Here is a 72,089-nt window from a genome sequence, read left to right as displayed (position 1 = left end):
CATTTAAGAAATTTTATACAAACCTTTATGCCTCAGAACTGCCAAAGGATGCACCCAAATTAATGGAGAACCTCTTTTGTAAGATTGAGCTCCCTACTATCTCCGAAGAGCAGAGGTCCCTCCTTAATGCCCCTATTACCAAGGAAGAGATAATGTTCGCAATTAAGAATCTGCAAAATGGTAAGGCCCCAGGACCAGACGGGTTTTGTAGTGAGTTCTATAAAGAGTTCCATGGCCTGATCCTTGAGCCATTGCGTGATATGTTTAACCACTCATTTTCAAATGACCAACTCCCTCAAACGCTCAGAGAAGCCAACATTTCACTTATTCTCAAAAAGGGAAAATGTCCAGTCTTGTTCCTCATACAGACCAATTTCCCTTCTGAATGTGGATAGAAAATTGCTTTCTAAAATTCTAGCCACAAGATTAGAGGACTCACTGCCACTAATTGTGAAAGGAGACCAAACTGGCTTCATTAGGGGCCGTAAGTCATGCAACAACGTCAGGCGGCTTCTTAATGTAATTCAAGCCTACCAACAAAGTGCTGTGGATGGTCTTGTGCTCTCCCTAGATGCTGAGAAAGCATTTGATCGTGTGGAGTGGTCTTACCTATTATTTGCTCTAAATAAATTTGGTCTGGGGGACAACTTTATAAAATGGGTGAAAGTTTTATATGATGATCCTCAGGCTGCTGTCCTTACTAATGGGCTACGGTCAAATAGCTTCTCTATACACAGAGGTACCAGACAGGGCTGTCCTTTATCCCCCTCCTCTTTGCACTCGTTATGGAACCACTAGCCGAGGCCATCAGGGTAACGCCTGCTATACAGGGGCTGCTATTGGTGATGTTCACCATAAAATAAGGTTGTATGCTGATGATGTCCTGATATTCATCTCTAGTCCCGAGACTTCAATTACATCTCTTATTAATATTATTGAATTATTCAGCGAATTCTCAGGCTACAAGATTAACCTTACTAAGTCAGAGGCTATGCCACTTGGTAGCCTACACTCTGTACCTAATACTTCTCCCCCTTCCCTTTTAAATGGTCTCCCTCAGGTTTCATGTATCTGGGTATATTTGTAACTCCTAAATTCCAGCTAATGTACAAAGCCAATTTTGTTCCCTTGTTTGATACAATAAGACAGGATCTGGATCGCTGGAACTCTCTCCCGATTTCTTGGTTGGGTAGAATATCCCTCTTGAAAATGAACATTTTACCTAGACTACTTTACCCAATCCAAATGATCCCAGTATTACTCTCCAATAAGGTAATAAAGGATGTAAATGGATGGCTAAGTTCCTTTATATGGAGTAAACGCAAGCCAAGACTTAAGATGGCAATATTGCAGCTGCCAAGTTCTATGGGCGGCTTGGACCTGCCCAATATCAGGTTCTATCAATGGTGTGCCCACCTTTGTTACATTTCTGACTGGATCACAAATAATGACTCCTCTATTTGGTTAGACATTGAGACTTCTCTTTCAAAATATCCCTTACAGGATCTTTTATTTCTCAGAAGTTTCAAGTCTGTAGAAGACCACTGCAATAATCCCGTTACACTTAACACACTCAAAGTATGGAGGTCAGTTCAACGCTTCCTGGGAAGGTCCAAACTAACCTCTGCTCTTACCCCAATTCTTAACAACCCAGATTTCAGTCCAGGATTGCTGGATGCTGGCTTTAACTTATGGCTTAATAAGGGCATATGCAGGCTAAATGACTTATTTGCTGATAAGATTTTGTTGTCATTTGAGCAGATGGTCGAGAAATATCGACTCCCAAAGCAGGACTTTTCCGCTTCCTACAAGTAAGACATTATATTCTGAAGAGCACCACCTTAATTGGTAACCCTGATGTGTCTGTCATTGAAAGAATGCTTTTTTTCCCACAAAGGAAAATGTCTGTAAGTCTGTTTTATGATACTTTAAGGTCCTTTTCTGCTGTCAACACACGGAGGGTGAAACAAGTGTGGGAGAAAGAATTGTCTGTTACTATTGACGAAGAGATGTGGGAGGACATTTGGAGATATGCAAAAACAATATCTATATGTAACCATACTAGAGCAATCCAATTAAGAATAATACACAGATTGCATATATCCCCAAATCGCAGACATGCTTTTAGCCCCACTTCCTCTTCCCCTCAGTGTCTTAAATGCAAAACTGATACAGGCACCCTAACACATTGTTTATGGTCATGTACCAAAATACAAAGATACTGGTCTGGTGTTCTGCAAGAAATTGAAAAGATCCTAGAGGTTGATCTAGAATTGGACCCAGTTTCTTTACTGTTAGGTCTCCCTAGTAGGCATGTTACTTCTGTCGGTAAAAGGAGGCTTTACAACATCCTTACCTTCGCAGCGAGGAAAAACATCCTTTTACAGTGGATTAGTGATAAGGTTCCTTCTATTAAAGATTGGCATAAAATACTATTTGAATGGGTGCCTCTGGAATATCTGACATGTACATTGCATTCTAAAACAGACCAGTTCTACAAAGTATGGGAACCTTATCTAAATTACCTAGAACCTGAGGTATCAGCTATTATGCTGCAAGGATTCTCTTAGAATGGCGGGGATCTGTGTATTTCAGAACTACACTGTACGTTCCATGTGTGGAACCTAACCTCTTGGTTTAAACTGAGCTTTTTTGTTTAATTTCTGTTTGTAAGTTTGTTTAAATGTATGTATTGAGAGACGCAATGATGGTGATGGGGTGAGAGAAGCACAGAGCGGGAAGAGGAAAATGGTGTATGTATGTATGGGTGTGTATATGTGTGTGTGTGCGTGTGTGTATGTATGCGTATGTGTGTGTATATGCATGGGTATATGTATGTGTGTGTATGTATGTATGTGTATATATATGCACGTAGATATGTGTAAGTGGGTGCTGTTTTTCTTGTTTTTGTTCTGTGTGCTTTGTCTCTGTTGTTGTATCTCTTAATATGGGTGAAAATTGTGAAATTCCAATAAAAATACTGTTACAAAAAAATTAACAAGATAATAAAGTATTCATTTTAAGTAAGGAATTAATATGTTTTAACATAGTTTTTGCATGGTGGGGAGTGGCGGGACGTGTATTATCCATTGGGATTCAATCTGTCAGGATTAGTGAGCAATTTTATTAATTGAGTTTTGTTGCAGTGAGTGATCACAGCCAGAGGCTCTTAACAGCCAACAATGCTGCACAATATTTTGTAAGTAATTATTTATTTCAGTACTGTTATGAAGGATGGTTTTGAATAATTATTACCCCTAAATTGGATTTCCCCCCTGTGCAGACAGTGTTGGTGTCCTTGCCTGAAGTTTGAGTTTGATTAGTGACGTTATCCATTCAAATCAAACCCGTCTTCCAGTATCTATGCAGTGGCATTGTAATGGCTGGAATGGAATAAATGGAACGGTATAAAACACATCAAACATATGGGAACCACATGTTTGACTCTGTTCCATTTATTCTATCCATTACAATGAGTTTGTACTCCTATAGCTCCTCCCACCAGCCTCCTCTGGTGTATTTATCTCTCCACAGAACAGTGATTTAGGAAGAGGTGAATGGCATGTAGGGGACACAGTAATAGAGCACAGCTCCTCTGTGGTGTGTGTGGTGGCAGTAGGGTGATGATGCGTGTCAGGGTCTGGCTCAGGGAGGGATGTCGTGAGGTTGGTGATCACGGTCAGGAGGTGAAGGGCAGAAGAGCTGGAGCTGAAAGACAATGAAGATAGGATAAGAGTTGAGCACTCTTATTGCAGTACAAACTACGGGGAAGATTCTGTTGCTTTTTGTCAGCTAGATAAGCAGTTTATTTTTTTATTTTTTTTTACAAAGGATCGGTTAGTGAGGTTGATTCACTTTTAATATGACTTTATCTACTTTTTTCATTTAATTAATTGTATAATTCACTTTCCCTTATGTACTCACAGTGCTAGCAGATAAGATGCCAATAAAACGACTTGATTTACTCAATGTTGGGACTTAGTCAATCAATCAAATGTTATTTGTCACATACACATGGTTAGCAGATGTTGATGTGAGTGGAAATGCTTGTGCTTCTAGTTCCGACCATGCAGTAATATCTAACAAGTAATCTAACCTAACAATTTCACAACAACTACCTTATACACACAAGTGTAAAGGAATGAATAAGAATATGTACATAAAGATATATGAATGAGTGATGGCCGAATGGCATAGGCAAGATGCAGTAGATGGTATCGAGTACAGTATATATGTATATGTTTTGTATCATAGAACTATACTAAACTAAATACTGGTATACAGACAAATATCTGGGTTTTAAGCTTAGACTTGAAAAAACAAATATTTCAGGATTAAAATGGTTATATTGATTCTCTCTGAGGGGAAAACAACCCTGTTATTCTGGTCTTTTATTACTAAAAGCTACACTTAATAGATTTTGGTCTTGCTTTCACTGAGAAGCTAAACTGCAGCAAAACTGTGGGGGGGGGCACATGGGAGATTGGTGGAGTCAGGGTTTAGACCTGAGCCAACTCCCCGTGCTTACCATGGGGAGCGTGTGACCGGTCAGGTACCGTGTTATGCGGTGATGCCCACAGTGTCTCCAGTGCACATTCACAGCCCGGTGCGCTCTGTTCCAGCTCCCAGCATTTGCTGTGCTAGAGTGGGCATCCAGCCAGGACGGATTGTGCCGGCTCAGCGGTCCTGGTCTCCAGTGCGTCTCCTCAGCCCAGGATATCCTGCGCCAGCTCTACGCACACTATTCCCAGGTCACCAGCACAACCCAGTGCGGCCTGTGCCAGCCCCCGCACTTGCCGTGCTACAGGGGGTATTCAGTCATGTGTTGTGCCAGCTCCACGCTCCAGACCTCCAGTGTGCCTCCACGGCCCAGTATATCTTGCGCCGGCTCTACGCACTATGCCTCCAGTGCGCCTTCATAGCCCAGTGCGTCCTGTGCCAGCTCTACACACTCACCGAGTTAAAGTGGGTATCCAGCCAGGACGTGTTGTGGCAGCTCCACGCACCAGGCTTCCAGTACGTCTCCTCAGTCTGGTGAGACCTGTTCTGGCTCCACGTACGAAGCCTCCAGTGATGATCCATGGCCCGAAGCCTCCAGTGATGATCCATGGCCCGAAGCCTCCAGTGATGATCCATGGCCCGAAGCCTCCAGTGATGATCCATGGCACGAAGCCTCCAGTGATGATCCATGGTCCGGAGCCTGCAGTGATGATCCATGGCCCGGAGCCTGTAGTGATGATCCAGGGAAAGGAGCCTCCAGCGACGGTCCCCAGTCCAGAGCCTGCAGCGACGATCTACGGTTCGGAGGTCCCGGCGATGATCCCTGCACCAGAGCCGCCACCGAAGTGGGGGGAGCCTCAAGCGGAGCGGGGTCTGTGTCCCGCACCAGAGCCCCCACTGAGAGTAGATGCCCACCCGGACCCTCCCCTATAGGTTCAGGTTTGCAGCCGGAGTCCGCACTTTTGGGGGGGGGGTACTGTCACGCCCTGACCTTAGAGATCCTTATTATCCTCTATGTTTGGTTAGGTCAGGGTGTGACTCGGGTGGGAAAGTCTATGTTTTCTATTTCTTTGTTTTTGGTGTGGTTCCCAATCAGAGGCAGCTGTCTATCGTTGTCTTTGATTAGGAATCATATATAAGTTGTCATTTTCCTTTTGGGTTTTGTAGGATCTTGTTTTCTGTTGAGTGTCTTAGCCTGACAGAACCGTGCGCTTTCTTTTTCGCTTTTGTGATTTTGGTTGAGTGTTTTTTGAATAAAAGTATCATGAACACTTTCCACGCTGCGCTTTGGTCTACGCTTCCTACCAACGAGAGCCGTTACACTGTGCTTTTTCATATGATAAATGAGAAATACTTCTAGAATGAAAGAAAAAGGGGAGAAAGAGGCAGAGCTTTTTTTTAAAATAGAATAGGTCTCTCTCTCATACTACTGCTGTTAGACCACTTCTGTCTCAAAGAAAGAACAGTGTCAGATCTCCAGTTAGGGAGGCAGCCATGAGCCTGGAGGTAGAGAGAGGAAGAGACTAACTCACCATAGAGCTATCCTCTCTCCTTTCTCCATGCCTAAGGGTAGAGAGGCTAACTCACCATAGAGCTATCCTCTCTCCTTTCTCCATGCCTAAGGGTAGAGAGGCTAACTCACCATAGAGCTATCCTCTCTCCTTTCTCCATGCCTAAGGGTAGAGAGGCTAACCAACCACAGAGCTATCCTCTCTCCTTTCTCCATGCCTAAGGGTAGAGAGGCTAACCAACCACAGAGCTATCCTCTCTCCTCTTCCCCTCGGCTGGACAGCCCAGGTGGCCTTGGAGGGATTTTTGCTCTTATTAAATAAAGGCCTTGTGAATTTAGTGAAAGTTGTCCACTGCTGTTTAGATCACCAGGGAGATGGAAGGACAAAGCATGTGTACGTTAATGAATAACTCACATTGGTCTCTCCTTCCCAGGCAATAGCTTTCGATAATGCACAATACAAATAAATATTCATTTGACATTGCATGGTAGTTCATTATTAAGGAGGAAAACAGGATGTTGGACACAAGACTCTGTAAGAGTACTTTTGAAATAGTCACACAATATTGAAAAGCCATTGAAAGGGATTGGAAAGTTATTTTCAGGACATCATCCTCATGTCCTTCACTCTCAATGGACCATTATGCTCTACCATGTCTTTCTACTAAGCACTCGTATGTGACTCATCTCGTCAATCTTTTAAGGCGCTCCAAATTGCATTTTAACAAGGTCAAGAGAAAATATATAAATAATAGGATTTTGATAATAATTTTTATCCCTTTCTGTTGTAACACAAATATATGTTGTATTTGTTCATTTAGATTTGATTAATCTCATTGGCTGGAGAATAAATTGTTTTGGTCCCCTAAACACCCCACAGAAGGATTAACACTCCTGCGTTGTACAAATATCAGATCAGAACCAAGTTGGAATGAGGCTGTGTGATTGGACAAGGAAGTGTAGGATATTTATCCCAGTATGCTTTAGGTCAAGTTCAGGGAAGTGTGAACAGAAGATTGGTTCCTCAGGGAGCAATTACTGTAGGCCTCACTAAAGAAAGTTGGGATGGGAGATGGTCTGGAAGGTGTCAAACAATGCCGTAACCCCTTGTCGGCTGTAAGCGTATTGGCCCTACTCCAGATAGGAGAGTAAATCCATTTGAATTCAACCACTTTTTGACAGCACCCCGTTCAATTTGAACAAAACCTTCCATACATATTTGCATTGTAGAATTGTTCAGAAAGGGACTTTTTGGACCTGAATGCCAAAACATTCAAGATAAAGGTGCTCAATTTTGACCTATTTTGCATACTCCACCATACCATGAGACATCCATGTCTTCAATACTTGAAACATATCATTTAGAGCTTACCAACAGGGTTGTCAAACTATTTAATAATTGCTTGAAATGTTTTTTAGTAAAACATTTTTTAAATTTAACCTCAAACTTCAATTATCTAAAAACTCAGATTTTTTGGGGGCATATTCTCATATGTTATAGCATAGACCCTGTTCTTCTGAGGTTTATGTGTTTTGCCCGCCATCGTTTGAGACACAACATGCTCTTGAACATTACCGCAAAATAAAAAACACCTGGTCACATAATTGGGGCGACAGTGGTTAGAGCGTTGGGCCAGTAACCGGAAAGGTTGCTAGATCGAATCCCCGAGCTGACAAGGTAAAAATCTGTCGTTCTGCCCCTGAAGAAGGCAGTTAACCCACTGTTCTTAGGCCGTCATTGTAAATAAGAATTTATTTGACTTGCCTAGTTAAAAAAATAAAAACAAATCTGTCCATGCGAACTACAAGGTTTAGCTAGCTAGTTAATGTAGGATCTTAATTTAAGCCAGTTTGATACAGCAGGAAAATAATCCTGGTGCAACAGAAAATGTGGATAATAATTAATTTAAATTTTTGTAGGCATTGATACATTCAAGTCTGAAATGTCAAAGTGTAAATTACAAACTTCAGGAGCCTTTTTAAACACTACAAGTTTTACTTTTCCTGCCTCAGGGTGATCAAATTAAGATCCTACATCTGTACTTATCTAGCTAAAAAACCGTTAGCTGACATAGGATAGTTGATCTACAGGAAATGTATGACAGGTTATTAATAGCTGAAACTAAGGTATTTCAGTGACTGACTGGAAAACTGCACATGTACTACACATTTTAAAATGGAAAATTGTGCATTCTACTATTACTTTCCCATCCACCCTATAGCCCAATTGTTTTATTCATCGTGCAGAATAAAAACCTTTCTACTGAAGGTGTCACGCCTGCTCCTTCCCTCCGGAGTACGACGTCACCAGAATAACCACCAGTCCTGGGAGTCATCATTACGCACACCTGGCACTCATCCTTACGTGCAGCTGGGAATAATTATGATTCACACCTGGACTTAATTACCTTCATAATTTCCACCCCCACCCTGCTCTTCCTGTTAAACTATTTTTAGTACCCATCATTCTGGCTGACTGTCCCTCATGCCCTGTGACTACAGCTGTAGTGGAATCCGGTGCAGCAATCAGACCTTTGCCTCCTCTCTCAATATTATCACCTACCCGCTCTCCTCTCCTTTCCCTGTTCAAGGTCTCGACTGTCGGCCTCTACGATCCAGAACTATCACACACATCACCCAACTACTCACCCTCATCGTGGAGCCCAATCACCAGGAAAACATCTCCTTCTTCATCACCAGTGCACCAGTTCACAAGATCATCCTCTGTCTACCTTGGCTTTTGTGCCATAACCCTACCATCTCATGGTCAAGGATGAGAATCACTGTCTGGTCACCTGAATGCCAGAAGACCTGCTTTCCTGTCCCCTGTGGTTCCACGTCAGTTCCACGTCGGTTGAGACTCCTGTGGTTGCCCTCCAGCCCAATATCCCGGAGGAATATCAGGATCTAAGGGAGGTATTTTCCCAAACCCGGTGCTACCTGTCTCCTTCCTCATCGCCCCTGGGACTGACCATTGTTCTGTTTTCTGGTGCTACACCTCCCCGCAGAAGCATCTACTCCCTGTCGGTGGCTGAGACCCAGGCCATGGAGGACTACACTCAAGAGACGCTCCAACAGGGTTTCATCCATAGGTCCACATCCCCTGTGTCAGCTGGTTTCTTCTTCGTGGCCAAGAAGGAGGGAGGACTACACCCTTGTATCGATTACCGTGGACTCAATGACATCACCACAAAGTATCGGTACCCTCTCCCGCTGGTGCCATCGAGCAGCTCTGCTGGGTCCTGTTCTTCACCAAACTGGACCTCCGGAGTGCCTACAGTCTCATTCACATCCGGAAGGGGGATGAGTGGAAGACGGCGTTCAGCACGATGTCTGGTCACTACGAGTACTTGGTTATGTCTTTTGGCTTAGCCAATGCTCCGTCAGTGTTCGAGGTGTACAAGGACATGCTCGCAGGTGATTGTATACATTGATGACATCCTGATCTTCTCGACCAACCTGGAAGATCACATCACTCACGTTCGAGCAGTCCTGGAACGCCTCTTGGCTAACCACCTGTTCGTCAAAGCGGAGAAGTGTCAATTCCACCAGAGGGCTGTCTCCTTTTTGGGCTACTAAATCAGCCAGCAGGGAGTGAGGATGGAGGACAAGAAGATAGATGCGGTAAGGTCATGGCCAGTCCCAACCACCATCATTGGGTTACAACGTTTTTTGGGGGTTTGACAACTTTTACAGCCGCTTCATCAGGAACTTCAGTGCCTTCGCCGCCACCCCTCTCACCTCCCTCCTCACGGGTGGGCCTCATAGGTTGGTTTGGTCTCCAGCAGGTGACCAAGGGGCTTTCATCTCCGCCCCCTTGCTAAAACACCCAGATTCCACACTACCTTTTGTTGTTGAGGTAGACGCATCGGAGGTGGGTGTGGGGCAGTTTTGTCACAAAGACAGGTGGACCCACTAAAATGGTATCCTTCTGCTTTCTTCTCCAAGAAACTGTCCGCTGCAGAGAGGAATTACGACATCAGGGAGCTCTTGGCGGTGAAGTTGGCATTAAAGGAGTGGAGACACTGGTTGGAGGGTGCCAAGGAACCATTTGTCATCCTCACCGACCATCAGAACCTTGTGAACATACAGACAGCGAGGAGACTGAATCCGCTCCAAGCCAGGTGGGCCCTCTTCTTCACCAGGTTCGACTTCACGCTGACCTATCGTCCAGGTTCTAAGAACATCAAGGCCGATGCCCTGTCCTGTATCTATGATTCGGGAGAGGCTCCTATTCAGAGGGCACCCATAATCCCATCCTCCCGAGTTGTGGGTCCAGTGGTTTGGGACGTAGATGCGGACATCTGCCATGCTGTAGAGAGAGAGCCTGCACCCCGGAATTGTCCTCCCATGCACATCTACGTTCCCACAGGGATAAGGGATCGGTTACTGACCTGGGCACACACATCTACGTTCCCACAGGGATAAGGGATCGCTACTGACCTGGGCACACACATCTACATTCCCACAGGGATAAGGGATCGCTACTGACCTGGGCACACACATCTACGTTCCCACAGGGATAAGGGATTGGCTACTGACCTGGGCACACACATCTACGTTCCCACAGGGATAAGGGATTGGCTACTGACCTGGGCACACACATCTACGTTCCCACAGGGATAAGGGATTGGCTACTGACCTGGGCACACACATCTACGTTCCCACAGGGATAAGGGATTGGCTACTGACACTTTTCATGTCTCCCTTCTCAGGTTGGTGGTTCCTGGTCCCCTAGCTGATGCTGTCCCCCACCCCCCGGACATCAAGGGGGGCCCAGCGTACGCTGTCAGATCCCTATTGGACTCCCGACGTTGTGGGGGTCAGCTCCAGTAAATCAAATCAAATCAAATTTTATTTGTCACATACACATGGTTAGCAGATGTTAATGCGAGTGTAGCGAAATGCTTGTGCTTCTAGTTCCGACAATGCAGTAATAACCAACAAGTAATCTAACTAACAATTCCAAAACTACTGTCTTATACAGGGTGTAAGGGGATAAAGAATATGTACATAAGGATATATGAATGAGTGATGGTACAGAGCAGCATAGGCAAGATACAGTAGATGGTATCGAGTACAGTATATACATATGAGATGAGTATGTAAACAAAGTGGCATAGTTAAAGTGGCTAGTGATACATGTATTACATAAGGATGCAGTCGATGATATAGAGTACAGTATATACGTATGCATATGAGATGAATAATGTAGGGTAAGTAACATTATATAAGGTAGCATTGTTAAAGTGGCTAGTGATATATTTACATCATTTCCCATCAATTCCCATTATTAAAGTGGCTGGAGTTGAGTCAGTGTCAGTGTGTTGGCAGCAGCCACTCAATGTTAGTGGTGTATGTTTAACAGTCTGATGGCCTTGAGATAGAAGCTGTTTTTCAGTCTCTCGGTCCCAGCTTTGATGCACCTGTACTGACCTCGCCTTCTGGATGATAGCGGGGTGAACAGGCAGTGGCTCGGGTGGTTGATGTCCTTGATGATCTTTATGGCCTTCCTTTAACATCGGGTGGTGTAGGTGTCCTGGAGGGCAGGTAGTTTGCCCCCGGTGATGCGTTGTGCAGACCTCACTACCCTCTGGAGAGCCTTACGGTTGTGGGCGGAGCAGTTGCCGTACCAGGCGGTGATACAGCCCGCCAGGATGCTCTCGATTGTGCATCTGTAGAAGTTTGTGAGTGCTTTTGGTGACAAGCCGAATTTCTTCAGCCTCCTGAGGTTGAAGAGGCGCTGCTGCGCCTTCTTCACGATGCTGTCTGTGTGAGTGGACCAATTCAGTTTGTCTGTGATGTGTATGCCGAGGAACTTAAAACTTGCTACCCTCTCCACTACTGTTCCATCGATGTGGATAGGGGGGTGTTCCCTCTGCTGTTTCCTGAAGTCCACAATCATCTCCTTAGTTTTGTTGACGTTGAGTGTGAAGTTATTTTCCTGACACCACACTCCGAGGGCCCTCACCTCCTCCCTGTAGGCCGTCTCGTCGTTGTTGGTAATCAAGCCTACCACTGTTGTGTTGTCCGCAAACTATCTGGACTGGGAGGGGTATGGGAGGCGTCTGCTCCTCCCCTCCTGCATACAACGTCGCCAGAGTACTATCCACCGGTCCTGGGAGTCATCATTATGCACACCTGGCACTCATCATTACATGCACCTGTGAATCATTATGATTCACAGCTGGACTCCATTACCTTCATCATTTCCTCCCCTTTATGTCACTCTCCCATGTTCACTTACCAGTTGGTATTGTTTTTGTGTCTCGGTGTACTGCCTTATGTTCGTGTCGTGTTCTTGGTTTTGTTGTTTTACTAAAACGTTTCACCTACACCTGCTTCCGACTCACCATCCCATCATTACAGAAGGTTTGTACATGTGATTTCGTGGAAGCCTCTTGATAAGGATGCTTGTCTTAAAAACAAATATTGCAATGTTGTGGAATCCTGCTAAGAGTTTTTCTTGTATTAAGTATAATTATATTTAGAAAATGATTGCTTCCTTCTCTTTGTCTCTTTGACAACACTGAAGAACACTCTGTAAATATGTAACAAGGTGAGCTTGTTCTCCCAGGAACAAAAGACACCTAGTGACAGGAATTCCGTCAGATTAACCAAGCAATACAGCAGTTGTTATGGTTACAAATTATAAATAGTGGCTGGGAGATGGTGCAGGGGGAACTGAGAGTTTCAGGGTGTAAGGCTCAGATCCATTCCAGAATTCACCGCTGAAGCTCAACAAACTTGCTGGGAAACATTCAGTCAGCCATGGTTCTGACATCAGGCAGGTAAAATCACTCTCTTGCATTAATTAGACAGACTACTGTGTGTATAGTGGCCCACCTAGCAGCAGTCATGAATATTAACTTGAATGGTCTGAAAAGCAATTTCTGTAATCCAACCTTCAAGACTCTCCATGAGCTCTATAGCTATGAGATGCCAATTTCCTAATGAATGTTGATCATGCACTACATGTTATTTGGTGAATTTGATTGAAATGTAGCACGTTCTATATCTTCTGTGGTCACTGGTCGGTATCTTCCTCCATGGTGTTTGGCGTTTGTGTCATGCACATTGTTCTCTACCCAGCCAGGCGCCTCCATCGCACTGAGTAATTAGAAGCAGATCGAGGATTTAATGAAGAGGCGCTCGCTTGATGGCAGCAGCGCTTGAGATATTGCCAGTGGCTCCGACTTCAAAGTGGAGGGAGACATGGCTCCAACAGCAAAGGCCAGGAAAAGCTGCAAGAAAACAAGTTGTGGCTTTTCTTTCGATTTGTGGCCTGCCATGGCACTTATTGATACAGATGTAGGACCTTAATTTGACCTAGGTATATATAAATATATATATATATATAATATTGCAGCAACAGGACGTTTAATCTATAATGTAGCTTGATTGGTGGTTAGGCTATTAGCTAGCCAAAAGTTAGCTACATGAAAAGTGCAATACTGTTATTTTTAACCGTGTGTTAGTAATGGGTTTTCAGTGAATTTATGTACATCACAAAGCAACTAAAGTGATCAAATTAAGATCCTTCATCTGTAGGTCTGCAGGAAAGTAAAATCATGCCAGCCAGCAAGGGCTTTTAAAAGGCTGATCAGTGTGGCATTGCGTTGCGCCCTTGGGCGGTGGGTGTCATCAGAAATGGAGCCTCTCTAATGATGGTGAGGGTGGGTGGTGAGATAAGATGGGCCACGTGATTTTCCAGTCAGAAGCCATACTACTCCGTTCCCAGAAGCCTCCTCCGTTCTCTCGCTTTGAGTCTGCACTGCAGCCTTCCAGAAACAGGCTTGCTTGTGATCAGTGGGTTTCAAAGTGTTTTAGAAGTGTTTTAAGTAATGTATTTGATTGCTGTAAACCTGAAAACATGTCTTTACAGGATAAGTTATGCACTCCATATGCACCCATGCATAGAAGTCCCATTTGACTTTTTTGTAGGTTACAATGTTCTTCCTTACATGCAGGTATGGACCATCACTACAGTTGTTGGTTCTTAGAAGTACTTGTCTTGTGGGGTCACATAGATGGCGAGATAAAATCAGTGTGCCAGGCTTTGCACAGAGGTTATAGGCTCCTTTGAGATAGAAAGCTATAGTATGGGGCAGTCGGACAGTGGAGGAAGCTTAGCTGTTAGCAGCACACTGATCACGTTACACCTATACACTGAATGCCTGTCATGCAGAGTCACATAGATAGCAATGTGCTGGGCTTTACTAAGAAGTATTCCTTTGAGAACTTGTCGTATGGTGCCATATACTGTATTAGATAGTGAGCTGAACGCAGTGTGTTGGGCTTTTATGATTAATGGGAACGTCTGAGGGGTTCTGTTCTGTTCTGTGCTAGGCTGTAGTACTGAAAGGGTTCCGCCCCTACACTCATTCCACATTAACTACATCTATATTCCTCTGGCTTTACCCCTGAGAAGATTCTCCCTCTCTTCTGTTCACTTTGAGTTGCCCTCAAATTGTATTTAGCTGATTTATAATTAGTTGTATTACATAAGTTGTATAATAAGAGCTCCTATCCGTGGTTGGGCTTTACTTTTATGTAATACTGCAGAATGGAAATGGTTATGTAGACATATTGAGCTCATAAAACTGCATTTCTTCAAAACAAGTATCGGAAGAGAATACTTTTTTTTACTGCATTTTTTAAACTATATATATATATATATATATATTTTTTTTTCTCTGTAAATGATCTATGAAACTGATTATAAGCATTGTTTCTTAATCTGTAATTGAAAAGCATAAAGAAATGACAGAATTTTGTATTCTCCTCTGAAGTATAGATCAAGGAGTCCTGGAGATTATTTTTCTCATACACTTATAACTGGTGACTAAAATTTTCCACAAACTTTGAAGTATTTAGTTGTGTGAAATAGATTATACATTCTGAAAATCCTAATCTGCCTCGCAATATCTCCTAATAGGATTAGTTGAGGGATGTGAGGGATTCTCTCTCTCTGTGTTCTGTCCTCTTGCCTCATCATATATTTTCCTTGGGTTTTATTATAACTACAAGAGGTGTAATTATTGTATTGTTACAATTCTGACCTTTTCTAAGTGAGTCACCTGTCAAATGACAAAACCTTCATCCATTCTCATCCTAACATTCAGAAGCACCCCACTGATCCTGTATAGAAAAAGTAGATGACATGGCACTTACTACCCAGTGGGCAAAGCTGATGTCATAATAACCAGTTTAATACCGTTGTAATCTGATTGTAATTACATAATGTCCACCAGTCTTGTCCACTGGGTAGCTACATGTGTTCCATGTGGCTTTTCCTAGTGATGTCACATTGATGTAATTACAATTCTGACTAGAAATGAGAAGCCCATAGAAAAGCGACAGTCTCAAACATCAGAGCCTGTGAATGGGTTATGAACGGGTTGTTAGCATCATAGGAGCAGCTAGCTATCGATCAGGGAATAAGGCTCACCTGGTAATGATGCCCTTCCGATGAAATAAAAGGCACAGTTAGATCTGAGGCTTTAATATAGTACATTCTAAGAAATACACAGACCTAAGGATAAACTGATCATTATTTTAATATCATAGTGTTATTGGAGCACATTGTAGACATGTTGTAGGTATTTACTTCCACATAGCATAGCAGTAACTCCACAACCTGGTCACACACAGCATTTACAGCCAATATCTATTGATGGGCCTTTCTCTGCATTAAAGGCTCTATGAAAACCAAACTTGTTTTTATGGCTGATACGTAGGGTTCTTTATTCACATTAATCTGCCTGTCTAACCTCGTTCTCTACGTGTTCACCTTGTGGTTATTTATGACCCAGCACCACTGTGTGACATCACTACACACAGTGTTCCTTTCGGTAACTATACCATTATGACAGGACTAGAGGACTGGGAAGCCTATGTGCTGGAGGATTGTTGATTAACACTGAAAGTAATTCATACTGCATCATATTTGCTATTTTCTGCATTGCATTTATCACCGTTATTGTATGATACTACAGTTCACCTATCCTCAACAAGTCATTGGGTATCATTGCTTTATTTGACTTGAATACATACTGCATACCATTTATTAGAGTGTCCAAAGAAACTTCAATTAAACTGTAACAAGCAGTCTTAAGTATTTTTCTCATGTTCCCCTTTAAGTCAAATGTTTGGCTATGTACTGTATATATATTCCCATTGAACTAATTTACCATCTTTGAAGTAAATTATATTAACAGCAAATAGCCAATCTATTCTTAGCCTTCTTGAGTAATTGATCCAATTTCTTTGGCTGTTATCAATACCTCTGATACTGATAGCTCAACTTTTCAACCAATTGCTAGAAAAGGAGTGGGTGACCAGCTCCCTTTCTTTTAATCTTCTATTATTTACTGGGTTTAATTGTGGTTTGTGTGAACATGAGGATGTCTGGTAAAGGGGCCCTTTAGAGTGAATATTTGTGTGTAATTAGAGGAGCAGGCCTGTGAAATACAGATGAAGGTGCTGGATGGCCTCCGGTTCACTAATTGGAATGATCTCCCTGTGTATTTGCTTTTGCAATGCTCATAAAAAAAATTGTGGGAGGGATAGAGAGGGGAGGGGGAGGGGGAGGGAAGGAATGAGAACATGAGGGAGGGAGAGAGAGGGAGAAAACAGAGAGAGGGAGAGAACTGAGAGAGAGAGGTGACTATTCTGATGATGTAGTGCACACAAAATGTACTTTTTCGCTTAAGGGAGCATATTTCTTATTGAGATTACTGGTCAACATTTTTTGTGGGGGGTTTAAAACAATCAATATCGAAACTTTCAGACGTTTGTGAGCTAATTAAACATGTTCAATAGCTTTCATGAGATTATTTTCTCACTTCCATTAGTTGAAGACAAAGGTTTAGCTATCTTGGAATTTTTAACATTTCCAAGAAGAAATCCAATAACTTTATTTTCAATAACTATTTTCTTAGACAGAAAAATAGGAAGAAACTTAAAGCTGCAATATGTAACTTTTTGGGCAACCTGACAAATTCACAGATTTTTTTATTTTATTTTTTATTTTACCTTTATTTAACTAGGCAAGTCAGTTAAGAACAAATTCTTATAGATCTGTCATTCTCATTGAACACAAGTCTAAGAAGCCGTATAGCTGTTCTATGTGCGTAAATTCTATGCTTCCAGTATTTAAGTTTAGTTTTTGTGTCTTTTGCTTTCGATTTTGTACAACAGATTCAAACAACTGAAAATACAATATTTCTGGTTATGTAAAATATGTTTCACAACGGTTTCGATGAAACAATGATTCTCTACACTATATTTCCTTGTTTTGTCACATAAATTGGAATACTGCAAACTATTAGAATTTTAGCAACCAGGACATGGCAGAATGTATTGAGGAATAGCAACTTTTCGTACATTTCTTCTTAAGTATAAAGTTAAGGAAAAAATGGCACTTAAAATGAATTTCTTCTCAAGAAGGTTTTGTGAGTCCGGGCCCTGGAGTCTAGTCTGTCTGTGTGGCTGGCCCCCTTTGGGTTGGTCCATGGGGTAGGCAGTAGACCAGACCAGTCTGCTGGAAATGCACAGAGAAAGCCAAACTAGTCAACTAGAGAAATCTGTTGGATGCTTCTGCTCCCAGACAAAGACAATGTTCCCCCTGCATCCAAATACCAAGTGATAGAAGATGAGAGGATCCTGAGTTGGTAGTGCTGTAGCTACTTAGACTATCGCTGAAATGTGTGATTTCTATAACTGTCACAAAACATAGGAAATAGCAGCAATCCTCTGTAATCAATTTAGATCAAATGTCTCCATGCCAATAGAATTGTGGCTGACACAGTGGCAGTGAAAGACAATACTGTACCGTCTTCAGATTTAATACTTAAGGCAGATAAAGGTCTGTTGAAGGTGTGGTTGTTTGTAATGATAGATCTGTCTGAAGTATTAAATCTGAAGGTCGGTTGAAGGTGTGGTTGTTTGTAATGATAGATCTGTCTGAAGTATTAAATCTGAAGGTCGGTTGAAGGTGTGGTTGTTTGTAATGATAGATCCGTCTGAAGTATTAAATCTGAAGGTCGGTTGAAGGTGTGGTTGTTTGTAATGATAGATCCGTCTGAAGTATTAAATCTGAAGGTCGGTTGAAGGTGTGGTTGTTTGTAATGATAGATCCGTCTGAAGTATTAAATCTGAAGGTCGGTTGAAGGTGTGGTTGTTTGTAATGATAGATGAAGTATTAAATCTGAAGGTCGGTTGAAGGTGTGGTTGTTTGTAATGATAGATCCGTCTGAAGTATTAAATCTGAAGGTCTGTTGAAGGTGTGGTTGTTTGTAATGATAGATCTGTCTGAAGTATTAAATCTGAAGGTCTGTTGAAGGTGTGGTTGTTTGTAATGATAGATCTGTCTGAAGTATTAAATCTGAAGGTCTGTTGAAGGTGTGGTTGTTTGTAATGATAGATCTGTCTGAAGTATTAAATCTGAAGGTCTGTTGAAGGTGTGGTTGTTTGTAATGATAGATCTGTCTGAACACGCAGAATCCCTCCGTCACAAGCGACCTCTGCTGAGAAGTAGTTGCATAATAATTGAAATGATTTAGCAGCTATACTGAGTGGATTTAGCGCAATCCATTTAAAAAAAACTGACATGGAATAAATCCAGATGAAATATGAGTGCTTGTCCCATAAACCAAATCCCCTCCGTAATAAACAGCTGTCCTGGGTTATGGATGTGGCTGTTGCTTAACCTGATGTTGCAAAGAGGGCTTTGATCAGGATTTCTGCTCTGTCCAGATTGCACTGACTATCCTGATCTTTTTCCAAACCATCTGACATATTTGCATCACTTTGGCCGGTTTTTCTTTTTTTTTAATTACATGTGTGAGTCCAAACAGATTATTATAAAATGGACAAACATTTGGTTCCCTCGTGTTTCCTTTAGTTACTTTTCAGGGCATAAATTATGTCCATTCTGGTCACCAGATGAGTAGATTAATTGGCTTAGCCTGTATTATATTCCTGGTACTTGGGATGCATACTAATGACTGTATGTGATTCAGAGTGTAATGGATGAAGGTCAAGGTCTTTCTGTAGCATTCCAATGAGTCACGCTGTCACTAAAGACTTCAGAACAGCTTTGGAATGAATAGCATTTACATTCTAGAATCGGAAGCATTCTTATACATGCGGAAGAGATGAATCAAACTTGACCAAAACAATGGAAATGCCATGGAAACGCCACACATGCGTCCCCTCATGGGGTTTGAATCAAGAATCTCCTCATTGCCGCCCGTCAAATGTAGTCTACATTTGGGCTATTGTTTATATGTTTATATCACACTTAGGTTGGGGTCAAAATCTGAGTATAATGCTGGTATGGATGTCAATCCCAATACATATTCATATCATTGTTACCAATGCTACCATCTTCGTTACCAATGCTACCATCTTATATACAGTATAGCATTTAGCAAAAAAAAAATCTAAACCCGAAAAGGTTTCTTTTCTTAATATTATGCAGCGAAAACACATATCCAAATCTAAATAAAATGACCACCTTGTGGGCATGTTCGAACACGTAGACCTACATCATGACGTAATTGACAAATATCCACTTGGTTAGATCAGCCTTTTTCTGTTCCCACGGTCTGTGTTCCATTGATCTCTTTAATGCATGTAATGTAGTTTACGAAATCTCAATTAGTAAGGCTGGTCTGAATGCTCACTTTAACTAAATACAGGAAGCCTAATATGATTCCCATCGTTTCCTACTCTATGTCCATAGTGTCTTCTGAAAGTATTCTCACTCCTTGACATTTTCCACATTTTGTTGTGTTACAGCCTGGATTTAAAATGTATTAAATTGATATTGTGTGTCAAATCAAATCAAACTTTATTTGCCACATGGGCCAAATACAACAAGTGTAGACTTTACCGTGAAATGCTTAGACTTGACTTGGCGCTCTGGTACTTGGCGCCGGTACTGCTTGCCGTGTGGTAGCAGAGAAAACAGTCTATAACTTGGGTGACTGGAGTCTCTGACAATTCTATGGGCTTTCCTCTGACACCACCAATACCCTCTGTAGCGCCATACGGTCAGATGCCAAGCAGTTGCCATACCAGGCAGTGATGCAACCGGTCAGGATGCTCTCGATGGTGCAGTAGTAGAACCTTTACAGGATCTGGGGGCCCATGCCAAATCTTTTCAGTCTCCTGAGGGGGAAAAGGTATTGTCGTGCCCTCTTCACGACTGTTTTGGTATGTTTGGACCATGATAGTTTGTTGGTATTGTGGACACCAAGGAACTTAACTCTCAACCCGCTCTACTACAGCCACGTCGATGTTAAAGGGTGCCTGTTAGGCCCACCTTCTCCTGTAGTCTACGATCAGCTCCTTTGTCTTGCTCACACTGAGGCACCACACTGCCAGTTCTCTGACCTCCTCCCTTTTGGCCGTCTCGTCGTTGTCGGTGATCAGGCCTACCACTGTTGTGTCGTCAGCAAACAATGTTGGTGTTGGAGTCGTGTTTGGCCACGCAGTCGTGGGTGAACAGGGAATACAGGAGGGGACTAAGTACACACCTCTGAGGGGCCCTAGTGTTAAGGATCAGCTTGGCAGATTTATTGTTGCCTGCTCTTGGTGGCCCCTCAGGAGCATTATCAAACAGTCATCCAGAACAGCTGGTGCTCTCGTGCATGTTTCAGTGTTGCTTGCCTCGAAGCAAGCATAAAAGGCATTTAGCTCGTCTGGTTGGCTCGCGTCACTGGGCAGCACGTGTCTGGGTTTCCCTTTGTAGTCTGTAATAGTTTTCAAGCCCTGCCACATCCGACGAGCATCAGAGCCGGTGTAGTAGGATTCAATATTAATCCTGTATTGACGCTTTGCTTGTTTTATGGTTCGTTGGAGGGCATAGCAGGATTTCTTATTAGCGTCCGGATTAGTCTCCCTCTCCTTGAAAGCGGCAGCAATAGCCTTTAGCTCGATGCGGATGTTGCCTGTAATCCATGGCTTCTGATTGGGATATGTATGTACAGTCACTGTGGGGACGACATCATCGATGCACTTATTGATGAAGCCAATGACTGAGGTGGTGTATTCCTCAATGCCATTGGATGAATCCCGGAACATATTCCAGTCTGTGCTAGCAAAACAGTACTGTAGTGTAGCATCCGCGTCATCTGACCAGGTCCGTATTGAGCGAGCACTGGTACTTCTTGCTTTATACTTTTTGCTTGTAAGCAGGAATCAGGAGGATATAATTGTGGTCAGATTTGCCAAATGGAGTGCGGGGGGGCGCTTTGTATGCATCTGTGTGTGGAGTAAAGTTGGTCTAGGAACCCCCCGGATGCACATGTGACAGGCTGGCAAAAATGTGCCTACACTGGCTCACTGGCCTACACACGATGTCCCACAAAGTCAAAGTGTTTAGACATTTTTACAAATTAATAAAAATGAAAAGCTAAAATGTCTTTAGTTAATCAATATTTAACACCTTTGTCACGGGAACGCCTAAAAAGTTCAGGAGTAAAAATGTGCTTAACAAGTCACATAATAAGTTGCATGACCTCATCTCTGTACCCTACACATACAGTTGAATACGGAAGTTTATATACACCTTAGCCAAATACATTTAAACTCACTTTTTCACAATTCATGACATTTAATCTTAGTAAAAATTCCCTGTCTTAGGTCAGTTAGGATCACCACTTTATTTTAAGAATGTGAAATGTCAGAATTATAGTAGAGATAATTACTTATTTCAGATTTTGTTTCTTTCATCACATTCCCAGTGGGTCAGAAGTTTACATACACTCAATTAATATGTGATAGCATGGCCTTTAAATTGTTTAACTTGGGTCAAACGTTTCAGGTAGCTTTTCACAAGCTTCCCAAAATAAGTTGGGTGAATCTTGGCCCATTCCTCCTGTCAGAGCTGGTGTAACTGAGTCAGGTTGGTAGGCCTCCTTGCTCGCACACACTTTTTTATGTTCTGCCCACAAATGTTCTATGGGATTGAGGTCAGGGCTTTGTGATGGCTACTCCAATACCTTGACTTGTTGTCCTTAAGCCATTTTGCCACAACTTTGGAAGTATGCTTGAGGTAATTGTCCATTTGGAAGACCCATTTGCGACCAAGCTTTAACTTCCTGACTGATGTCTTGAGATGCTGCTTCAATATATCCACATAATCTTTCCTCCCTCATGATGCCATCTATTTTGTGAAGTGCACCAGTCCCACCTGCAGCAAAGCACCCCCACAACATGATGCTGCCACCCCCGCGCTTCATGGTTGGGATAGTGTTCTTTGGCTTGCAAGCCTCCCCCTTTTTTCTATAAACATAACGATGGCCATTATGGTCAAACAGTTCTATGTTTGTTTCAGCAGACCAGAGGACATTTCTCAAAAAAGTACGATATTTGTCCCCATGTGCAGTTGCAAACCGTAGTCTGGCTTTTTTATGGCAGTTTTGGAGCCATGGCTTCTTCCTTGCTCGTTTTACTGTGGATATTGATACTTTTTACCTCCTTCCTCCAGCATCTTCACAAGGTCCTTTGCTGTTGTTCTGGGATTGAGTTGCACTTTTCGCACCAAAGTATGTTCATCTCTAGGAGACAGAACACGTCCACTTCCTGAGCGGTATGACGGCTGTGTGGTTCCATGGTGTTTATATTTGCCTTCTATTGTTTGTACAGATGAATGTGGTACCTTCAGGCATTTGGAGATTGCTCCCAAGGATGAACCAGACTTGTGGAGGTCTACAATTTATTTTTCGGAGGTCTTCGCTGATTTATTTCAATTTTCCCATGATGTCAAGCAAAGATGCACTGAGTTTGAAAGTATGGCCATGATCCACAGGTACACCTCCAATTGACTCAAATTATGTCAATTAGTCTATCAGAAGTTTCTAAAGCCATGACATCATTTTCTGGAATTTTCCAAGCTGTTTAAAGGCACAGTCAGCTTTGTGTATGTAAACTTCTGACCCACTGGAATTGTGACAAAGTGAGTTATAAGTGAAAAAATCTGTCCGTAAACAATTGCTGGAAAAATTAAATTCGTGCACAAAGTAGATGTCCTAACCGACTTGCCAAAACTAGAGTTTGTTAACAAGAAATTTGTGGAGTGGTTGAAAAACGAGTTTTAATGATTCCAACCTAAGTGTATGTAAACTTCCGACTTCAACTGTACCATTAACTGTTAGGTCCCTCAGTCGAGCAGTGAATTTCAAACACAGATTCAACCACAATGACCAGGGAGGTATTCCAATGCATTGCAAAGAAGGGCACCTATTTGTAGATGGGTATTTAAAAAAGAGCTTTGTGAAGTTATTAATTACACTTTGGATGGTGTATCAATACACCCAGTCACTACAAAGAAAGTCCTTCCTAACTCAGTTGCTGGTGAGGAAGGAAACCACTCAGGGATTTCGCCATGAGGCCAATGGTGACTTTAAAACAGTTACGGAGTAGAATGGCTGTGATAGGAGAAAACTGAGAATGTATCAACAACACTGTAGTTACTCCACAGTAAGAAGCTAATAGGCAGAGTGAAAAGAAGGAAGCCTGTACAGAATATAAAATATTCCAAAACATGAATCCTGTTTGCAATAAGGCACTAGTAGAACTGCAAAACATGTGGCAAAGAAATTATCTTTATGTCCTGAATACAAAGTGATATGTTTGGGGCAAATCCAACACAACACAACACATCACTGAGTACCACTGAATCAACCTTACCCATGTTCTAAAAAGTTTCAGACAACTCAACATCTCCACCAGCTATAATAACCTTAAGGCCCGTAACTGGAACTCCTTTCTCCCAGCAGGGGGGTTTTGATGCCAGCCGCCCCGTTTAGGGCTACCTGTCATCACACCATCTGGCTCAAAGGATCTTCCCTCGGAGACGAGGCCATTCCCCAAACTATTTAATAACATGTCATATTGTATTCCGTCCCTGTGGTCCATTCATTGAATTGAGGATATTAGATACTTCATTTAAATTGTGTCCCATTAGGTTACTGAACCTGCTCTAGCAAGGTCAAATGTTATTATATATATAAAATTATATTTGCATCAACGATATAGTTTGTTACATTCAGCATGAAAGAATAACACATCATGAATAATACTGAAAGCCTATGACTGAAATATTGAGAGAGAAATTTGAATAGGACTATATTGATATATTAAATCAAATCAAATCAAAGTTTAATTGTCACGTTCGCCAAATACAACAGTGAAATGCTTACTTACAGGCTCTAACCAATATTGCAAAAACAATCCCTATAAATCCTTGTCTGTGTTGACTATACCCATCAATGAAAAGGTGTTTTAATACTCTTAGCCACAAAATTGCGTCAGCATCTCCTCCTATAATTTTGTGCAGATTTTCTTCATTTTAGGCCCAAAAGAAGCGAGCTGTCCTTTTACATGCCAATGGCCCCTTTATATTCCGCTATGTTTATTTTCCCGGTTTTTGTGTTTTGGAGTGTCGGTATCCGTGGTAATATTGTGCTGTCCCAATGCATATAATATGTTAATTTGTGCATAGAGATCTTTTTAAATTAGTATTCCTAATTCGGTGCATTTGTAGACCAATTTGGAACCTGTAGAATCACTGAATTACCCATCATTCTGTCTGCTTCTATTTCATTATGTGATGTCATGTAAATGCCTCATAATGTATGCATCATAATGCTTTTGGTGAAAACTATAGAGATCCTATTAAATGACAAAATCTTAAGTCTATCTAAGTTTATGACCAAACTGTATGGATCTGGAGGGGAAAGGTCTCCCCTCACATATGAACAACTACATACAGTTGAAGTCAGAAGTTCACATACACTCATACGGAACACAAACAGACTGCACGTGAGTGCCATCATAGCATAAATGTATTTTGTCCCCCCACACCAAACCCGATCACGACATGCAGACTGAACTGAACTACATTAATTTGGGGACAGGTCGAAAAGCATTAAACATGTATGGCAATTTAGCTAGCTAGCTTGCACTTGCTAGCTAATTTGTCTTATTTAGCTAGCTTGCTGTTGCTAGCTAATTTGTCCTGGGATATAAACATTGAGTTGTTATTTTACCTGAAATGCCCAAAGGCCTCTACTCCGACAATTAATCCACACATAAAATGGTCAACCGAATAATTTCTAGTCATCTCTTTTCCTTCCAGGCTTTTTCTTCTCTTGACTTTATATTTCGATTGGCAACTTTCATAAATTAGGTGCATTACCGCCACTGACCACGTTCGTCTTCAGTCACCCATGTGGGTGTAACCAATGAGGAGATGGCACGTGGGTACCTGCTTCTACAAACCAATGAGGAGATGGGAGAGGCAGGACTTTCAGTGCAATCTGCGTCAGAAATATAACCGATTTCTATTTTAGCCCTTGTCAATGCAGACACTCGTTGGCGCAATAATTGAATAATATAGATTTCTACATTTATTTTGCAATGCTCGCGCATGCGGAGTGAGCGGTGTGGTCAGCCTATTAGGTTGGAGTCATTAACTTGTTTTTCAACCACTCCACACATTTCTTGTTAACAAACTGTAGTTTTGGCAAGTCGGTTAGGACATCTACTTTGTGCATGAAACAAGTAATTTTTCCAACAATTGTTTACAGACAGATTATTTCACTTTTAATTCACTGTATCACAATTCCACTGGGTCAGAAGTTTACATACACTAAGTTGACTGTGCAAAGTGGTGATCTTAACTGACCAAAGTCAGATCATTTTTATTAGGATGAAATGTCAGGAATTGTGAAACTGAGTTTAAATGTATTTGGCTAAGGTGTATGTAAACTTCCGACTTCAACTGTATCTCATGGCCCGCTGCCCTGTTTTCCCCAACTTTTAAACTAACCCTCAAATCCTTTCAAATAACGCAAGGTTCATAATGACTCAAATAAGCACTAGGTCTAAAACATAGGCAACAAATGTGAGCTGGTTGATTAGTCAACCGAGACTGGAGAGGATGAAATTTAATTTCAACAATTGAATTTCCAAGATAATTCAAGTGCAATGATCCCACAGGAAATATGGAGTTAGCTGGCTGCTACACACTATAGTGGCCTGGCTCTCTGGGTGGATCCGTAAAAACACCTAGGGGTATTCAAGTACTATGATCAGTGACTGAACCAGGGAAGATTCCAGGTAATTTTCAAGACATATTCCCCAGAAACCTTCCAGGTAATTTACGAGGAATTTTTCTAATTGCCACAAATTAACTGCCAGATATCATACATTTAGTTCAAATAAACACATTTCTGAAGTGGGAATTGCATTGAATCAAATTATTAATTTACAATGATTTGCCACCCGTAAGGGCAGGGTGCTGCTAGTAACTATTTGCTGTAGTGGAATTTTGAAAAGTCAATCCAAGCATCCTGGCACTCTCCTGCTAATGGCTTGGAGTGAAGATTGTCACTCTGAAATGGTACTGAAATGGCACTGTGAGTAGTCTCTTTACAAAAGGACATCACTGCTGCCAAAACTATTGATCATGTTCAAGCAGCGGTCATTTTAAAGTGTTTATAACATTCTCACATTTATACACCTCATCCATCAAATATTGAGTAGGGAGATGTTGATGTTTTACAAAAGGAACTGCACTGCATGTTAATTATTGATCCAGAATGAGCACAGGCAACACAGGCAAATGATGACCCAGGATTAACAGTCAATTGACGATCCTAGGGCTAGTTTCACGGACACAGATTAAGCCTAGTCCTGGACTAAGAATCTACAATGAACATGCCTTTTAGTCAAAGGCTAAATACCTATCCAGGAAACTGGCCCTCAGTGTGCTACATTATGTACTGTACCCTACAGTAGCATTGCAGCTGTTGAGACCCGCAGTGCAGGACAGTGCTGGTCTGGGCATTAATCAGCAGCAGTCTGTCTGATGGCAGATAGTTACCAAGACAGCCACTGTGCCCAGCCCCAGACTCTCCTCAGGAAGATGCAAGGTTATTTACGCTAGCTCCGAAGGTCCCCCTGCCTTCGACAAACCATGTTTATCTTGTCCAAGTCTCCAGAGCTAGCCCCCAGAGTGGGCATCCTGGCTCGCCTCGGCCTCTCACAGGGATATTAACAAGATGGAAACAAGCAGAACCGGCTCTGGGTGGAAAATCCATCTCCTGGCCTACCATCTGTAGAAGAGGGAGGAATTGGCACATGGTGTTTGTGCCAACAGTAGAGTGCCCTGGGGGCACCCCAGAGGACGGTTGGAACGACATGGTTTAACTCAACGATGAACGTGTTTAAAGCAAGGACAGCATTAAAGAAGAAGTTCACTTTATTTGGACCATATCTGTATTTTGGATGTAAAAGGCATGTTATAGAAGAGTCCAGACTCTTTTTTTTTGGTGATTTTACTTGGTTTTGAGAAACTTACCCCAACCAGCGACACACCTCCTCATGATCATTCTCCAGTGCCTGACCCATGTGTGTCTCAGTGCCAGGGCTCAGATAAAACATGAACTAAAGCTAGATAAAACACAAATGCATCCTGTTAGAAATTGCAACGCTCTCAGTATAGTGATGCGGGTCTTTAGATGTTGTAAACATGAAATTGTGTCATTCTGAACTTTATCTGCAATGTTATATTCCATTTTGTGCGACTCGGGCCATACTTTTCCATGTCTATGTACACATAGAAATATCACAGCTGGATAGGGGAAACCGAACGAGTCGCACAATATGGAATGTAACATTGTTTTATCTAAGCCCTGGCACTGCAAAACAAGTATGGGGAAGTGTATTGCTGGTTGGGGTAAGTAAAAAGAAGTGTCTGTACTCTTCTATAACATTTACATCCAAAATACAGATTTGGTTCAAATAAAGTTAACTTCTTCTGTGTGCATGTGTGTGTGAACTTGCGTGTCTCTGTGAACATTCATGTACTGTATGTGTACATTTTGTGCCATGTACATTGTGACAGGTGCTCATTATGGTGAACACGACCACAGGATGGCTGACCCATGTGTGTCTCAGTGGAACTATTCAAACAGCAGCAATAGGATAGATTCAGAGTGATATTAGTCTCTCTGCCTTCGCCAGAACAGCAACAGCTTTATTCATTACAAGAATGCAGTGGGAGGTATAATGTAATAATTATTTGCCTCCTCGCCTGCATTAGGCATAACTAATCAGACAAATGTTGCCTCAAATAGCTTTCCTTTCAGTGTAAGAAACTCTGAGTTTGCTAGTAAATGTTTTGACAAGTTTGCAAGCAGGTTGGGACTGCATTTTGTTAATATGTTCAAACCAAGAGGAGTGGCTCGGATCAGTGTTTTGGATCAGCCCTTTGATGTAGATGATAGGGTTTATAGAGAGAACTTTAGTCGTATGATAAAACATGAGCATGGGCAATCACTCCAACAACACTGACTGTTGAACCCACCCTATTAGCTATGATTGTGTTTGTTTCTTCACAAACATATAATCTGTGTGATTCTCTGTTCCCACTGCGAGGGGAGACTTTGGATACCGTTCATTCTGTTAATATAGAGTGGCTAGAGCTGCAGAGCTGTTTGATCTGTCTCCTGGTATGATGATTAGAGGAACGCATTAGGACTTCTTAAGACAGCAGGTCTGGAAGAGGACAGAAGTGATTGAACTGCTGTTTGGAAAACCATTTTGAGCTGACCAGCATTCGCCTGATCTCTGATGATTTTTTTGTTTGAAATGTCCGGACGCCGGCCAACTTTAGTTTGTGGTAAAAGTATTCTAGACACATTTTATTCTGATAAAAACACTGTTGGTTGACGCTAGTGAGGTTTGAGGCCAAATAAGGACCAGGCTATATCACTGAAGGAGGCAGGTGTAGGCCTGATACTACAGTAGTACAGTCAGAATTTAAAATTGTGATTTAAAAAAAAGTATAGCGAATATAAAATGATAACATTTGTGTTCCATTTTGGGGTACAAATCATTCTTCTCCAACCACCCACTTATGTCTATGCTTTCTTCCACTGCATCTCCTTGAAAGCTTCTGGTGCTGTGATCATCTGGAGACGCCACCCACTCAGCAGCATCTATTTCCTGTTTCTCTCTCACTGGCAGCTTTTTCTGTTTTAATTAAACCTTCATCTGGGTGGCTGAAGAGTGTAAAAAATCTGAGTTATGATAGCAGCACCGCTCGCCACCCCACTATCTGCCTAATTGACTGCACCGCGTCTCCACGAACGACACCTCCCCTGGTTTGCTTTGGGAGGAGAGACTGAGCTTTCCGCCTTTCTTATCTCTCTTTTTTTCCCTTTCTCCTCTCCCTCTCTCCTACTGTAGCTGGAGGCTGCTGGCTTTTTGTTGAACTCTCCATGTTGCTCTTATATGTCTAACAAACTAACACTGCTTCTCTGCTGATATTTTTATCAAGCTGGAGAGCGAGGAAATCCAACAGCTCAGGTTTACAGTAGGATGTACCGGTAACTGCCTAAACAATGGAAACAAAAGCGTGCAAATAGGGCGTTGGGCCACCACGAGTCTCCAGAACAGCTTCAATGCACCTTGGCATAGATTCTACAACTGTCTGGAACTCTATTGGAAAGATGTGCCACCATTCTTCCATGAGAAATTCCATAATTTGGTGTTTTGTTGATGGTGTTGAAAAACGCTGTCTCAGGCACCACTCTATTGGGTTGAGATCTGGTGACTGAGACACCCCCCTATGCTACTTTGAGACCCCTCTTTTCAAAGTCACTGAGATCTAGCCATGGTAGCCAAAATACTGGGCATACTTATACATGACCCTAAGTATGATGGGATGTTCATGCTTAATTAAATACAACTCAAGAACCTGCTTTCAATATACTTTATATCCCTAATTTACTGAAGTGTTTCATTTATTTTGGCAGTTACATTACCTGTAGTTGTTGGCTCAGGTTTAGTTACTGCCGAGACAACAGATTACCTGCTGTGAAAACGTTTACTCTTCTGTTTACATCAACTTGAATTTCAGCGAGTTGATTGGTGAACAATCACTATTTCAGTCTCACAAGATAAAAACATAAATATAGATGGAGATTTTCAAGGTGGGAGATTTATATTTTCATCTCCTTAATGAGAAAATCTTCTTCTGCTCTGTATGTAAAGGGGTAAAGAGGATAATGTCCTACCAATAGGTTAATAGCTAAATCTGTAGTTTTGTGTGATCCTCACATCAGTGCTTTTCTGTTGCAGCCTGTTCCAGCACTACTGCTACTCTCATTGGGGAATGTGTCACACCTCCTACACCTGTATCTGTTGAACGCAAGGCACTTCCCCCCCCCTCACTTCACAGAATTGAATTTATGGTGAACATAATCTATAATTCATGAAATTCATCTTCTTTTACCACTTCAATGGGCCATTGGCAATGGTAATAGCTATGACCACTATTCCGTTTTGAAGTCTCCTCAGCTTTCTTTACAAAGCGACATCCCAGCTAGTGTGTTTTATGTCTTTCTCCATTTTGTTTACTACAAGTTACAGCATTGCTTTCTTCTAGGACATCCTTCAAGCCACGGTAATGGTCCCAAGCCCTCAGGTTTTCAGTTCAAAGCTCTACAGTTCAACTGTGTCATCAGAACATGCAGCTGGCAGTAGAGATAACATTTAGGATTCAGGGGAACTGGCACTGTATGCAGGGATCGGGGTGTCTTGACATTTTGGAGCCCAAGCTTTACTGTACTGTTTGTGCCACTGGCAGATCCAGTTCCTCTCTGCTGGTCCAGGACTGCTACTGCTGGTGGTGAATAACATCAGTATATTTTGGATGAAATGTTTTTAAGTAAATATGATGATTACAGTTTGGCCTGTAAACTGTTGTTATAATGAGCTTCTCTTTTTCATAATTTAAGAAAAAAGTATGAGGGTGATTTTGCAATTTTGCACAAAAGTGGTTCTATTTTTTTTACTTGACTCGTGCCCACTATCTTGATGATGATAAATGTTTTTATATACTCAACAGAGGACACAACTCAGTGCTGTACTATGGTCATCTAGGAGCTCCCAATGACAAGTCTATAGTGGATGATACATGGTGAATCAGCAATCACTGTATATACTGTACCTCAGTTGATCCAACCAGGGATACTAGGACCACTGGGGGTACTTGGCCTATCCACTTGAGAAGACTCATGAGACCATAGGCCTAATGGTAAAATGCACATGAGGGGTACATCAAGGGTACTCCTGGCAGAGCAAAATTCAGTTTGTGGTACAGTGACAGAAAAAGGTTGAGAACCACTGCTGTACCTTACTGTTACATTTTGCTCCTATTTTCTCTTTGTTTTATACCACAAGGCCATCAAAATATTCTGGGGTTTTCATGTAGTTTAGCTACATTTGGTATCAAGAAATACTCTTAGAGATTCATTGTTTCTCAGTTTTGGATTGACAGTACAGTACTGTATCCAAAGAGTTACACCTCCCCCTGCTGTCCATACTATAGTGGTGTCTTACTGTAGTTTTCCCCTGTTATTTTAGGAAACATGATGGATGCAGTGCTGTCCCTGATGTGATCTGCCCCTGGATTCAGTCATCATATAGCCTAACCCTAGAGTGTGATTGAAGCTGTAAGATGTTTCATTATATATTTAATATGAGCTATTATTACATAAACAGTACAGGTTTTATGTGGCAAAGTGTCAGCTTTGCCAAAATAGATATTTTGCCAAAATAGATATACCCAAACATGATTATTTTACACGAGATGGCCACAAAAAAATAACAGTTTCAGAAAGTTCTGGAACTCACCTTTTTATAGTAAAATAGTTATAAATGGCTGAGGTGTACTCACTTTTGAGAACATAAGCTCAAGTACAAAAATTGTGAAAATGTGATTTTATACTGAACAAAAATATAAACGCAACATGTAAAATGTTGGTCCAATGTTTCATGAGCAGAAATAAAAGTTCCCAGAAATGTTCCATATGCACAAAAAGCTTATTTCTCTCAAATATTGTGCACAAATGTGTTAACATCCCTATCAGTGAGCATTTCTCCTTTGCCAAGATATTCCATCCACCTGACAGGTGTGGCATATGCATTGGGAGAATAAAAGCCACTCTAAAATGTGTAGTTCTGTCACAGAACACACAGGAATGCCTACCAGAGCTGATGTCAGAGAATTGAATGTTAATTCCTCTATCATAAGCTACCTCCAACGTAGTTTTAGAGAATTTGGCAGTACGTCCAACCTGCCTCACAACTGCAGACCACGTGTAACCACACCAGCCCAGGACCTCCACATCCGGCTTCTTCACCTGCGGGATCGTCTGAGACCAATCACCCAGACAGCTGATGAAACTGTGGGTTTGCACATCTGAAGGATTTCTGCACAAATTGTCAGAAACCATCTCAGGGAAGCTCATCTGCGTGCTAGCCGTCCTCACCAGGGTCTTGACCTGACTGCAATTCGGTGTCATATCCTACTTCAGTGGTTAAATGCTCACCTTTGATGGCCACTGGCACAATGGAGAAGTGTGCTCTTCACGGATTCATCTGTTTCAACTGTACCGTGCAGATAGCAGACAGCGTGTATGGCGTTGTGAGGGTGAGCGGTTTGTTGATGTCAACATTGTGAACAGTGTCCCATCGTGGTGGTGGGGTTATGGCATGGGCAGACATAAGCTATGGACATCGAACACAATTGCATTTTATCAATGGCAATTTGAATGCACAGAAATACCTGAGGCCCATTGTCGCGCTATCACCTCATGTTTCAGCATGATAATGCACAGCCCCATGTCGCCAGGACTGTACACAATTCCTGGAAGCTGAAAATGTCCCAGTCTTTCCATGGCCTGCATACCCACCAGACATGTCACCCATTGAGAATGTGTGGGATGCTTTGGATCAACGTGTACGATAGCGTGTTCCAGTTCCCGACAATATCCAGCAACTTCGCACAACCACTGAAGAGGAGTGGGACAACATTCCACAGGCCACAATCAACAGCCTGATCAACTCTATGTGAAGGAGATGTGTCGCGCTGCATGAGGCAAATGGTGGTCACACCAGATACTGACTGGTTTTCTTAACCACGCCCCTACCTTTTTTTCAGGTATCTGTGACCAACAGATACATATCTATATTCCCGGTCATGTGAAATCCATATATTAGTGCCTAATGAATTTATTTAAATGGACTGATTTCCTTATGAACAGTAGCTCTGTAAAATCTTTAAAATTGTTGGATGTTGCAATTATTTTTGTTCAGTGTATATGGTTTTATTTTTTTCCTATTCAACAAAAGTGGGACAATAGGACTTGAAATGACTGAAATGCTTTCTAAATATAGTACCAATCAAATAATTTTTCATCTCAACATGAAAAAATACAAAATAATTTAATATAATTTAAAGAATATCGCTTTCTCTTGATCACAGAATTTAATATAATTAAAGATCACTTTCTCTTGGTCACACTTTGTGCTTAAAGCTGAAGTTGTAATGAGTGTGCACACATTTGAATGGTGTCTCTGTGCCGATCAGTGGACATTTAGGAGAAAATTCTCTGTCGACAGTTATATGAAATAGTGCCATCATTTCCTATGACCGAAACGACTTACTATAAGATTTCACATTTCTTATAGCTGTAAAATAAACAGGATCATACTTAGTGACAGTACCATATTGGCACTATTTCATATAACTGTCGACAGAATTTTCTCCTAAATTCAAACACCATTCAAATGTGTGCATACTCATGACAATTTCAGCTTTAAGCACAAAGTGATTTCATCCTTCTGTGACCAAGAGAAAGGGATCTTGTTTAAATTATATTAAAATACTTCATATTTTTTCATGTTGAGAGCTCTAAATTGCTAAGAAAATCACAGCAAGATGAAACCACAATGGCTGGACTCAAGCTGGGCTCACTCGCTCAGAGGAACAGATAATCGATTCTTTGTCTGGATAGGCCAGAAAATGTGAAAGGTCACTCCCTATGCAAATGTCGGTCTGAAACCTGACACTTCAAGTCAGCTCTGCTTAGAGAGTGGAATCAGAGAGCAGACAGATTGGGCTTTTTGGCATTATTTGTCAGTCGGAACTGGTCCAGAACTAAACATCTAAGAGGGTATTAAAAAGATGATGGTGTTTGAAAGGGGAACTCTTGGACAGCCTCTTTAACATACCCACTGGATTCTTCATGAACGTTTGTCTTAGAGGTTGAAAGTTGAGCAGGTTTTAAATATTGATACACAGAAGATGGATCCTTTAGTCTTGTAGCCCTGAGTGGCTCTCCCATGGGTTTATTCATAAACATAGCACAGCTTGACTGTATTTGAACCTGAGGCAGGCTGCTGTGTGCATAGGGATACTGATGGGAGATTTAAAGTGGCTGTTTGGAGCGCCCATGGTGACACAACATGAGCACCTTTGAAAGGCAAACCGCCTCCGCTCAAAACTTTTATCCATTCTGATGTGCATGCTGGGAACAATTTATTGTCTGTTTGACATGGGTGGAGAAAACACTCTGAGGCTTTGCTGACGTCATCACGGACCATCATGGCTCTCATTAAACACATGCATACTGTCAAATATGTCTAAATCAAGTGTCAGCTCCCTTCATCCATATATGCTTGTGAGCAAATCAAATGGGCTATGCCTTTAATAGTGAATACTAGATCCAGTCCACAAAACAAGTCTTGCGTTTCAGAGGTCAAGTGGACAGAGATGCACCGTCTGGCTGACCGGGTTCTGCAGGAGCTGGTGAAGATTGGGATCCTGCGTGGGAGTGTGGAGTTAATGCTGAAGGTCCACATGGGCTCTGTCTTCATGTCCCATGGCTTGGGATCCCTGCTGGGCATCGACGTGCAGGACGTCAGTAGATGTCAGTACTTTCTGAACCATCCAGGGTGAGACACTGTCTACGGTCCAAACATTTAAAAGACACACCCTCGTCCACTTACCCTTGCCTTATGCCCTTGGGGCAATCCCTGTCGCCATCTTGGAGTGCGGTCCAAATGATTAGCCAAGCAAGGGAAGTTTACAACGTAAACCCTTCAGCGCTCGTTTTTAGATAGGCTTTGCAAGTGTACAATTATGTTCACTTCAGTGCCTGAAACTCCCCATAATTCAAGTCTGTGAAAACTTTAAAAAAATATCAATGGAGAAGTCAACATACAATTGTAAGTAAAAACAAATGCAAATAAGTTAGAAATTGCGCTACTAATGCACATGACGGCACAAACACGTCTCGTAAAAAGTAAATATGTTTTTGTTTGGTTATCTTTCGGAAATTGTAGAAATAAAAAATGTTCCTTCTTCAGAAGTTCCAGCTAGGCAAGCTAACGTTAGTTAGCTAATTAATTTGCTAGCTATCATACAGTAGGCGTATATTAATAATGATATATTTAATATAAGTAGACATGCACTCATAATTGACTGTAGCGCATATAAAGCACCCACAACCTACCGGTGGCTGAAAACACAATCATCACGGGATGAACGAGTGAGGAATTTCCGACCAAGGGAGGTCTATTTAAAAATCATTCCTTCCTCCCTCCCTCGCCCCTTGCCTTGCAAGTGTATACTCGACAGACGTCATGAAACGTCATCAGAAGTGTCCACTTAATTTGAGGGCTGAGGGGATAGGGTGTCTTTTGTGTTTGGACCGCAGCCACTGATTGATTAGAGTCTCAATTTCGAAACGGTTCACCTGATATAGATGGAAATGCCCTCAAATTAAAGCTGGGAGTCTACACTTTCCATCATGAGAAAGGCCCATGGCCCTGAAACTGTTAACAATGTCTCAAGTCAGCTATATCACATATGATATGGTAAGGGCTATAGTGTATAACACAGAACCTCACAATAGTACACATTAACATGGGTTATTAGATTATAATTACACTGTAATAAGTTCTCAAATGGGTTACATTCATCTGTGCAGTTGAGACAAATTCACCCCACTGCCCTCCTAATCCAAGTGGGGCATATCAGTAATAGTCAATATTGTTAGGTCTGGGATGCATTTTCAATTTATGACAGACAGGCAGCCCAATTCAGATATTTTTGCCACTAATGGGTATTTTGACCAATCAGATCTTTTGACAAAAGATCAGAATTGGGCTGCCAGTGTAAATGCAGCCTCAGTCACACAGTGTCTGCAAATGCTTTCTTGGACCTTGAACTAAGTGTTGAAATAATTGCTGGTTCTGATAAAAGAAAGGCCATAATAAGTTACATAACTTGTGTGGGATGGGCACTAGAACAGACTTCTGTAGAAGTTCTCAGTGAGAAAATATATCAAGAATATTCACTGAAGAGTGACAATGAAATTGAGAATGAAATACCACCTCAAAAGTTGGTTCATAATAAAAACTTAAAGCTGAACAGTATATATATCCAACACAAACATATGTTGTGTGATGTTTACTGATTTTTTTTAAAAAAGTGGATTTGAAACGGAACAACTCCCTGGGGGGTTTCTGAAAGACAGTTATAAAGACCTTGCAATGCAATACTAACATATATTTCAAGTTAATATGGCAATTTATTTGATCCACTATTTCAAACATCATTCAGGTTCGCAGCTTGATATCACATAATGCCGACACACATTTTGAAACATTTTGATCAGCACTCACTCTTCAGCCAAAATCAGCTGATCGGCTTCACAAGCGAAGACACGTGTCACAGTCTTGAGCAACATGGCTGCACGACAGGAGTGAGTATATATTCTGTTCTGTATTATTTCTATGGTTTATCTTTGTGTTAAGCGTACTTGGCCACTGATTCTGAATTGAAAAATTATAATGCATAAATTGTTAGCTCTATCTATTTATGCTATCTGCATAAACCTGATCAACTAAGCTAACTCGTTAACGGGGCTAGCTGACAAACATAAGAAAAGAGCGGCATTCTTTTTGCAGGCTGGCAGTCAGGCATCAATCCGCAACTTTGTCAGGTAACTAACTAACTATGCATGTCTAACTTGAAATTTACTCGCAGAATAGTGAAATAATAGGTGGTTACAGCTCCAGTTTGTGGGTAATATTAGCTAGTCTCTCTACAGAGGGGATATTTCTGAAATAATTGCCAGGGACCTCACGATACGATATTATCACGATACTTACAGTAGCTAGGTGCGGATACAATATGTACTGCGATTCCATATGTATTACGATTCTATATGTATCACGATTTATCACAATTCGATGTTAAATAAAAATTGCTCACTATGTCTGCGGCAGAGGGACAGGAGAGAGGCATAATAATAATAATAAACACATTTTAATAAAATACTAATTTTGATTAGTCAGGTGCTGAAAACATGTTGCCTCGCCATTTAAAAGTAAGATTGAAGACGAGCTAACATTATAGAAAAAATACCGACGTTTTTGCGCAGATACAGCCAACTAGCACAGCTAACATTAACAACCTTGCAAAAAAGAGAGAGAATTGATACTTGCAGTCATAGAATTGATATATTGTCAAAAATAGTATCGCAATACTCTACTGCAGTGGTCACCAACCTTTTCTGAGTCACTTTTGCAGTCAAAAAACAAGCTGAGGTCTACCACTCAGATTCTTTTAAAAACATGTAAGCCTATTCAACATGAATAAAAACAGTTCTGTAGGAATGAAGTTTGTGCAGTAGGCCAAAAATATTGTCACAGCATATTGGCTATATGTGCCTGGCCTGCCAATATTGTTCTTCTAAGACCATATTATATTTAAAAACTCAAGCTTTGATAACAAAATAGATCAGTTGTACCACTTGCAAGGCACAGCTGAGCTTAAATTGAAATAATTCACTTTTTATTTTACTGGACTGATGGTACCTGCATCTGATGGTCAGTCTCAGCGGAGGGAGGGAGAGAGCAGCAGAGGGTCCACCTCTCACTGTCCCTGCTTTCTCCATTTGTCCGGTGAAACTGACCAGAGAGAGGACAGCGCCCTACCACTGATGGCGAAACTCGAGTCACACCGCATTACTTTTGCCTCATGCACAAATTAATGTTCCTATAACTAGAGAAAGTGAAATATTCCTCAATATGAAAATAGATATTACGAGATGCTAATAATAAAAACGCAGGCCTATCGATACACTTGGCTACTAATTAATTGCAGCTGCGGTGCGAGAGGAAGTAGGGAGAAGCGTGTTTTGTAAAAGTGTTGACAGTGCTGAATAAAAAATTAAAAACAAACTCACTCATAAAAACAACAGGGTTTTTCTGTATTATTTGTCAGTTTATCTCTGGTCATGGTTTTTAAAGTTATGAAATCTCACGAAGGCTAGTATCAAACTTTGCTGTGGGGTCGTGGAAGCCTTACTAGGCCTGGTAATCAAATGTTTAGCTATCTAATTGGCCAGCGCACTTGATTTAACGACAGCTCTTATTGTCCACCAGGTAGGTGGAGTTTGAATGGTTCGAAACACTTTGCCTACCTGGCATGCAGGGCTTCTGAATCAAGTGCACCTTCCACCAAAAGCGCAACGTCAAATAAATAAAGGATCGCAAGCCTTTATCATTGGCTTTTCTATATAAATGTTTGGTGATCAACTAGGAATGCCTAGAAGATCAACTAGTTGGTGACCACTGCTCTACTGTATCGATTTCCCCCATCCCTATGATATGTCAATGCTCCAATTGTTATTATTTAATATAGAGGTGATATGATGCATTATACTCTATCCTCCTATCATAGCTCTGGACTGATGGTACCTGCATCTGATGGTCAGTCTCAGCGGAGGGAGGGAGAGAGCAGCAGAGGGTCCACCTCTCACTGTCCCTGCTTTCTCCATTTGTCCGGTGAAACTGACCAGAGAGAGGACACCGCCCTACCACTGATGGCGAAACTCGAGTCACACCGCATTACTTTTGCCTCATGCACAAATTCATGTTCCTATAACTAGAGAATTCTTGTTAAACATTCTTGTTTAAATGTACTACATCTCTAAAACAGGAAGTGCATATTGAAACCCACTCACATGATCACAGAAGTGTTTACACATCTTATTGTTGAGTTGACAAAATCTGAGGCAGGTTGGTGATCAACTACTCTACGTTTAGTGACCTTTGATCATGTACATCGGTCTTTGTTGTTACTATATCACACTAGGAAGGGAGCACTCTCCAGAGATCAAGTGTTATCTTTACCACACACTGGGGATCATTGAAACCAGATCCATTTAGGGCAGTACTGTTCTACAGTTCCATCCATCTAAGTTTGTGCAAAATCATATTTTTTTGTTGAGTGTAAAACTCTTGAGTCCTAAAAATGGTCAACGTCTATGTCCTCACCAGTTCTGCTAAAGTTTCACTAAAAATGTAACTTTCATAACTGTGTGCAGTATAATGATAAACAACCATTTGTTTTTTATATTTACTAAAGGGTTTGTCAGTATTTTTATCGACTATTGTTTTAGAAAGAATCAGCCTAACTGAGAAAAAAATCTAAGGCAGGCAATTGGGTTAGCTAACTGAAAATAGAAAACTACTAGACAGTAATGTACAACATATGAACCCATTTCCCAATGCTGTCTTTCTGTAGACCTGTGTAATGGCTGGGTAAAGACACACTGAGTGTCAGCAGCCCTGTTTGCTGAGAACCGGCAGCGACTGTGCCAAGGCCTGAAGGCCAAAGATGGGGTGGCCCCCAAGTCTGTGATTGTACTGCAGGCAGGGGAGCAGAAGCAGAGATACTGCACCGATACATACATGCCCTTCAGACAGGTACATGTTTAATAACAGTCAATTACAGATATGACATTTAGAAGACTTGTTTATCCTAAGGCGACGTACAGTAGTATGTGCATACATTTTCATATTGATGACCCCAGCGGGAATTGAATCCACAATCCTAGCGTTTCTCTACCAGCTGAGCCACATAGGATCACACATAGATGAGATGGATGAAGGTGTAACTGAGCAGACCCTGGCTGACTCTTGACTCATGTGGTTCTGTTCTGTAGGAGTCCTTCTTCCATTGGGCTTTTGGAGTGACTGAAGCCGAATGCTACGAAGCCATCTACGTGGACACTGGAAAATCCATCCTCTTTGTCCCCAAGCTGCCTGAGAGCTATGCAACCTGGATGGGAGAGTGAGTCAGTGACTGTAACTCAAACTATATGTGAATGTGATCAGCTTCAGGAGACAGCCTACCACTTTCAGTATCATGGACTCGCAAAGATACTCTTAAGAATACTCCTTAGGCCTTCTCATTAAAACCCATTGTGTCATTGTCTGTTGACAGGATCCATCCGCGGGAATACTTCAAGGAGAAATACACCGTCGATGAGGTGCAAATACACCTGTGATGTAAGTTAGTGTGTCACGTTTGCGTGCACATACTGTACACCTTATCCATCTTTGTAGTGTTGTAGCTTAGCTTGTGATCTTGTAGCCTCACTCGTTTCCCTCTATTTGATCAGTGTCAGTTCTCTCTGATCCCTCAACAATTCTGCCTTTCTGTCTGAACTCTTACAGATTGCTGATGTCTTCTCCAGAACACAGACAGTGGGAGTATCTGCCGCAAAGCCTCCTTTGAAGGAATCAGCCAGTATGTTTAATTGGCATCAATTGATATCCATTTGAATCAAACTGGTATTTCTAATATATTTGGTTGAATATTTTACCTTGATAAATATGATCTTGTGTCTGATATTTCAGATTCCAAGTGAACAACACTCTTCTGCATCCAGTCATTGTGGAATGGTAAGTACTGTATGATACTATATCCAGCTTGGGGTTGCTGCTTCTTTTCTGTTATGTGGAACTAGTTTTGTAAAGTCTTATTAGTCTGTGGCTGTTTCACACTGAGTCATCTGAGGTGGTGACAGCATCTCTAATGTGTAGAGAATAACATTTTAAAAACCCAGTTTGGCCAGTTGAGAACAAGTTCTCATTTACAACTGACCTGGCAGAATCATTAAGACATAAATGGTGGTAGAAACCATGACCAAGAATAGTATCAGAAAAACACCTCACTAACAATAAGGTAAAAAGCTGATTTTCCTGAAAGATAAAGAGGAGTGTAAGGCTCCTCCGGCAGTGTGGAATGGATGAGTAATACAGGTATTATTTCTGCATTCATTATGAGCTACCAAATATAAAGCACACACATAAACACAGAGCTTTAGCTTTCATCATTCTTTTGTTTCTGGCTGGGTGCTATAAGCCAGTGTTTGTGCATGATAGAATTAAGCAAAACGGCCAGAGGGGGTGCGGTATATGACCAATATACCGCGGCTAAGGGCTGTTCTTATGCACAACGCAGGTTATGGCCAATATACCACGCATATCCGTGGTATATTGGCCATATACCACAAACCCTGAGGTGCATTAATGCTATTATAAGCTGGTTACCAACGTTATTGCAGTAAAAAGTAATGTTTTGTCATACATGTGGTATACGGTCTGGGGATGCCTGGATATTTTTTAAAAATGCCTTCCTAACCATCTTAAATAAACATGCCCCATTCAAGAAATTTAGAACCAGGAACAGATATAGCCCTTGGTTCTCCCCAGACCTGACTGCCCTTAACCAACACAAAAACATCCTATGGCGTTCTGCATTAGCATCGAACAGCCCCCGTGATATGCAGCTGTTCAGGGAAGCTAGAAACCATTATACACAGGCAGTTAGAAAAGCCAAGGCTAGCTTTTTCAAGCAGAAATTTGCTTCCTGCAACACTAACTCAAAAAAGTTCTGGGACACTGTAAAGTCCATGGAGAATAAGAACACCTCCTCCCAGCTGCCCACTGCACTGAAGATAGGAAACACTGTCACCAATGATAAATCCACCATAATTGAGAATTTCAATAAGCATTTTTCTACGGCTGGCCATGCTTTCCACCTGGCTACTCCTACCCCGGACAACAGCACTGCACCCCCAACAGCAACTCGCCCAAGCCTTCCCCATTTCTCCTTCTCCCAAATCCATTCAGCTGATGTTCTGAAAGAGCTGCAAAATCTGGACCCCTACAAATCAGCCGGGCTAGACAATCTGGACCCTTTCTTTTAAAATTATCTGCCGAAATTGTTGCCACCCCTATTACTAGCCTGTTCAACCTCTCTTTCGTGTCGTCTGAGATTCCCAAAGATTGGAAAGCAGCTGCGGTCATCCCCCTCTTCAAAGGGGGACACTCTTGACCCAAACTGCTACAGACCTATATCTATCCTACCGTGCCTTTCTAAGGTCTTCGAAAGCCAAGTCAACAAACAGATTACCGACCATTTCGAATCTCACCATACCTTCTCTGCTATGCAATCTGGTTTCAGAGCTGGTCATGGGTGCACCTCAGCCACGCTCAAGGTCCTAAACGATATCTTAACCGCCATCGATAAGAAACATTACTGTGCAGCCGTATTCATTGATCTGGCCAAGGCTTTCGACTCTGTCAATCACCACATCCTCATCGGCAGACTCGACAGCCTTGGTTTCTCAAATAATTGCCTCGCCTGGTTCACCAACTACTTCTCTGATAGAGTTCAGTGTGTCAAATCGGAGGGTCTGCTGTCCGGACCTCTGGCAGTCTCTATGGGGGTGCCACAGGGTTCAATTCTTGGACCGACTCTCTTCTCTGTATACATCAATGAGGTCGCTCTTGCTGCTGGTGAATCCCTGATCCACCTCTACGCAGACGACACCATTCTGTATACTTCCGGCCCTTCTTTGGACACTGTGTTAACAACCCTCCAGGCAAGCTTCAATGCCATACAACTCTCCTTCCGTGGCCTCCAATTGCTCTTAAATACAAGTAAAACTAAATGCATGCTCTTCAACCGATCGCTACCTGCACCTACCAGCCTGTCCAACATCACTACTCTGGACGGCTCTGACTTAGAATACGTGGACAACTACAAATACTTAGGTGTCTGGTTAGACTGTAAACTCTCCTTCCAGACCCATATCAAACATCTCCAATCCAAAGTTAAATCTAGAATTGGCTTCCTATTTCGCAACAAAGCATCCTTCACTCATGCTGTCAAACATACCCTTGTAAAACTGACCATCCTACCAGTCCTCGACTTTGGCGATGTCATTTACAAAATAGCCTCCAATACCCTACTCAACAAATTGGATGCAGTCTATCACAGTGCAATCCGTTTTATCACCAAAGCCCCATATACTACCCACCATTGCGACCTGTACGCTCTCGTTGGCTGGCCCTCGCTTCATACTCGTCGCCAAACCCACTGGCTCCATGTCATCTACAAGACCCTGCTAGGTAAAGTCCCCCCTTATCTCAGCTCGCTGGTCACCATAGCATCTCCCACCTGTAGCACACGCTCCAGCAGGTATATCTCTCTAGTCACCCCCAAAACCAATTCTTCCTTTGGCCGCCTCTCCTTCCAGTTCTCTGCTGCCAATGACTGGAACGAACTACAAAAATCTCTGAAACTGGAAACACTTATCTCCCTCACTAGCTTTAAGCACCAACTGTCAGAGCAGCTCACAGATTACTGCACCTGTACATAGCCCACCTATAATTTAGCCCAAACAACTACCTCTTTCCCAACTGTATTTAATTTTTATTTATTTATTTATTTTGCTCCTTTGCACCCCATTATTTTTATTTCTACTTTGCACATTCTTCCATTGCAAAACTACCATTCCAGTGTTTTACTTGCTATATTGTATTTACTTTGCCATCATGGCCTTTTTTGCCTTTACCTCCCTTCTCACCTCATTTGCTCACATTGTATATAGACTTGTTTATACTGTATTATTGACTGTATGTTTGTTTTACTCCATGTGTAACTCTGTGTCGTTGTATCTGTCGAACTGCTTTGCTTTATCTTGGCCAGGTCGCAATTGTAAATGAGAACTTGTTCTCAACTTGCCTACCTGGTTAAATAAAGGTAAAATAAAAATAAATAAAAATATCACGGCTTTCAGCCAATCAGCATTCAGGGCTCAAACCACCCAGTTTATAATATAGAAATATACACCTGGCATATTGATCTAAGAGGCCCTTGACTCCTCGTTCCTTCTCTTCCTGCAGCCGGCTGACTAAGACTGACATGGAGCTGGAGGTTCTGCGATACACTAACCGGATTTCCAGTGAAGCCCATAAAGAGGTAAAATCCTGCAGGACAGACAGACATACCTGTGTCATGTCTTTGGCTATGCCGGATTGAGTGATATGACATGCTATTGTATAAAATAATTTCTCCGTAATTACTATTACCTGATTGAGCTAATCTTGTAAATGTAATTAACTAGAGAGTCGGGCACCACAAAATAATATTTATAGAGCTGTTATCTTCCGAATAAACACTTAAAGACCTAGTAATATTTTACATCAATAGCCGTCAATATCAATCGTCACCTCAATTCAGTCTCAACTGAAAGTTGTTAATTCTTTTGTAGTCGTTGCGTGCAAGGAATATGGGACCAAATACTAAAGTTTTGACTACTTTGAAACATTATAAGCTCATTGGTCCAAATACTAATGACTTCCTCACATGGGGGGGACAATACATTAAGTGCTTTAATTTCTAAATGGTTAAACAGATGCATTTAGCATGAAAATACCCTCAAATAAAAGGTGACGTTCTTTACTGTCACCTCATGTGAAACATTTGATCTCAAACCAAAAATGCTGGAGTATAGAGCCAAATGTAAAAAATGGCATCACTGTCCAAATACATATGGAGGGGAGTGTATTTTACAATGTAGCAACAGCCACCCACTGAGCTGAATCAATTTCCTGTTTCTAGCTGGAAGCTTTTTGTGTTTTTAATTAAACCTTCATCTGGGTGGCTGAAGAATGTAAATAATCTGAGCTACTATAGCAGTGCCCCTCGCCAGCCCACTATCTGACTAATTGACTTCAGAAAGAACGTGCAGCAGAGAATATGTAATCACTGACTCAAGTCTCCAGTGAATAGACCAATAACCAAGTGAAGATGAGTCCAAATGCTTTTATTATACTATCCTCCAGTTAAGTATCAGGCGATGGAGATCTTCAAGGTGGGAGGTTTAGATGACTCTCTTCTTGTGTTCTAGGCTAACCAATATCAAAAAGGAGGTTAACCCTTGATTAAACTTCCTCCTATATTGTCATTGTTAGAGCTGTGGAGCTTCTTGTGTACGGTCACTCGGAAATGCGTGACATCTGTGTTACATTTTGATGTACAGAAATGAGGTGCTATTGTTCTGTCTGGCGTGTGTTCAGTGCCTCTATAATGACCTACTTGTATGATTAAATCTTCAACAGTTGAAACAACTGCTCAGTCCTGCACTACGGCCATGCATGAGCTCCCAATGACAAGACCATCGATGACAGAGACATGTGGTAAGTCGGAGATCATTTCACATGATGTGAAGTTATTCCACTCCTCAATTGTCCTTTTTGGGTTGTTTGCTTGGTTTTATTCGATTCTGTGTTCATTTTGTCTTGGATTTGTATATCAAAAACACTTGCAGTGATCTGTTGTTTTGTTTAATGGAATACTGTACATCTCAGAGAGCTACACCTCCCCTGCTGTCATTAGTATAGTAGGGTGTTGTTTTGTTCTCGCTGTCAGCTGGATCCACTGAGTGGCTCTCCCATGGGTTTACTCATAGACGGAGCACAGCTTGGACTGGCTTTGAACATAAGTCAGGCTGCTGTGTGCATAGGGGTACTGATGGAGATTTAAAGTGGCTGTGTGGAGTGCCCATGGTGACACAACATGAGCACCTTTGAAAGGCAAAAGTTGTATTCATTATGATGTACATGCTGTGAACAATTTCTCTGATTTATGTTTGGAAATAATGATGCCGGAATGGCTGTAGAGCCCTTTGGGTGAGCAGTAACACTGATCTAACTGTGACGTGTGGTTTTTCCTTGCAGTCTGTTTGACATGGGTGGAGAATACTACTGCTACTCCTCTGACATCACCTGCTCCTTCCCAGTCAATGGAAAGTTCACTCCAGACCAGAAGGCCATCTATGAGGCTGTGCTCAAGTCATCACGGGCTGTCATGGCTGCCATTAAACCAGGTATGATCCTACTGTACACAGGCAGGATTGAGGAAGCATTCACGGAACATACAGTACATACTTAGCTTGGGCACAAGGAAGGATTATACCTTTAATATATTAATTTGTTCTATGGTTTGACTAATAGTGAGTTGTTGAAGACTGAAGACTACCACAGAACATGCCATATCCTCACCACCGGTCATTATCACCTGCATATTAGACTGCTTTGAAACTTTTAACCTACGATTTAAAAACCTGACTGAAGGTGGTCTTGTGTTTCAGAGGTCAAGTAGACAGAGATGCACCGTCTGGCTGACCGGGTTCACCTAGAGGAGCTGGTGAAGATTGGGATCCTGCGTGGGAGTGTGGAGGACATGCTGAAGGTCCATATGGGCTCTGACTTCATGCCCCACAGCCTGGGACACCTGCTGGGCATCGACGTGGGCGGATACCCAGAGGTCAGTACCAGAGAGATGGATACAGTATTCTATTCATCAATGGTCAGTGCTACAGAAAGTTCTAAATACACTTCCAAAAAGACATATTGTCTCTTTCCTTCTAGACAAAGCTAACGTCTGTGTCATGCCGCTTGTTCTTGGTTACACAGGGTATTGAGCGGGTCAACGAGTCCGGTCTGAAGAGCTTCAGGATGGGCTGTCTGGTGCAGGAACGCATGGTCCTGACTGTGGAGCCTGGTATCTACTTCATCAACCACCTGCTGGACCAGGCCTTGGCCAACCCAGCCCAGAGCTGCTTCATCAACAATGAAGTGCTGACCCGCTTCCGCAGCTTTGGAGGGGTACGTTTACCTATCCACAGACAGTTTATACTTATTAGTTTATGTGCTGATGTTACTGTCAACGTTAACCGCTTGCACATAGAAACCCTTTTGTCTCAATCTACTCCATGGCAGCAAATAATATACACATTATGCTGTTCTGTTAAGTCTTCTGCTATAACTGCTCCCCCCTGACAATTATCTACTGTTTATTATTAACCTTGGCTCTGACCCTCAAATGTGTCTTACTGGATGTTTCCCCCTCTTCTGTCCAGGTGCGTATTGAGGACGACATTGCGGTGACTGCCAGCGGAATGGAGCTGCTCACCTGTGTCCCTCGTACAGTGGAGGAGATTGAGGCTTTCATGGCCGACCGTGGAAAATCCTTCTAAATAACGTCGCTCATATCCAAGCTGATCTAATCAAATGGTTTTTTGGGGGTTTTTTTGCCCCTTTTTTTCTCCCCAATTTCGTGGTAGTAGCGCCCTTAACCACTGCGCCACCCGGGAGGCCCAAATGGTATTTTCACTCCTAAATGTGGAGAGAATATCTGTTTTCTGATATAAGGGATGCAGTTTCTCTAATGATATCTTGCCTGTCTACATTATGCCATATATAATCAATAATGGATCGATTAAATGCAGAACTTTTCAATCTTGAAAGGTGTCTGTTTAATCTCAGTGAATGCAGTATCAGAAGCCTAACACACTAGTACACAAGTGCAGGTTAAACTACTTATACTATTTGAAGCTCTTAGTGATAAAGATGATTATTGAGAAATGCAGTGAATTAAACTGCTGTGGCCATCTTGCCACGTAAAAACAGTGACGGTTGACTATTTCAGTGCCTGGTTAATTGCTTTATGACTGCGTAATAGATACTTTATTTTCTTGGACGTTTGTACTATTCTCATAAAATACAGTGCAATTGAAGTAAATAAACCCCTCAATTTGCAGTTTTGCGTTCTGTGACATTTGTAGAGTGTGCTTCCATTTTAAGATGCCAGGGAACATAAAGTGTCATGGAACAGTGGGTTGGTTTATTACAACTTTGTAGTAATACTGCCAGTCTTCACTAGATGGAGTCCTTAAGTCATTGTGAAGTTCATGTAGCTCCGGTAAGAAGAGTTGCCTTGTATCGATGCCCTTATTTGTTACAGATTTGATTCACACCACCAGTGAAATGGTGTTCAAATAAATGGAATGACTACAAATATGCACTAAATAAGTATAAACATAAATTTATTTACCTATTCTCTCAAACTGCCAATCAAACCTTTCCCATTTCAATTATGAAGTAGTGTACAGTACATTGCAGATGTTTGCATTAGAATTCCAAATACTAAAGTATAGTATAGCATTTGTCATAAACCATGTCTGATTTAAAAAATAAAAATAAAGATGGTGTTAATCATCATTTTAAATACTTGGCTGTTGGCAAATTCAGTTAATTCCCCTTAACTCAAAGTTGCATTGAATACACTGTATTATCATGTCTTTACCTATAGAGAGTCCATCCTAGACGTAGCATCTGATTACACATACAATACATACAGGATGAGAACACATCAACCATGATAAATATGTCCTCAAAACCTTTTCTTACAGTGAATGTTAATAGGATGGATGCAATCAAAAAGGAACTCATTGCTCTTGAGGTACAATACAGGATAAAGGACAAACTAGTGGGGCATAATACTTTACTGGCATGGTCAATTTATCACCTTTGTTTAGATGTTTACCAGGCCTACTCGAGTAAAAGTTTCAATTTACTCAAATGTACTTTAAAAAAATATATATTTGTGAAGATTGTGGTACATTACTGCAGTTATAAAGTGTCATGAATATCCCAGTATCCTTTTAGTGAATTAGTGAATTAATGTTTCAATCTCCACATGAACATAAAAATGTACAATGGTGTAATCTTTTTATCTCACGCAAATATAGTAGTTTTACCTTCTCTTTAAGAAGCATAGTGTTCTAGAACTTCTAACCATCTGCTTTAACCATCCAGTGGGCTCTGGAATGCCTACATCCCTTTCCTAGGCAGCGATTGGTGGAGAGGTAACAGACGTTTTAACCCTGCAGCCAAAAGGGGCCACTGGTGCCGATAAACCAGCGCCCTCCCTGGGGACCCCAACAAATAAATAAAGAGGGCTTTCTGTTCTGTTCGGGCACTGGGAGGACCTGCTGAATTGCCTTCAGTTCAGCAACTTCTTCACTCACTCAATCATACAGTACCAGTCAAAAGTGTGAACACACCTACTCATTACAGGGTTTTTCTTTATTTTTACTATATTCTACATTGTATAATAATAGTGAAGACATAACTATGAAATGACACATGGAATCATGCAGTTACTGAAAAAGTGTTAAACAAATCAAAATATATTCTATATTTGAGATTCTTCAAAGTAGCCACCCTTTGCCTTGACAGATATGCACACTCTTGGCATTCTCTCAACCAGCTTCACGAGGTAGTCAGCTGGAATGCATTTCAATTAACAGGTGTGCCTTGTTAAGTTCATTTGTGGAATTTCTTTCCTTAATCCGGTTGAGCCAATCAGTTGTCTTGTGACAAGGTAGAGGGGTATAGAGAAGATAGCCCTATTTGACAAAAGACCAAGTCCATAGTATGGCAAGAACAGTTCAAATAAGCAAAGAGAAAGGACAGTCCATCATTACTTTAAGACACAAAGGTCTGTCAATCCGGAAAATGTCAAGAACTTTGAAAGTTTCTTCAAGTGCAGTCGCAAAAACCATAAAGCGCTATGATGAAACTGGCTCTCATGAGGACCGCCACAAGAAAGGAAGACCCAGAGTTACCTCTGCTGCAGAGGATAAGTTCATTAGAGTTACCAGCCTCAGAAATTGGAGTACAAATAAATTCTTCACAGAGTTCAAGTAAAAGACACATTTCAACATCAACTGTTCAGAGGAGACTGTAAATCAGGCCTTCATGGTCAAATTGCTGCAAAGAAACCACTACTAAAGGACACCAATAAGAAGAGATTTGCTTGGGCCAAGAAACACGAGCAATGGACATTAGACAGGTGGAAATCTGTGCCTTGGTCTGATGAGTAATTGTGAAACGCAGAGTAGGTGATCGGATGATTATTTCCCACCGATGGTGTTTTTCCCACCGTGAAGCATGGAGGAGGAGGTGTGATGCTGTGGGGGTGCTTTGCTGGTGACACTGTCTGTGATTTATTTAGAATTCAAGGCACACTTAACCAGCATGGTTACTGCAGCATTCTGCAGCAAATACACCATCCCATCTGGTTTCCACTAAGTAGAACTATCTTTTTTTACAACAGGACAATGACCCAACACACCTCCGGGCTGTGCAAGGGCTATTTTACCAAGAAGGAGAGTGATGGGGGGCTGCATCAGATGACCTGGCCTCCACAATCAACCAAATTGAGATGTTTGGGATGAGTTGGACCGCAGAGTGAAGGAAAAGCAGCCAACAAGTGCTCAGCATATGTGGGAACTCCTTCAAGACTGTTGGAAAAGCATTCCAGGTGAAGCTAGTTGAGAAAATGCCAAGAGTGTGCAAAGTTGTCATCAAGGCAAAGGGCGGCTACTTTGAAGAATATAAAACATATTTTGATTTGTTTAACCCTTTTTTGGTACCTACATGATTCCTTGTGTTATTTCTTAGTTTTGATGTCTTGTTAGAGGTCTTGTTTTGTTAGAGGGTTGCTGTGTAAAACTGGTGAGCTGTCACTTGGGGCTCTATTCAATCCGTATCGCAGAAGTTCAGCGTTACAGCGTGATTGAAATTTAAAGGCAATGTTCCGTATTAGCGGAGACTGTATAACGGTAAACACTGCATATGTTGGCTCAATCAGAAATGACCTTAACATTTATATTGCACCATCTGTAACATTTCACCGGTACAGATTAAATAGAGCCATAGATCTGGACTGAGAAATTACTGTTTGACACGTCCTCCTGTGAAATAGTGAAATCTTTGGTCAACTAAACTGCTGTGTAGGAGAGTATTGAATAGAGCCCTCATGATGCGTAATTGGGGATGATTTAAGAGCAAGCTTGGGCAACTTCATACTACAAGTAGTTAATTAGATCATAAATATTGTGGATTTTAAAGCATAAAGAAGCTTATTAAAATGTGTACAGTCTATACATTATGCAAAACAAACAGAATCTTGCTCTGCTTTAATACTGTATCTTCCTCTCCTTTAATATTATCCAAGAGAGCCATGGTAGTCAAGAGTCTCATCACAGATGTGGTAGCAGTCCTTAGTTGTAAGAAAGATAACTCCCACACACAATATTACCTCTGCACGTTGTTTAGTCTATCAACGTTTCGGCCAAAGACCGTTTTCAAGACCTTAACCCATTCAGGTGAATGGCAGCGCCAAACTGCTTCCCGTGAAACACAATATAAACCCAGACAGGAACCTTTACTGGAGGGGATTCTGGTTACAGACCATAAAGTGGTTCCATATTCTTCGGTTTGGTGTTCTGTCTATCATCTCGCCTCACCAGAGCTCCTCCACTCATAGCCCTGTTAAAACGTGTCCTTCACAACCATCCTACAAGAACCATTCAGTTTCCCGTATTGCCCATTGGCAATCTCCTCACATGCCAAAAACAAGTTGGGCTTTCACATCCTTTCTTTGCGGTCTTTCAGTTTTTCAGTCTGTATTTTCAGCACTCATATTATAGTGTCCAGTCAGTGTCCACCCAGAGTCAGGTTCTAGGCTGTCCTCTCCACTGTTGGTCAATGTGTTTGGCCCAGGGACTGAGGGCCTGCTCTGGGCGCTGTGTCAGGCCCCCTAGAGGTCTGAAGCCTGGGGAGGGGGCTAGCTGAGTGCTCTGTGTTGTGACTGTCTGTGGGCCACTCGTGTGCAGGAGGAACAGCAGGTTGTCTTGTAGTAGTCGTACACACAGAGACGTGCCTGGACCACCACATTGCAGTTGAAATACTTGTCTCGACAGTTCTCATCTGAAAAACAATCATAATCATAATATCAGTGATTTTAAGTTTTAGAAATCTTTAAGTATTTTCACAAGTTTTCTGTATGGAATAAGATTTTCATTAATGTTGAACCATTTTAGACTAAATTCCCCTCTAACCCTCATTAAAACTGTCTGGCAGTAGTTAGGACCAGACCAGCCATCATTAACCAATCCAACTGTATGACATTCCAGCGGAGGTGCTTTGGCCCCAGATCCATGTTTACTACACAGTAGTAACTGACCTATATGTGGGACGCAGGGCTCTGGGTTGCACTCCTCTCTCTCCACTGGTTTCAGCTCCTCCTCACAGCCCTCACTGGAAAGCATGTCATCAGACAGACAGCGCACCTCCCTCACACGGAAGCCCCCCTCACACGTCTTAGAACACTGCAGGGACAGAGAATACAGTTCAAACCTCATTCTCCCTTTCTTCAATTACGCTTTCAAGAGAGTGTATTTCACAAGTCCACATAAAAGCGTGTGTGTGTGTTTTTTCTTGTGAGTGTGGGCATGTGCTGGTACAGTTACTCACAGCACTCCAGTCTGTGTGGTACCACATGGCCCCACAGGGCTTGAGGTGGCAGCTCTGCTGATTAAGAGGCTTGTCTAGAGAAGAACATTCGTAGGGCGGCATTACATTGAACCCCTCGTCAGTCTTCATCAGACACACCACTGCCCTCTGCTGGCTGCCCGAGCCACACTCCGTTGAACACTGGGGGAAGGAGAAAATACCATAGGTAATACTACACATGGGCATGACATGAGGCATCTGAACTGTTTCAACATGTTTTTTTTATAAGAAAAAGTAAAAGGCATCATTGGCTCAGTTGATTGGCCGACCTGAGTTATAGAAGGTACCCCTTACTTAGAGGGACGGTTTCCTGGACAGAGATTAAGCCTGGTCCTGAACTAAATATCTACTTCAAGTGGAAATAATGGACGATGGATTTGTAATATTTGAGACTTCCTCTTTCTGTCCTGGGGTAAGAAATGTTTTTTTTGGGGGGTGGGGATAGGTAATACAACCCTGACATGAGACATCAGCAAAAATGTAAGTAATGACCAGGAGACATCTGTAAAATCTGCAGCAAATCCTCATCCTAATCTTTTCCCAGATGTGTCCCTACAAGCCCAGTTTGACCCGGCGTTGTCCTGTCTTACCTGACTCCAGGGGGCTGTAAACCACTCGATGCGACTCTCACAGGGGCCGTGATTACAGACCTGAGAGTCAGTGGGGCGCTCATGGCCACACCCTTCCAGAGGCAAGCTGCTGATGTGATTGGTCAGGCACAGTACGCCTCGGGTCCGGATGCCCATCCCACACTCAGCAGAACACTACAGAGAGCAAAGACATGGTAAGTGACAATACAAACAGTTGACCTATGCCGTGATTCAATCCGATCAGAGGCAGATCCGTGTATAGTGTACTTGACATTCAAAGGTCATTTCCAATTGAGCCGGCATATGCAGCGTTTACTGTGAATGGGGAACATTGCCTTTAAAAGGTGCAAAGCTGACAAAGCGCTATCTGATTGGATCCCGGCCCTAGTATCACCCTCATTTTTAACACTAGTATCAAGTCAATTTGTCTTCAATTATAATCTTGCATCTACAATACTGTAGTAGATGCAATCAAACAATTACTACAGTATTAGGTTAGAAAAGTGTTAGAGAGTGATGGTGAGAGTCCATGTCCTCAGTCCTACACATACTGTACATACCTTATTCCCCCAATCAGTGAAGAACCAACTTTTAGCACAGGGCCCCATGTCACAGTTCTCATTGTCACTGGGTCGCAGATTCATGTTGCACTCCTCGTTTGACACAAAGTCTCCCATGTTGCTGACACAGTGCACCTCCCTGGTCCTCTGGCCCACGCCACAGGGAACAGAGCACTGGGGAAACACAGGAGGGACAGTAAAATACTATAGGGGTAGTGTTCAGTTCATCTCACACTGTAAACATGGGTCAGTTCTCTCTGATGAATGTAACCTGTTGTCTGTGAAAACAACTGGGAAAATGCTCCATAGAATACTTGCTTGGGTTTAATTTATGATAAGGAATGTTAGAAATTTTAGAGGAATGATAACATTTACCTATTGGGGTTCATGTACTTTCTGATATATTCTTTTAATACAGTATGTTAAATCTTGTCTGAGTACTTTGAATTGAGCCTGCCTCAGATGGGTGGGGTATGTTTACACTTTTAAGACTATTCTAATAGTTCCATGTGCCGAGCAAGCTAAAGTATTTGAAACAAATACTATTTGAAGCATATTGATTGACAGCTGTCACTCACGGCGCTCCACTCGGTTCGTATCTGCCACTCGCTGCAGATTTTCAGCTGGCAGGTGCTGGTGGTCTCGGGCTGCTCCAGGTGGCGGCAGCGGCTGGTGTGGACGTTAAGGGTCCGGTTGGCATACACCTGCCTGCACAAGACCTGGCGGTGCTGCATACCCAGGCCACATGTCTTACTGCACTCCGACCACTCACCAATGTCCCAGCTGCACAGTAGGACACACAAGGCCCCATGTTCAGAGGGACACAATAGCTATGTGGTCCCAACATAGCCAATAAAACATGTGGTCAATTGTCCAATTAGATTCTAATTATGATCTAATTATTAAACTATAAATTTAACGGGTAAGGAACTTTTCATAAAAATTATAGGAAATCTGGGTCTTCTGACTTTTGCTAAAGCTCTGTGTATGTATTGAACCAGTGTGTGTAGTATGTAATGTGTGGTTGAGACAGAGGGGTCTCTCACAAGGCAGGGCAGGACTGAAGGTTGCAGGGCTCCTCCTGTGAACTGGGCCTGGTGCTGCTGTCACACTGGTTCTCTGGTACCTGCTCATGGCTCAGTCTGTGGACACAGCGGAAGATGGTGTACCTGCTACCTGAAAACCAATACACAGAAGAGCGTTAGATGTTCATGCCTCAATACTGCATCTTCACTACTCACTGTGGGAATCTGTTAAACCTAGTTGATCAGCTAGTATCAATTAGAGGTTGGGGCTTCAGTTCCGACAAAGATACATGCCATGTCTTACCTCTGCCACAGGAGGCGCTACACTCTGTTGCCCCAGACAGTTTCCAGTTGTATTCTCTCTGACGTTCGGGTGGCTGGACCGCTGGCACCTGGTTGTTGGGTACCTGGGGAGGGTATTTGCCCCCTCCTGCTGGATCGTACCCCTCCTGGTTGGGGTTGCCCCGGTGGTCAATCCCACTTTGCCCATGCAGAGTATTCCCTGGGAGATCGAACATGGTATTTCAGCCAAAATAAACAGGGGGAAACTCAGTCATTGAGATGCAGCGCCATCAGTGGGTGTGACCCCCTCCCTTTGTGGACTAATAGTTCATTTAGGCCATACAGTCCCAGTCAGTTGCATCAGTAACTATGGGGAGCCTCACCTCCAGGTCTGTGGTTGGGGTGCTGTGGAGGGTTGTCAGAGGGAAGGATGAATTCATAGCTCACTCCTGGGTTGGGCTGCTGGTAGATCACCTGAGGACAGAGCAAAAAATTATTCAGTAAACAAGTTAATTATAACGTAATGTGCCAGTGTAAACTGACAGAGAAATATGTGCCAATATGAGCTACATTTTACTGTACATAGAAGTTGACTGGTTACATACATAAACATCCAGGATCTCATTGGTTGGCCCTTCAGCCAGGAAGGACTCCCCGGCGGTGCTGGTGACCTCATTGGGTCGTCGGTAGGTAAACATGGTGCCCACCCCTTCATACTTCCCTGGCCGGTCAATGGCCCAGTTCCCATTGATGATGGAGCGACCTGAGCGGCTTTTCAGAGCTGCAGACAGACCATGAGTTGACTGTTAATAAAACACACATTGAAGGAAAACTATATTTTGTTATTTGTTTCATTAGTCCATTGTTGATGTAGTCCCAAAATGTTTTGATTGTCAGCACTCAAGTTTTCAAGATATGTAACTTTTCTGTAATGTTTTTCAGATGGCCTGTTGCCCTAACCATGGAATTCTCCAATGTGGCGGTAGAGTTGAGAGATTCAGCTACACAATTAACATAAAGCTTGCCAGCTATTTACTAACAGGTTTTTAAGACTACTAAATACACTGCTCAAAAAAATAAAGGGAACACTAAAATAACACATCCTAGATCTGAATGAATGAAATATTCTTATTAAATACTTTTTTATTTACATAGTTGAATGTGCTGACAACAAAATCACACGCAAAATGATCAATGGAAATCCAATTTATCAACCCATTGAGTTCTGGATTTGGAGTCACACTCAAAATTAAAGTGGAAAACCACACTACAGGCTGATCCAACTTTGATGTAATGTCCTTTAAACAAGTCAAAATGAGGCTCAGTAGTGTGTGTGGCCTCCACGTACCTGTATGACCTCCCTAAAACGCCTGGGCATGCTCCTGATGAGGTGGCGGATGGTCTCCTGAGGGATCTCCTCCCAGACCTGGACTAATGCATCCGCCAACTCCTGGACAGTCTGTGGTGCAACGTGGCGTTGGTGGATGGAGCGAGACATGATGTCCCAGATGAGCTCAATTGGATTCAGGTCTGGGGAACGGGCGGGCCAGTCCATAGCATCAATGCCTTCCTCTTGCAGGAACTTCTGACACACTCCAGTCACATGAGGTCTAGCATTGTCTTGCAATAGGAGGAACCCAGGGCCAACCGCACCAGCATATGGTCTCACAAGGGGTCTGAGGATCTCATCTCGGTACCTAATGGCAGTCAGGCTACCTCTGGCGAGCACATGGAGGGCTGTGCGGCCCCCCAAAGAAATGCCACCCCACACCATGACTGAACACCGCCAAACCGGTCATGCTGGAGGATGTTGCAGGCAGCAGAACGTTCTCCACGGCGTCTCCAGACTGTCACGTCTGTCACATGTGCTCAGTGTGAACCTGCTTTCATCTGTGAAGAGCACAGGGCGCCAGTGGCGAATTTGCCAATCTTAGTGTTCTCTGCCAAATGCCAAACGCCCTGCACGGTGTTGGGCTGTAAGCACAACCCCCACCTGTGGACGTCGGGCCCTCATACCACCCTCATGGAGTCTGTTTCTGACCGTTTGAGCAGACACATGCACATTTGTGGCCTGCTGGAGGTCATTTTGCAGGGCTCTGGCAGTGCTCCTCCTGCTCCTCCTTTCACAAAGGCAGAGGTAGCGGTCCTGCTGCTGGGTTGTTGCCCTCCTATGGCCTCCTCCACGTCTCCTGATGTACTGGCCTGTCTCCTGGTAGCGCCTCCATGCTCTGGACACTACGCTGACAGACACAGCAAACCTTCTTGCCACAGCTTGCATTGATGTGCCATCCTGGATGAGCTGCACTACCTGAGCCACTTGTGTGGGTTGTAGACTCCGTCTCATGCTACCACTAGAGCGAAAGCACCGCCAGCATTCAAAAGTGACCAAAACATCAGCCAGGAAGCATAGGAACTGAGAAGTGGTCTGTGGTTGTCACCTGCAGAACCACTCCTTTATTGGGGGTATCTTGCTAATTGCCTATAATTTCCACCTTTGTCTATTCCATTTGCACAACAGCATGTGAAATGTATTGTCACTCAGTGTTGCTTCCTAAGTGGACAGTTTGTTTTCACAGAAGTGTGATTGACTTGGAGTTACATTGTGTTGTTTAAGTGTTCCCTTTATTTTTTTGAGCAGTGTATAAGAGTGTTTGGACAACTAAAAGCACATATTAGGCATGCAGAAATAAACTAGAACATAAGTCTATTGAGGAGAATGGAGCAAACATCAGGGGATAATGGTAACGATAAGTAGTTCCGTGGAAGAATCCTCGGTCCTGTTTATCCCCAGGATGTTGCATCACAGCACGCTTTTACCCACTGATATATGAACTCTTCCAACAACAACGCCAAGCGACGCAGGAACAGCAGTCACTGAAAGGAGCCATTGTTCACGCATACTCTACATTTCCTGCTTAGGTGCTTACTCACTGAGTAAGTGTTGTGTAGGGGTTGAGTGGGGACTCATATTAAAAAAGCAAGGCATAACTTGGCACCCCCAGTTAGTAGTTTTGACTTAGAAAAGTAGTTTCAAAGCAGGTTCCATCGCTGGGCTCAGTGGTGGTGGTGGTTTTCTAGGCAGCAGTGAAATTCCTCACCTTAATTAAAAAGGATGGGAAGGCTGGAGGAAAAGGTCCTCTAATGAAAGCTTGTTTATATACTTTCCCCTGAGGGGAGCAGCCAGGCCAGGGGAAGTGGGGGCCAGGCACTCCCTCTCTCTCCCTTTCTCTCTCTCTCTCGCTCTCTGTCTCTCTCTTTCTCACCTTTCTTTCGCTCTCTCTCTCGCTCTCTCTCTCTTTCTCCCAGACGCACTGCTATGCTATGGCATGGCTCTCATTAAACCAATGTCTCCAACAATAAAACACTGACATTCCAGAAGTCATTCCTGAAAATAGACTCACTTCTGTGTCACACTGTTATGCTCCTATAAAGACAAGATCTTATTTATTCAATTAATTACAGCAAAGGGCTTTAAAAAAATAAAAGATTGTAACCAGAAGTGCACTGTGTGGTTACTTACTACTGACAACATCGAAATGCTCACATCCAAAATTCCGGAAAAATCCCTCCTGCTCTGTATTTGAGCTGCCTTTTAATTAAATGAATCAAATCAATTTAACAAGCAGCTGTTCCCTGCTGCCTGATACCAGGCTCACAGCACGGATGTAGCAAGACATGACCTAAATGATATAAAAAACAATAGCTACTGCTGTCAGATGTTTTATAACCTGAAGCTTATCTTTAAATTGTGAGTTTTTATTAGTACTGTTAATGTAATATGAAACATAATCTAACGTGGTCGAAGGGAAAACCTAAAATTGTTATTGCATGTGTCATAGCTCATGGGTCTGATTCAGACAGAGATGTATGGAGCCTTAAGGGGCCGTGGATAAAGAGCTGGTAACTCTGTAGTTAAACAGAGGTGGTTTGGAACCATGCTTGTGTGTTGAGTAACCTTGCCTCAGACATGAAGACTTGCCTCCCAAGCTACCCACTGGGCACACACTGGTTGAATCAACGTTGTTTCCTCATCATTTCAATGAAATTACATTGAAACAACGTGGAATAGACGTTGAAGTGTCTACGCTTTAGCTGGAGCGGGCTAACACAGTCTGACCCAGGTTAAAACACTGGTCAGTCACAGTCCTACTCACCCAGGTAATTCCTGCTCTTCACCATCTCGGTGACATTGATCTTGGTGGCTCCCTCTGGGATCTCCACTATCTTGTGGTAGCCCACCTTGTTCAGGCTGTGCTGCTGGAAGAGCCCTGACACCAGCTTACAGGCCGTGTTGTCCCCGCCACACACCCCACACTTGTCCATCACCTTGCCTGAGGCCAGGTACTCATCGCAGCCCAGACTCTGTCAGAGAGGGAGAAGGAGGTCAAATGAGTGGACAGAGGACATGTATAGCATGTCACTAATCAACGCCGGTACATAACAAACAGTACAGTACACTTTTTGTTGTAAGCAGGTGGACTGTAGGATTTTTGAGGTGAAGCAATGTTCAACTGTTGAGCTACTGAGACATCTGTTTTAACAGGCAACTGTTTTACCACTGAAGTGCATGGAAAAGTAAATAACATGAGCAACCTCATTAATCAAGTAAAGAGGGGAGAATGAGAGATAATAAACCAAAGCCTATCCAGCATATTCATAAACAAACCCATGTTATTTCACCTCTCTAACTCCCTGACCTGCTGCACATAATTAACTACCATAACACAACAACCAATTAGCCTGAGCCAGCTTCATTCCAACAACAGGCATATTCTTGGCACGATGCTGGAGTAGTAACGGCTCACAAAGTTTCAGAGCAAATCCTCAGGGGTGTTAGCTTTCTCTGTCACATTGGCACTCTTAAATTACAGGAAGCCTGGATAAGGTTAGTATAGAACACTCAAATCAGAAGTCGATAAATCCAGCCAATTCAGACGTAAAAGTAGCTCGCTGTGTCAACAGGTGTTGCAGGCAGGGGCCTAGTTGGGACTGATCCCAGCAGGCCACCGTACTTCTATAATTCCAGACCCCTGGGCAGTGGAGAGTAGACACTGGTGTGCCAGGATCAGGATACGCCCTCAGTCCGCCACCACTCGAACTGAAGGAACGACCAATGGAGGAGTCAGCAGGGGACAATAAAAGCTGTTTAGTTTTAATGACACAAAGCTCCTCTGTGATTCGACTGCTGCCAACGTTAGTCTCTAGTCAGTCAGTATCTCTCAGGGAACGTTACGTTCAGCAGTCCAGTCAATAATCCCCCCGTTCCTAGACAAAACCCGGTCACAAACTATTTCCTCCCAAACCAGGACTAATGGGGATCTTGCGTATTTTCTCAGACCAACTATATATATTACGTCCCAACAAAAAATATTACACAACATTGTATGTGTGGTCCTTAAGCACGGGACATAACATAGAATAATCACACAAACAAATGAAGAGCAGTCTACAGTGGTAATTAAAAAGGGTTTTGCTGTAGATTCATGCTCTCTCAGCGGACTTAGTTCTTCCTGGAGCTGCAGTAAGACAGTCAGCTGCAGGCTGGATGCAGGCTGGGATATGGGGATGGAAGATGGAGATGGTAGCCAGGCCAGGGCTAGGGGTGGACTGAGGAGATTGGGGTAGGCTCAGAAAACAGAAGCCTGGCTCTCGCCCACCCATAGCAGCGAGGTCTGCATCGGGCCAACACTCCACCCAGGCCAAAACAAATACACACCACCTCCTTCTACTGGCTCCCGAGTGGCGCAGTGGTCTAAGAGATTACATCTCAATGCAAGAGGCGTCACTGCAGTACCTGGTTCAAATCCAGGCTGCATCACATCCAGTCGTGATTGGGAGCCCCATAGGGCGACGCACATTTGGCCCAGCGTCGTCTAGGTAGGCCATCATTGTAAATAAGAATTTGTTCTTAACTGACTTGCCTAATTAAATAAAGGTTAAATAATAAATTCTACACAGGAAATAAGCGATGAGAGAGGAAATAGCAAACTAATAGCCCTGAGAAATGACCAAACAGGGCAAATGTTATATTGGCCAATGTGGAATTATGGATAAAAACGGATCTACAGTAGCCTATAGGCTCTCAAATGTAAGATTGGTACATGATGAAAACCAGATTGTTCCATATGAGTTTACACATTATTATATTTTCATACATCACATGTACAGTATGCAAACAATTGGGATACCAAGTGAGTAGTATCTGTCTTCTCAATTTTCCCCATAAAACACCCTGACTTTAAGTAACAACATTATCAGATATCATTTCAATGTTTAGCCTTAATCCCAGGAGAAAGAAAACGGTTCCTTCCTTCCCCTCATAAACTACAGCTTGACAAGCTCGGCGAGTAATGGTTGTCTGTGGCCGTTTGCCTGGGAAAAGCTCTGAATCACTGTGTGTTAACGTGTGAATGGAGAGTCACATCATTTATTACCCGTAATCTGAGTCATCCGTCAATGTATGAAATATCATGTGACTAAGAGGCATCAGTAGTGTTTTTAGAAAAATTGTGCAATAAGGTTTTCCAAGCCTTTTAATATGGTAAAATGGCTTAGACCTATACAGGAAGCATTGAAGTGTGGGTATTATTTGATATCACTGTACAGTACATCTTTCAAATCATAAACTGTCAAAACAGACTTTGGAGAACAGATGATACCCCATGCAAAACAGTGAAGCCAGCAGTCATTTGTTTCCCAAACCTGAAAATAGTCATCCAGGCTGTCCTTGATATATCAAGTATAAATGGTCCTGCATCACGAATCCATCAAAATGAGGTGTCTCACTGAACCAGGTTTGGAGGGATCCTAGTTTTTCCCTTTCAAGGGGATCCACAGTATTTAAGTGCTCAATTTATTAAGAGACCACATCATTACTTTTTTCTAATCTGCTCTCTGTGGGTGGTTTATAATTATGCTTGGCGCTGGATGACATCCCCTTTCAGTAGGACTATAATGGGCCTTTAAATGTCACTAAAATCCACCTCATCTGGAAATGGTTAGACGTGTCAGGACGGTAGTCAACTACCAGTCAAAGTGAGGAACTTCGGATGAAAACAACATTAGCCTTCCAATAAACCCCAGCAGTACTTTTCCAGATAAAACAGATGTAAGGTCTTATGCTTTTAGGAATTGGCTTGTCATGATAGGGATAATAATCCCTTGTTGAGTTTAATTGAATTTATGAAATTCTACACAACTGAACCAGCAGACTATCGGTTTCTTTCCATCATACCAGTAACCACTTTATAACAAAAGTTTGAGTTTGCATTTATAAGGTTATTAGATACCCTTAAACTACTGTCTCACTATGATGGTAAAAGCTATCTCAATTCCAAGCCTGTCCTCAGCTGTGCACAGAGGCGCCTCTTCTCAGAAATCAAGGTTTGGGAACTTTAAAATAAGTGCCTAATGCACTAATTGAGTGGGTAAAGAAGGAATGAAAAAACAACATTTATTTTATTACAAACATGCACAAACTGTCAATAAACAGTTGCAAAGACACTCCATGTCACTTGATCCTTTTCCCACAGGCTTGGCGCAGGTTACACTTGCCTTGCAATAATGTTTCTTTTAACTGTGCGGGGGGCCTTGGTTTGTGGTTTCCCACAAGGAATGAATATGAATATAAAATGAGTGGTCACAGTGACTTTATGCTGGAGTCAACAGGAATGTTGGAAACATCTTACAGTCCTTAAGTCGACCAGCCCCCATCTTCTTTGACTGTAAAGACTTCGGGCTGGAATCTATTAGATCTGCGCTAGCCAACATCCGCATAGAGATTGTTTTGGCGGTATTGGAGGTGGAACTACGTTAGAGTTGACAGATCCACAAGCGGCTCCTTGCATTAGCTTATCGTGGCAACGAAATCACCTGATTTTATAATCCGACAAGTCCCATGCAGCCTCGTTACAAGTTCAAACACTCAAATGCGTGATGTTCTATTGTCTACACCTTGATTAGACTGATAGACTATAACCCCCCTCCCCTCATTCAAATTAATATGAAAACATGCATTAGAAGCCTACACTTTCTATTGCCGTTTTGAACTTCTAACGCGGTTTGTGACACAAGAGCAGCCACTCACCTATTAGTCAGCTCACACCACAGTTACACCTCCAACACCTCCAAAACATCTGCTATGCGTATGTCTGCCAACACCGGTTAACACTAGTTCTGACTGAATCGTGGCCTTCATCCACCCCAAATGAAGTTATAGATGTGGTTGAAAAAGTAATCAGTGGACTGACTGCTAGGGTTTCTCACGGGCGTGGGACTGGGACCCTGGGTTAAAATGGAGACTGTTTGTGAGTGGATGTTTAGACAGAGAAATCCACTAATGACAAGGAGATTTAAGCTAACGAGTGATTGACATTAACATGTGCAGACGGCTGTACTGTATAAGCCTATCAGGGAGCATTATGGCGCACAAATACATCCAGATTCATGCAGCTGTTTCAGGAGCCCCATCTACACAAATGATCCATTATCAACCACACACTCTGCATATCAGGGACTCCAGACACTTTTATTCAGTCATTGCTGTAAGTGATCCTAGACCATAACTCTTCTGATCTCTGCCATGTCCATGGCTTGAGGTCAGAACGTACTTGGGTCTTGTCAGAGCTTAGACTAGGTGTTCCCACAATATTATACTCTGGGTGCCATGTTAGACCCACCAGCCTGGAAACCACCAGGGATGACTGAATGAAGCTTAACTTCAGCAGGGTCAGGAAGGTAGATCGCTCAATGAGTCCCTGAGAAAGCACCAAGACTGCTCACTGAATACATTAATATATTAACACACTTAGACCCTTAACACTATTACAGGGTACATACACTTTGAGTGCACAAACTTAGATATGTTTCAAGGTTGAAATCTTGCATATTATTTAACATAACATCTAATATTTTAACACCTAACATGTTGTCTCAACATGTTTATCAAATGACAACAAACTAAATGAATGCTGCATTAATGGAATACATATTAATATCAATAACAGGCTCTAGAATTAAGTGTCAGCTAAATGGTTTGGCCTCGCTTAAAAAATGACATTTGATTCAATTTAAATTCTAATGAGAATATCTTCAGATGAAAGGAATTCTCCCTTTATTTTCAAATGATAACACTTCACTTTGACATAAAAGAAACACACACACCCTGTCGACCAAATTTACGACCAAAGAGTAACAGAGTTTTGTGAACATTATGAGAACATTTTCAACTCTTCACTTGCTGTACAGCCAGCAGAGAGCTCTGCTGGAGCATTGCCATTGCTGTTATCAAGACTCGGCTTGCAATGATACATACGCCAGCTCATCTGGAAATGTAATATTTACATTACTGGGCTTCCAAGCTGAGAATTCTGAGGCAATGTCATACCAGATAATAATTCACAGCGGAGGTGACCTTACAGCAAGATGGCCACCGAATGGAAAGGACATTATGCTGAAATCTATAGAAAACTCAATGACTGACCACAACCTCAACATGAAAAAGTGGGGATCATTGAGTGGGGATCATTATCAAAAATGTGACTCATTGATCTAGAAGAAATTGTAGTAATAAAAACTAAACTGGGTCATATTGTATATTATAAGTGCATTTAACACAACACCTCTATGCTGCTGATGTTGTTGAATGGTATTCACAATATAGGTATAAAGTAAATGTGATTATTTAGAAAATAACAAAATGCTCAATTCCATCAGCTTTTAAATTGTTACCAAGGCTAGGACTAATGCAAACCCTGTGAACACTGAATACTGGACCTGCTGAGTTGAAACACTGGCCAGCTTTTAGAATAGGACCATACTGGCATCCTGTATATCATTAGAAAATACAGAGCCACATGTCCCATATAATAGTGTCTGTTTGTGTTTTACCACTGATTCCTATTTCATTTCTCACATAGAATCCTGTATAACGTCATAGTATGGCATGACAACCCACCCCCTCCGTTCGGTCGGTCGGTCCATGTGAAGTGCATGTGGCCGACCATTGGCAGGGGCGTAGGCCACAAGCATCTGTCTCCCACATGGTGAGATGCTGTGTTCCTTTCTACCTTCCCTTTAGAGGCTCCTTTATCAGAACAGTGTTTAATGAGGGTGAGGTCGCTAACAACACACACTGCCTTCAACACAGTCAGCACTGGAAACACATCTGCAGCTGTGGTGGAGGTAGGCTACTGTAGTGCTGGGGACTGCTCAGTGATCACAAGGTGAAAGGTGATTTTCACTTGTGTACAGTATAATTAAGTCACTCGAGTAAACTACATCCATCAGACATTGAAGGGCAGCTCCCAATGAATAGTGTTATGGTACTGTACAACTTCCAATACCAATTGACATTTCCATATCAGATTGCAGCATTAAAAGGAGATTAGGAAATATAGCCATTCTGGCTGCTATGACAGAAGAGAGGGAAAATTGGCAGCCTTCAACAAAGAACTAGAAAATCTATTTATGTCCTATAACCTTTCCATGCGTGTGCACTTTTTAAAACATTTTGCTTCGCAAAATTAAATAGACAAATGGACCATCACAATCCGTCTGTAAATGGAAGAATGGAAGACATACTTTCAAGAATCACAGCCTTTTCCTCTGATTTCATCTCTGGAACTTGTATCATGGATGTGTTGGGAAGTCAACCAAGCCAAGGCAATAATCTGAGTTCGTAACCACTAAAAGAAGCACAAACTCTTGGTTTTCTTGGACCAGAAAGTGATAACTCATGGGTTCTTTCCCACTACATGGCATTTCCCAACATAAATCATGTGTCAAACCTCAAGTGTGTTTCCAAAACAACCAGGGATAATGACTGAACTGTGGGGATAACTCTTCCCACTGAGAGGAGTAGGGCTATTGGGGTCTTCCATCCATTTTAAATACACCCTCTACTGTAGCACTTCACATCAGCACAGAATACAATACAGGATAAAGTGGTAATAACATGGTAATAGTATGGCAACAAGCTATAGTAACTCAAATACTTTTTGTTGCCCCGGATAGGAGTGGGGTCTTCAACAGTGAAGAGTAGAGTGATATATACTGGTCATGACTGGGGGATGTTTTCTCAACAGTGAAGAGTAGAGTCATATATACTGGTCATGACTGGGGGATGTTTTCTCAACAGTGAAGAGTAGAGTCATATATACTGGTCATGACTGGGGGATGTTTTCTCAACAGTGAAGAGTAGAGTCATATATACTGGTCATGACTGGGGGATCTTTTCTCAACAGTGAAGAGTAGAGTCATATATACTGGTCATGACTGGGGGATGTTTTCTCAACAGTGAAGAGTAGAGTGATATATACTGGTCATGACTGGGGGATGTTTTCTCAACAGTGAAGAGTAGAGTCATATATACTGGTCATGACTGGGGGATGTTTTCTCAACAGTGAAGAGTAGAGTCATATATACTGGTCATGACTGGGGGATGTTTTCTCAACAGTGAAGAGTAGAGTGATATATACTGGTCATGACTGGGGGATGTTTTCTCAACATGACTGGTCATGACTGGGGATGTTTTCTCAACAGTGAAGAGTAGAGTCATATATACTGGTCATGACTGGGGGATGTTTTCTCAACAGTGAAGAGTAGAGTCATATATACTGGTCATGACTGGGGGATGTTTTCTCAACAGTGAAGAGTAGAGTCATATATACTGGTCATGACTGGGGGATGTTTTCTCAACAGTGAAGAGTAGAGTGATATATACTGGTCATGACTGGGGATGTTTTCTCAACAGTGAAGAGTAGAGTCATATATACTGGTCATGACTGGGGGATCTTTTCTCAACAGTGAAGAGTAGAGTCATATATACTGGTCATGACTGGGGGTCATGACTGGTCATGACTGGGGGATGTTTTCTCAACAGTGAAGAGTAGAGTCATATATACTGGTCATGACTGGGGGATGTTCTCAACAGTAAAAAGGCCTCACGTACCCCACAAACCTCTCAAACCTCTCTCCCAGCCATGAGGCCTTATGTCAAGGGCACAGCAGCCTCATAAATGTCCACTGCGTGTCCCGGAAATAGCACAAACCGTGTTGATTCACCAGTCTTTAAAACACTGAGGGTTTCCTCTATCAGTATCTGTTTGTAGAGGATCTGTGTTGGGAACATAATTAATGGATAATTAAAAAAGTGCCTAAATACAGGGTAAAGGACACACCTACATGTTTACATGTGGAAATGAAAGGTGCCCTATAGTGAGAGTATTATAGAGGGAACACGTAATCCTATACAATCATTCTCTAAGACACCAATCTCAACTCCTGCCAAATGACCAACTGCAGCTTCGCCTGACATCACACATTTTTACAGAGATGTTTAGCAGAAGACAAAGCAAACCGGTTGCATGGACTCCATTCATTCACACATAACATTTTGGTCACAATTACTTTCATCAAGGCATATGACCTTGATGAACAGATCAAAGCAGGATACTGTACACACTAGAATGAGATATTCTATTTCATGACTGTACATCACCTGTCTGCAGCAGTATCACAGTGATGTCACAGCCATGTAGTCAATCATCTACACACACACATGGAGCTGTGCCAATCTATGCCCTATTCCAAGCCAGACATCACCCTTTAGAGTTTCCACAGTTATACTAAGTGCAACTTCGAAGGACACTGTCCTTTATAACTATATAACAGCCTGCCTCATATGTGCTACAGAGTCAACAGCACAGACTGCCAAAGCTGCTTAACAGTGAAAACAGTCACACAGTAAATACCTAATCTGATCCCTACTTCCTCCTCATGATCTATAGTCTGCAGTCATAGCCAAGGCATGAACTAACTTAGAATTGAACCTATCTATTAGAATCAGACTATCAACTTATAGTTCAGCAGCTCGAGAATGACTTAAGAAGAGCACCAGCTAAACAGGCTAATTACATTCATAATACAGATTTATACAGGTCATAGTTTTAGAGGGAGTGCCTCTTATGTCTGTTTGGGACGTGTAAAGGTGCTGGGACTGGGAGCGATGAGTAGCCAGTCCCAGGCGGTCAGTCTCAGCCCAACCTGTGGAAAAGCAGAGAGAGGGTCCATAGTAAGACCATGGTATGGTTTAAGTCTTACCTGTGACCACGGGTTCCCCTTGGCAGTCACCAACATGTGGAGGAGGCAGACAAGCAGCAGAAGAGCCAGACCTGATAGCATTCTCTCATGTGGCCAAGAACTATTGACCAGCAGCTCTCAGTCATGCATTCAGACAGGTCCAGTAGAAAACAGTAGCTGCTCCTGGCTGTTTCGCCTTGCCCCTGTAGTGCAGTGAACGCCAAAACCACTACTCTGCTGATTTGTATGCACAGCCTTGTAAACTGAGCTGGAGGAGGCGCAGCTGGGGAGGCTGGGGCATTTAAGAGGAAAAGTTAGGGGCGAGAGAGAGAGAGAGAGGGAGAGAGAGAGAGAGAGAGAGAGGGCGCGAGAGAGAGAGGGCGAGAGAGAGAGAGGGCGAGAGAGAGAGCGCTAGAGAGGACACGAGAGAGAGAGAGAGACAGAGAGAGAGAGGGGTATATATGGGAAGAATGAAGATTAGTGGAGAGATGTTGAAATGAAAAAGGAAATATTTGGGAAGGGAAGAGGAAGAGTATTTATTGTTTATGAATGGTGGAACATGAAGCCTCCTACTGTGTAGTCAACAAAGGACAGGTGTAGGTGAGACAACTCAACTGGATACCTTTGCTGAGCATTATTTAATAGGACTTGATGGAATACCATTGCAATGTAATCTAGACCACTGACAATGGAACACAGCAGACAGCCAAAGTAAAGTAACATAACAGCCCAAAACACTTTGTGGTCAAGTGGACATTCTAACACTGAAATAGACAGAATACGGACTGCATTTCATATTCTTAAACATGGAGAAACCACAAACTCTGCAACAATACGATCCCTTTGCACTCTCTCTTATACAAGCATACTCAAGCACTTAATTGCGAGCCACGTCGCAAGGAAGGAGCCAAGTAAAGAAGCCGGAGCCAAAAAGACTGAACTCATCATATGGTTTTCCTATTTCTGCACCATTGTTTCCACAACATTAAACCCTAATTCATCAGGACACACTGTAGTTAGGAGTGCGCTCTTCATCAGACTATGACAGTTGGTTTTCACATAAAAGTATATGACCATAGTGGGTGCATCACGGCATTGTAGCTGCAACCATGAGATAACACAATATTTTCCGATTTTAAAGCGGTACAGGGAGACCACAACAGGCACATGCAGCAAACTACTGTATCCACTACAATTCTGTATTTCAGCTGGGCTTTGAGAGAGAGAGAGAGAGAGAGAGAGAGAGAGAGAGAGAGACAAAGACAGAGACAGAGACAGAGAGAGAGAGAGAGAGAGAGAGAGAGAGAGATTTCCAGCAGGCTGTTATTGAACACACCCTCTTCTTTTAGGCCACAGGTGCTTACACACCATTAAGAGAAAATGGCCTGTCCCTGTTAAGCAAAGCCAGCAGTGAGTCACTGCATAATATGAATGAGAGTACTGAGAACACTGAACAGGATAACAAGTCATATCAGCACCTATTGAATGCATCCAAATTGTATTTAAATATTTCACAGCAACAAGCAGAGGCATCATGGACAGACAAAAAGCCAGAAAGTTTAGTGGCGTCTCAACACCTGGACTTGGCTTGGCTTCTGCTAGCACTCTCTTGTATTTCCCCACTTGCTCGCACTCTCTCTCTCTCTCCCAGAGGCAGACTGACTGACAGCCAGTGAGTGAGCAGTGAGCAGCCTCTGCAGCAAAACAGCTGCACACATGTTTACAGGGAACGTAGTGTATGGGGAAGAGAGCTTTCAACAGCGTATATATCTCTATCTCAGACACATCAGCTACTAATGCTCTCCTGATATACAGTATACTAATCTGGACTGATATTGAACAGTACGCTTAACACCCTGAGGCCGGCTGCTGGGACCTGCTGGATCAGACAGACTGAAAAGTAAAGCATGGCCTGGTTCTGGTTGGAGTTGTGTTTCCTTCAACATATGGGTCAGGTCAGCAGCCTTGGCTCCCAATGTCTGATTCCTGAAGTCTCCTACCCAACACACATCCACACACACCAGAGACATGCACTAGCCTACAGCATCAGGTGGTCTTACCATTACTGTATGGTATTATGATGCATTACAAAGGAACTCATACAATGGATGTATTCATGTTTGCTTCCCATTTACTGTCATATTTCCATCATGTCTTAAAGTACAATGTAAGCATGACCTGGAAATGTTTCCCCACATCCTGTCAATTTGAGCAGACATATTCAAAAAACATTTTCTAACCAAACACTACTCTGGATTTCAATTCAATCTGTTTAATATTTAAAAATTCTTTCTCCATATTACTATACATTTCAAACCCGAAACCCAAACATGAACTGCTTGTACGTTAGAAAGACCTATTGGAGTGGACTGTGTCAGGAAGAGCACAGTTTGAAGAACGAGCAGTAGAGCAGAAAGAGAGAAAAAAGCTGGGATACATATTAGCTGCCAGGCATGTAGGTCCCTTGATTGTTTCCTTCAAGCAATGTCTTTGACTAAGGAAGGCAGAGAGAGTGGGTTGTGAGAGCGTGAGGATAATGAGGGGTGTGGTGGAGGTGAGGTTAGGGATCGGGGAACATAGCTGCAATCACTATTTATTCTTTGGCCTGTTTTGGCTCATAAAGCCAGCTGTCTGTGCATAACAGGGTCATCCTATGGGGAGGACAGTGGTATGGAGATCCACGGTATGCTACATTATCACTGGAGGTTCATTGTGGGGCATGGGACTGTGACTGACTGACTGATAGAGTGATGCGCCCGAAATGGCACCCTATTCCCTTTATAGTGCACTACTTTTCACCAGAGACCGTAGACCATACAGTGCATTCTGAAAGTTTTCAAACCCTTGACATTTTCCACATTTTGTTATGTATTTTTCTAAAAAGCTGTTTTTGCTTTGTCATTATGGGGTATTGTGTGTAGATTGATGAAAAGAAAAACGATTTAATCCATTTTAGAATACGGCTGTAACGTAACAATGTGGAAAAAGGGAAGGGGTCTGAATACTTTCTGAAGGTACTGTATAGGGATAAGGTGCCATGTGGGATGTAGCTGAGAGATAGACAGGATATAAGCTCTGTGGGAAAAATGATCCTGTTTCTATGCTGGTGTTTTTTCCCTGCTTGACACACCTGCTTAATAGCCTGATGGTAATGAAGTCGTTAGCAGACACAGATAAGGTGATAATTTATGACCAGGTTGACCTCTGGGGGCAGCCCACCTGCAGCACTGATGACACATTCACTTAGACACGACAAGTATGTACCAATGCACTTACCCCCCCGCACTTACAAACACATGCACGCTCACACATGCACTTTCACACTCGTGTGCGCTCACACAAACACAAACACACAATGAATCTCCCTCTCAATTGACCATAAATTCCTGCCAGTTAGCGAACCTTGACCACTCATTGAATGGCCTTCAGATGAAACAAACAAACTATTGAAGCTTCAAATCCATTCAACTAGCTCCTCAATTGACATTGACAACCACCCAGACAACAGCCAATCCAATCACTGTCAACAGCAGTCAGTCAGTGTGTGTGGCTGCTGACTGAATGTAAAGAATAACACTGTATGACCCTACAGGGTCCCCTCATAAATCTGTTAATCTCTCAGGTACAACTGCACTATGGCCCATAACCACATACTACCAAAACTATAATATTACTTAGGCTATGGTATAGTGAACAACAATCACCACAGGATACCAAAAACCAATCACTAGAGGAGTTCACCAACCTTGGTCAGTCTCCCAGAAAACTAAAAAAGAGTGTTAGATTTTTTTCTATTGACTCATAACAAAGACTGATGAGAGAGTATTAGTATATAACCTGCCGAGTACTGTACTGTAAAGATACTGTTCCAGTCGAAAGAGACAGTTTAGCACTCGTTTCAACCTGGCAGAGGAAGCAACAGCAGTCAGAGAGTCTTTAACACTCTAACACTCTGGCAGTATTCTGTTCTGCTCCCCTACCTGTCCCCAGAGGTGTGTACTATAGTTCAGGTCTATCTTGCACTCATGTATGGCTTGTTCAAGCTCAGTGGAGCTGACAGCTCCCATAGTACAAAGGAGCTATATATTTCAGCTGAATACCAGGGGCAGGAAATGAGCATGCAGGTCTGGGGGCAGTGAAGGCCGTAGAGACCAGGGGATGTTTCACACAGTGGAGGAGCCTGGGCAGGCAGCCTGCGTCTCTTTTAGAAAGTCAAGCCAGACCATCAACAGCTGTCACAGACAGTAAGCGCAGTAAGCAGTGTATTTATTGTATTCAGAGGAAATGAGTCTTCCTAAATGTAAAAGAC

The 72,089-nt window shown here is 42.4% G+C and overlaps 1 protein-coding gene and 1 pseudogene across 1 annotated transcript; one reads left to right on the top strand and one right to left on the bottom strand.

Annotated features, from left to right (window-relative positions):
• The first annotated feature begins 34,655 nt into the window (after positions 1-34,655).
• Positions 34,656-47,639, top strand: LOC112249604 (annotated as a pseudogene).
• Positions 47,640-50,295: 2,656 nt separating this feature from the next.
• Positions 50,296-68,046, bottom strand: LOC112249310 (thrombospondin type-1 domain-containing protein 4). Its single transcript, XM_024419142.2, has 12 exons — positions 67,802-68,046; positions 58,855-59,062; positions 55,306-55,481; positions 55,084-55,174; positions 54,723-54,920; positions 54,440-54,569; positions 53,972-54,176; positions 53,394-53,567; positions 52,834-53,007; positions 52,205-52,384; positions 51,915-52,059; positions 50,296-51,658 (listed from the first exon to the last, which is right to left on the bottom strand). Exons 1-12 carry the CDS (start codon positions 67,880-67,882, stop codon positions 51,516-51,518), a joined length of 1,905 nt encoding a protein of 634 aa, XP_024274910.1. The 5' UTR covers positions 67,883-68,046; the 3' UTR covers positions 50,296-51,515.
• Positions 68,047-72,089: the final 4,043 nt, after the last annotated feature.

This window comes from Oncorhynchus tshawytscha, linkage group LG04 (assembly GCF_018296145.1).
Source record: "Oncorhynchus tshawytscha isolate Ot180627B linkage group LG04, Otsh_v2.0, whole genome shotgun sequence".
Classification (NCBI taxonomy): domain Eukaryota; kingdom Metazoa; phylum Chordata; class Actinopteri; order Salmoniformes; family Salmonidae; genus Oncorhynchus; species Oncorhynchus tshawytscha.
This window is presented reverse-complemented; position numbering and strand designations above follow the sequence as displayed.

Excerpts from the sequence above, each read along its gene's own strand:
- LOC112249310 (XM_024419142.2), bottom strand. The coding sequence starts at position 67,882 with ATGCTATCAGGTCTGGCTCTTCTGCTGCTTGTCTGCCTCCTCCACATG. Across the intron at positions 55,482-58,854 it reads GAAGAGCAGGAATTACCTGG|CTCTGAAAAGCCGCTCAGGT; the intron begins GTGAGTAGGACT and ends GTCTGTCTGCAG. Across the intron at positions 54,177-54,439 it reads CTTCAGTCCTGCCCTGCCTT|CTGGGACATTGGTGAGTGGT; the intron begins GTGAGAGACCCC and ends CCTACTGTGCAG.